Source organism: Trichoplusia ni, unplaced genomic scaffold (assembly GCF_003590095.1).
Source record: "Trichoplusia ni isolate ovarian cell line Hi5 unplaced genomic scaffold, tn1 tig00000182, whole genome shotgun sequence".
Lineage (NCBI taxonomy): Eukaryota > Metazoa > Arthropoda > Insecta > Lepidoptera > Noctuidae > Trichoplusia > Trichoplusia ni.
In genome coordinates, this window is record NW_020799994.1 from 214,262 (window position 1) to 275,209 (window position 60,948).

Below are 60,948 nucleotides of genomic sequence, written 5' to 3' on the forward strand. Positions count from 1 at the left end.
ATAACAACGTAATATAACAGCAATAACATTGTTACATTGTTATTAGCGTAATACTAAAACAGTTTATGACGGTTTGAGAATTCTTTCTAACTACAGTTATAGTAAAAACAAAACATAGCGCCACTAAACTAGTTGTTAAAACACAATACAGATAAGAGTGTACGATAGAAAGTGTGTCACATTCACGTTCCAATGAAGACGCATCCGGTCGTAAATTTTACGTAAAGTATTCACGATAAAGTAAAAATATTATATTAAATGAATAAGAAAAACTGAACAACGTCGCGGCCGCAGTTGAACGTCCCTACAGCATGTACTCTCAAATAGGGGAACAAGCATTTTAGCATTACCCCCGTGCACAACTCTTCCCGCGGGGGAGGGGGTGGGCCCACGGCGACGTAAAAATCAATATGCTGGAGTTGTTAAATCACGCTTATAAACGAGCACTCGTCTTCGTTTCATTCCTGAAATTGCTCAAGTATACGAGTTTAGTTTTCATTAAAATTCCTGGCTACCAACGACAAAAACGTACGAACTGAACTGTCTACGCATCGTAGGTACTAGTGAATGTATCTAAGGGCTGACTATGTTTTCTAATGATTTTCTACAATTTTACTTTAATTTTGTTTATCAATAATATTAAGGTTTAATAAATGTTTTACCACAATAAGAATCGGTTTGGTCAAGACGTAAGGTGAAATTAGCTTTGATAAAAATGTCAAATAGTCCTCTTATTGCTTTTTACTTATAAAACAGCTGTGAAAGACAAATTAAAAATACGAATGCTTACCTGCCACATTAACGTATCTACAAGTTACCCTGTAAACAGTTAAAAAATAATTGGGTGTTAAAACACTGGCATTTAGTAGGTTAATCCTTTTTTCTCGGTGAACAAACTTCTGCCCTTAGGGAAGGAACCCAAGCTCTGTTGACTTTTTGATAAGATTTTTTATTACAACTTAGTTTTAATTTTATATCGCTGTTGGTGTTAATTAATTTAACTTGCTCGGGCTTTTACAATTAATCCTTAAAAAGCACTACAATTTCAGTGAAAACCGCTTAAACTTAATGAATATCTGAAGTAATACTGGTTTCCGTTGAATTACTCTCTGAACGGATTATGACTTTTAAGAATATAAACTAGGACCATGTTAGCGCGATAACTGACCCATAATTGTCATAGTTATGAAAGTCATAATCTGACATAACACTTATAAAATATCTAATTAGAAACCCACAGAAGTCTATTGACCTACGAACATATATAGAAATTGAAGGGTTCATACACTTGTACGCACCGGACCAGCAGCGTCCCCAATATTCTGAAAGTAAAATATAAATCACGGTATTAAAGGAAACAATTAAAGTAGACCTTAAATTAAACATTGCCCCTCCTATAAAATATACAGCTTTACTTTGGTGTTGATTATCTGATGGCAACCCTTTGATCTTATTAACTAAGTTGAGTGGAATTAATTAAAAAAGGTCATTCGAACGACAATATACTAAAACTGTTGTGGTACGGAACATAACCGAATTTTATAAATATAGAATCAATGTTTCTTTAGGCTGTAAAGTAGTAAGCAAAGTTTTGTTGCATAAAAGTAAGTTTTAGCAACAAAAAAAAATACTTTTACTAAAACTTACCTTTGGCCAAAGACAATGAATATCAAAATATTCTTTGAAATACTCCGATTTTAAAAAATCTATTTATAAAGAAACAATAAACATGCGTAAATAATCAAAACTTTATAAGTAAGCAACATTACAGTCCATATGAACTACAATAATCTACAAAAAATGCAAACAGAAATATGTAAAACGTTTGTATTTGGTTTTCCTTTTCGTTTTTCGACATCACAAATCCCTAGACAGAGGGAGACGGAAGATGGGTAGATAGGCATCTGCCCTGCTGTGGGACAGGAACAGCCAATGTATATTACGGACGATTTATTAACAATTTAACTTTGACGTCTTGATACTTTCACGGGAATCATGGTCACGAGGATGATTGTAAAAAGGGATCCTAATATATCTTCTATGATTATTTCACATTGATGTGGTATTCTTCAGACTACAGTTGATGCCTTCTGCGCAAGGTTTTTATTATTGCAACAGATTAAATAAAAACAGCAAAACCCACTTCTCGTTCAGTTTACAGAACTCTATCTAAAAGTGAGCTGAAGAATTTGCACATTTTCCTTTTTTATTATATTTCCCCACACTATTTCCAAAATCTAAGATTATCTAACCACTTGTATAAATTTAAAGACAATAATTCCTCCTCGAACTAATACGAAATAACAGATTAGATAAAACAAGGTCATACGCGTGTCAGGTCACGAAGGTAGAGTTCCGTTACCATAGCAACAGCAACACTTATCGTAAACTAAAATCATGAATTACAAGAAACAAAGTGGTATTTAATGTGTTATTCAGGGTTGACGCGGGATCTATGTTGCATTACCTCGGTTTTTCTTGAGATTCCGCGAACCAGTCGACTCTACGACTTTTAAATAGGCGTAGTATTATTTCGTACATTTATTTGTATTTTGGGTGCACCTACCTGATTGTACTGAACAGATGACCTATCCTTCGAAGTGCCACAGTTTTTTAGAGCTATCGTTGCTTGACGCAAAATAAACGTTATTCACCGTAAGTACTTGTTTTTGTTAATAACTGCAAGAAAATATTTTGGATCTAAATTTGAGGGACAAAATACCATTTTGACTGATTGACGTTACACTATAGTCATAAAACAGAGCAGAGTTCAAAGATCTTTTCGTTTAAACATTGCCAGTCATTTTTTAAGGTTGACTATTTAGTTATAACTGTAGTGAATCCGCCATCTTTTTTACCGATCCATTTGTTATATAATTATACTTCTAACGATCTCTTGGCCATAAACAATGTCTTCAGTTATTACTTTGAATGGTATTTTATCTTGATTGTCCGTTTTGGATCATATAATCATTATGTAACTGACTTTGTCGAACATGGGATCTTGAACAATGGAAAAATCTTTCAAAGCAAAGATACTCTTATTTCTTTAAATAGCATTCCTTAGATATTCAATTTATTTGTTACAATATTTTGCTCAAAGCTTCATCTACCTACATAACAGTCATTGCTACCCTTTAAAGCAGTTGGGCAAACGCCTATGCGATAATCCAAGGTTTCAGCCTCCTCCGTGCTAAATTTCATAGAAATCGATTCAGCCGTTTCAGCGTGAAGAGGTAGCAAGCAAACACTAATATATTTCCGAATTTATAATAGAAGTGTGATATTCAGGGTGACTACAATGCGATTGAAATAAGGGGTTTGAATACGTTAGACAATAAAGTTTCCATCTCGGACCAGGCGTGAACATGCTGATATCAGGAAATTTAATCTAAAAATCTTTGAAAGCTTTAAGGAGACTGGAGTACAAAACAATCAATTTTATTCTCAACCGAGTAAATGTCTCTATATTCCAAGAAATAAAGTGGAAGCAACTTTGATATTTCAATAACATATTTAGTAAAAACTAGTGCAGGTGGCCTAGCACTACCTCCTAAAGTTAAACTTACAGTTGTGGGAGCAGGACGTCGCTCTACACAGCGTAAAGTGCCTTTTCGCTTTGACATGGGCAGCAGTCTAACTTTTAGAGTCGCTGGTAACTTCTCAGGTGTAGACTAGCCGAGGGTCGAGGTGGACTTGTGATTGGCGGGTTTACGGTCGGCAGTGAATGTTATAGCGCACAACATTAAAAGACACGAGGAATGTTGACAGCTATGATTCCTTGAAAACCCAATTAATGCAGAAAAAAATATCGAAATGTAGATTAATTGATAAACTTAACATAAATGTACAGAAATGAACAGGTTTTTTTCTACAAAGGCTTGACAAATGGAAAGTGGTAATTTTTTTTTTTATTTCATGATCTAAATGTAAAATGCACTTGGCTCGTTTACTAAGCGGGTTCACTATACGGGTATCCCAAATTCTGCAAATTCTACGCGCAAAGTTAGAAATAAACGTTAAAACCTGACTTCGGAAACTTTAGCACCGGCCATATTCAAATAAATAGAAAGAGCTGGATCCAATAAATTTGTAAATATCTGAGTCAAATGAACAGGAATGACAGTAAAAAGAAGAAAATCATGATGAACTTTAACGACAGCGCTATTTGCTTGGAGCAGGTACTAAGATACCAAGAATGACGGATGTGAAAGTGATTATGACAATTGTCTTGTGTAATCTGTCTACGACTCTGTCATCTAATGCTGATCAGAACATTCTTGTACATATCGGTGACTAAGTTCAAGTAATAAGTAAATAGTAACATAGAAAAAGAACATATAGAATTCCTACATCTCGTATGCCTTTGATAAACTTTAAAAATATAATTATTCAGTGGGCAGTTACGGTAACGACATTATAGGGGCGAAACTGCAAAAAACATATTTAGAAACATACAACAATTAAGCTGGCAAATACCACAATATTACACAAAATAATTAAGAATATCTATAAACATCGAGTTTAATAAAATTGTAAATCTATGAACGGAATTATTAAGTTATTCCTTTCATATCGAACGTTTAGCCGTACCTACACAGGAACACTCGGTCTACAGGAAGAAATGAAATAAAATTGTATTGCGAGATACGAGATTGGGTTAGCTGCAGACTGCCTATATTTTTATATTACGAGAAACCAATTTATCTAAGAATATCGAAGATCTTTTTTACCCCAAGCTCGGACGCCACTTGCTCCAACAATTTAAATATATTCTTGTAAACATTTTATAAAAATAGTTTACTAGTGTATGTGTTTTTTTTAAATTAAATCTTGAAGTCTTATTATACGTTTTTTTAGAACGAATGAGTGTTAAAATGTGAACAAAATGCGATAATTTAGCCTGCTCTTAGCTGCTCAGCTCTCTTCTCTGTTCTAGTAATACTGTTTTAAATTCTTTTCTAAATAAAGAACCCTTTAAAAAATCCTTTATGAATTAAATAACGAGAGAGAATTATCTTAGACACGAAGATTACAACAAATATCTCTACAACTTAATACTGTTTTAGCTTATTTCTCGACAAACCATATTTTAAACCGAATTAACTTACTTTAATTAGTACCTAAACAACAAATACAGCCTTAATATATAAATAAAAATTTTATTTCAAACTTAAATTGCTAAATCTTTTTTTACATTCTATTACAAAAATATGCAATCATTTATTTGAGAATAAAGAGAAACGAAAGTTGTATTAAAATCTCTTGTCTTGCAAGAAAAACAAACAGAAGTAATCGAGTTCCAGTCACTATTGTAAATATATATTATTCTATGAATCTAAAATAAAACAATACTCTCGTGGCCCTTAAAAAGTTTCGACTTTGAGATTAGACTCGTGGGGCCCCTCTTTGAATCCATTACGCCCAATGCAGGGCTTTTTTGTACAATAACTGAATTTATTAAACGTAATTGATAACATACGTAAAGTCAATAAATATTCAGCAAATTCTTAATTAAAAATCACGAATGTAATGTTAATAAATGCGTCTCATAAAACAGCCTTATTACACAGCCACGGTCTACTATCAATTTAAAATCTAACACATTACTCCTATCTCCTATTCTAAAGTTCCATTGAATGCAAAATATGTTAATCTAAAATTAAATTTCCCTGGGCGGAACCGTAGGCGATTGCTAGTAATTGATATTAATTAATTCAAACAAATATACATCCTGTTACGCAAAACAAGAGAGTGTGGAATAACGAACATGCGCCTTATACCACGTTTGTATGTATGAAAACAAGCTACGTCAATATCACATAACCTCATATAAGTGAGTATACAATTTGTATAGGCATTGTGTGTTCGTTTAGATCACACGTACGATTGCTTTCATTGCTTTCTTATTTTTCCAGCGCATTGCTAGTTTCGATTTTTGATTGTTCGATTTGATAATCACTGTAATAACTTTGTAGAGACATTTTGTAATACGTAAGTATTGCAGCAGAGATCATGGCACTACCTTACCGGCTATCTAAAGAATATACTGCCAGATTAAATAGAAGCCATTTAAATCACGAAACGATAAAAATACATTTTCATGTGTGTGTTTACTAACGTACAAATTCATGATATTACATTTGTAAGTAATATTTAACGAAAGTAAAAAGGGTAAGGTTTATACAATAGGTAATATATGTTATTATCGCGATAAAACATGAAATAGTTGCCTAAAAGTAAAAAGTAATATTACTTGTCCCGTTAAAGTGGGTCACCCCCTAGCCCCGCGCCCCCCTGCCCCCCGCCCCCTCCCCGGCGCCGTCTCTCGTCCGCCTCGCGACTGTCCCCACTCCCCACACCACCCCCAACATTCATTGTGCCGCAATATATTTCTTTTTATGTGCAAACAGAAAAGTCATTTATTTAAATTTTCTCACGAATTCGTATCGCAATTTTATTTTATTATATTATCTGTATCACATTTAGAGTGCCCTATATGTGTTTCGTATCAACACGTTGCTGTAAAAGTGACTATGTGGGTATTGATATTGAATTGAATTCGTTTTAGTGTATAGTTAGCATTGATTAATTGATCTATCCTATTTATGAGAACTTTTTTATAACAAGCTCATATTGTCCCAATGGTAGACGAAGGTCTTATGTAAATGTTCTGTTATAAATACGACAAAATGGTTGTCTCTTTCTACGAAGTCTGCGTTATCACTGTTGTCCCCATGTAATTAAATTTAAAGCTCTCAACGGGGAAGGGAATAATATTAAACTCAATTGCATAGCAAAGATCACAATTTTCCAACTTCAGTCGAGAGGAAGTTGGAACACAAGATATAGGAGAGATAGATATAATATATGTTGATATTGTTCACATTTTAATATCGCTGTGTCTAGAATTCTTTAAGAAGGCTTAAGAGTACAATATCTTAAGACAGACATTCTTAGAATTTTCTTTCTTTTATCAATTTCTGAAATGTTTATCACCGTTTGTTGTAGGACATTCCAGATACACAACACTAATTTAAAGGGAAAGTACATACTCCTCCAGATTGATACAAAGATAAAGATGGAAAGTTAAACTGCCTAAAGAGGACAAATCTTCGGTCAGGGTCACAGTAATGTTTGAAGATACAACAGCAACAAAATGTCATAGTTCACCGACCCAGCTGCTATCAACCTACCTACCTATTCACGTATCAATTTTAAAGGGCCATCACTACGTCTTCAAATGTCATATTAAATTGTAAGATAACAGTTGTTAGCAGAAAATGAAATATTGCAATGCTTTCATAATTAATTCATTAATAATAAACTATGTATAAGGAAAGGGTATATAGACAAGAACAAGTTAGAACCAGAAGGAGCTAAAATAATATATGTACATTGATCCTTGAAGATCTCGAAGAACTTAGAGATTTTTAAAATGTTACCTAAAAGAAATACGTAGATTTTGTTATTGTTGTTAATCCTGTAGGTACAGTGTAAGGAAAAAAATCATGAAAAACAGTCAAGTGCAGTTCAAACTTACGACACTGAGGGTTTCGAATAAATAGGCTAAAGAAAAACAAATCGATTGGGTGACAAGTAAATTTGCAGGTGGATCCATAATTTTATTTGTCACCGAATGAACCGTTTCACTACCGTAAATGTTGGAGTGAGTTCATGAGGCCTGGGCTCCGATTCTGCTATTTTACAACGGCCGATGAATGAATAGCAATCGAATTAAATTTGAAATTATTCCTATTCTCTCAATCATTTTGCCAATTCAATAATTGGAACTTAATTGTATTAACCTTGAGTTTAGCGTCCCACACTGAATTTCCAATTATTGTGTAGAAAAATGCTTAAGAGAAAACGAAAATTGTAATTTTAAGCCAAATTTCATTGGGGCTCTGAAGTCTGACCCTAAATAAAAGTTTTATCGAAATTCGGATCTCAAGAATCCTCGATTTCATATTGGGATTTCCCTGTTTATCTTATTTAGATCAAAACTGTAGAAAAAGGATATTTTATACAACAAAACGAAAAGTATCTCAAAGTCTACAACCTTTTACACAGGTTCCCAGAAAACCCATTAGATTTCATAAAGCAATGTTTTTCGTAAGTTCCCGGAACTTTAAAACGTTTTTGACTAAAACAAGTAGTTCTTAGCTTGTCTAAAACATGCTTAGAAAGGTTTGTCAGCCATTCATGGCTATAAAATTAATTTGATGTAATTTTGGTCTCGTTGATCATTTTGTACAAGATTGCGAGGATTGATTTGACCGGCCTTCCAACAAACATGACATGTTTGTTGAAAGAGTTTGAAGTCTGTTTCAAACTCTTTCACCCAACATGTCATGTTTGAGTCAAACAAGTTTGATTATGTCCTTTACACTTATCTTTTTTTTGTCACTTGACACTCACTAAAACCTGCGAACCAAATCTGAGATAAACAAGATGGGTTCATAGACCAAAAAACAACGCTGTGCGACATATTTTTCAACATCAGTTGTCTAGATATATTGAACTCTAAAACTTTATTTCGGCCCTTAGAATGAGTCTAGCCTAGCGTTAATACGTGCATGTATTTGTTATTCATAATTCATAGATTTTTCTCTATCGAGGAGAGTTCTTTTTTTTCGGTGACACTATTACAGATTCAAACTTAGACCATTGAACCGGTGACGTCCAAGTGATAAGATCCATACCCAAGCTTGAAAACTTGAGTAGGGCTAAAAAAAAGAGTGAATGTAAGTTGATTTGTTACGCTTTGAAGTGAAAAATACTTTTTCGATCATCATGAAGCTTTGTATATCACCTTATTTTTAATCAGTCTCGGAGTGATTAGATATAACATAAGGTTTGTTTTTATCAACTTAAAATAAGGAAAACAGAGTTATACTTCTTTTTGCCTTCCGATTCCTTCTTCCGATTTCCTATGCGATCGGAGCCGTGGGCGAAATCTAGTTAATAATATTTGCGTTAATGGCTGCCAAAATCACTATACTCTATACTTACTAATATATAAAGCTGAAGAGTTTGTTTGTTTGATTGTTTGTTTGTTTGAACGCGCTAATCTCAGGAACTACTGGTTCAAATTGAAAATTCTTTTTGTGTTGTATAGACCATTCACCGAGGAAGGTTTTAGGCTATATACCATCACGTTGCGACTAATAGGAGCGAAGATACAATGGAAAACGTGGAAAAAAACAGGGAAAATTATTCATCTTCGAAGGCTTCCGTTCAAAAATTCCTAACTTATATCTTCTAACCACGCAGACGAAGTCGAGGGCAACAGCTAGTTTTTATGAGAAGGGACGACTAAATGAGGTGGATTGAAAATTGGAATGCAATATATCAATACCAATGTAATCTTACTTTTAAATTGTAACGCAGACTACCTCGATCTTATTTTAAAAGGGAGGGAGATGACGAATCTGCAATGACGAATTCGTTGGCGCGCGAAATAAAAGATCAGCAGCGGACGGCAATAGATAATTCATCAAACTAAAAACACAATATACGGTATGCCTAATACCTGCTTTATAATAGAAGCACTTTAAAAAAATTAAACGTCGTCAATAAAAACTGACACTTGCAAACTAGGTACTAGGTGCATGAAATCAGTATAATACGGATAAGCACCTTGGACTATTGTTTTATGTATCTGCTTGAAGAGTTACCTACCTATACTTTACCTGTCAATACTTTATCCGTCGTTCAAGAGATGAGTGCCAAGTCCACACTAAAATATGACAGTGACTCACATTGAATGTTTCATGTCGTTCAACTTGTGTCTCGAGAACTATATTTTAACATTGTGCAATAATTGAGATCGATTGCCCATTCTTAATTTAGCAAATGCGTCCCTACGATTTTATACATGCGTTTAAGACATCTTACAATACAGTCGGTTATATTGCTGTTAAAAATGCTAGAATCTCGTTAAAAGACCACAATTACACATTGCTGACAGAAGAGAAGAAATCAAGAAGACTGTTTATTAATTTGTAACTACTACGGTCGTAGCAGTATCGTAGCACTTGGCGTAGAGCCAGAATTAAGTAGCTGTTATGTGTTAAGTTATAATTAATGTCATAAAAGATGTTCTTATTTCATCTAGGGTATAAAAGCAACATTATTTGCTTATGGAAATTACAATAGTTTTGCTACTACCGGCTACAGAAATCTGAAATCAGTTCTAAGTTATGTTTAGATGTAGGCAGTTAGCCACAGACAACATCATATGTACGGCTGATAGTAAATATAGCAAAGAAACTGGACTACAATTTTATTTTTGTTTTTTTTTTGCACTCTTTATTAGGACATTATTATTAGACATGAGAAAGTGTCATTGACAAGAAGTGTAGCACCGATGAAGTGCAGAGAATCATGTTATTCGACCGGAGGTGTCGCAATTTTTTTTTAATAGGCACCACTACTAAATCTCATCAATACACGTTCAATCAATAAGACTAGATAAAAAAATCGTCACAGCATCTCGTCCATATAAACACATCATCATTAATAAAATAAAAAAGTAAAATGTAAGTGCGTCTTATTTGCCGACATTATAGTCGTCAATCAAAATGATTGGCGTACATAAACAAACAAATTACAGGTGTTCGAAGCTAAACCGTCACTTTCGGTAGGCCTGAGAAAATGACGATAAAAAGCAAGTTAGCGCGTTTATTCATGTTCGGAACGAGCGCGTCAACGGTGGGCGGCGTGCCAGTGCGACGCTCGCCGCGTGCTGCAAACGCCATCGCCTGCACACACTCAATCGTGTCACGATACGCGTCACACGCATTCGTTGACAACTGTTACCCTGTTACCTTGTTACCTAGTCACTTACATTCATATTCTTTTCGATGTGCGTAGCGTAAGAATCTCCGCTTTTCATTCAGTAGTCGTAGCCAAAAATACTAGATATTGCCAAATGTTTATGATTGTAAACAATGTTATGAATGTCATCGGATATCTGAAAAACCTGAATCTATAGAAAAAAGTGCTACAGCAGGTACTTCAAACCACACGTTGCTCTGACTTCCTGAAAGTGAGGAAGCACGCATTTTACGTAAATTCCCTCACTTTCGTTATCGTTTCGAAAAAGCTTAATAGTTGTCGTAAAATCTCTTTCGGTGTTACGAAAAGTCAAGGAAATGACGTCGCTTTTATTTTCATTGAGATGGGATATAAACAAGGCTGTGGCGCACGAGTGCGGGCGGGGTCACTTAAAGTTAGTGTCGGCTCGTAAACGTATCGGCCAGGCGGGGGCTACTGAACGCTCGCCGCCGCCGCCGCCCCGCGGCGACCGCACTCGACACGCTGCCGCACGTCGCCGACGCTCTGAATCGCACCCATTCACACGTCAGCTCACTGTGGATATACCCACCGTATATTTACTTTTTATTCGCAAATTATTTCACATAATTAATGCATTTTGTTAGCCAACTTTATGTTAATTAATACAAACTGCTAAATATAAAATTTAATAAAACATAATCTGCCACTGTTTTAAAATGCAACTTATTTACAAATATTGTCTTCAAATATGTGATACACTAAAAATACAAACTGAAATATGTATTTTACTTAACATTCTTTCGATTCCAATTTTAGCTTACAGCCAGAGGGTAAATTGCTAAAAAAATCTACCAAAGGACAGACTTTATCAACGTATAAAAATATTTGTAGAATATAAGCTGAAATTTTAAGTTATTAACTGAAATAAATAGAAAAGTTTAAGTTAATTTTACATAATAAAAATTTTACTTCCGTCTTGCATAAAGATAAAACTTATGCAAAATACTAAAAGAAATCAAATAGCAAATAACGGGCAGGTCCACAATAGGCTCCCCTGGGAAAGGCGGCGGCGGCGTTCCGACAACAGACAGCGGGTGTCAGCCGCCACGTGCTACCCAAGGCCACTCGCTTAGTGTCAAGGTCATTGCCACTCCAGCTCAGTACACGCGGCACCCACGCCTCTCCTGTCACCACAAATAGACCGACCTACTCTACACCACAGTGATCTACCGCAACGACTCGAAACGAGCCCACAATAGCACCGCCACTCCGTCTGACCACTTTTTTTGGCATAGAGACAGGACGTGCTGGTTCCACTTGGTGACGTAAACGGGCAACACAAGCTGTCAGGCTTCCATCCAGCATTCTACCCTACTTGTGACGATGTGGTTGGATCGTGACTAATGAGGTTTTATTGTTATGCAACGAGCATTTTGCGTAACACCTACTCATTACTCACATTTTCCGAGAGAGCTTATGTAAGCTCTTGTAATACTGAGTCAAAGATCTAAGTGGGGGCTTTCTGTTACACGTGATCAGCCGCAGCATTTTTCAAAGGCCGTTGATTCTTGGAACTTGGTATAAAGGGACAATAAACCAAAACAACTATTTGAGTAACGTTTTTGAGTAAGCTTTAGAAGACATTCCGGCATTCAGCTAAATCACAGCTGACCGCAAACACTTAAGCGAACAATCCTTGTTGTCCTGCCAAAACAGTATCAAGAAAACTAGAACTGAATGCCTAAACTAAGAAGGTTAACTATAATACTAGCATCACCTCACTAGACAACGTGTAGCTAAACACAGCTCAGTAGACCAAATTAGGTTTGCTGTTAACGGATCCTCCATCCATTCAGTTAGCCTGAGCGCAGGCTTTTATTCTATCACCGATCTATGAATCACCAAAAAACTGACTTAGAGAAGAAATAACGAAAAAAATTGTAAGAAATGTAACTGTAACATTTCCTCATTAATAACATTAATTTCGATCCTTGATGATTAATAACCCAAATAAACATAGAACTTAATTACAGCCATAAACTGAATAACTTCCAAAAAAGATTAAATTTAAAAAAACCTATTTTTACTTGATACTGTAGGTCAATGCTTGACACGGTAATTACACTCGCTAAGTTACTGTGATTACTTCAATATGTATTCTTAACATAATTTAATTTATAATATAAGTTAATTAATTGCTATATAGCAGGCAAGAAGGCAAGTATAGCAAGCGGAGTATGCATGAACTCATCAACTCAGTATTAGGTAAACAATTTAATTGATACACAGAAGCACTACGAAACTTCATTCGGTACAAAAAGTTTTTAAATAGGTAAGTAAAATCAAATTGGTCACTATTAAAACAATATAAACACTTTAACTACTCATCTCAGATCCGAAGCTATCAAGAATCAGCTTTTAATACCTACCAAACGGCAATTTAGTACCGAACAATGAATCCAAGACCATGACTTAATACAATTATAGAGATTCTAGTTATATTTGCTATTAAAATACTTAAATTCCCGTTTCGTTTATATTCAAAACCCTATCTACTACCTAAAATAAACTTCATTTCCAAGAAATAAATCCGATTTCTAAAAATATATTTTGTTACGAATAGACTTCATTGGCTGAAATTGTATACGAAGCTTTCTGGATACATTCATATATGCAATACCAATATGAATGTATAGGGAAGTATTTCATCAGCTTGCATTAAAAAAGACATGAACATTGAACATACATTCAGTAGGCACCGCAATCCCTTCGTCTGTTTCACAAACGGGGTCTCTAATGAATGACGTCAAATTAAGCTCTAAGCTTAACAGAAAACATTACTGGAACCTTAATTCGCGATTAAGGCAAACATAGTGCGCGGGGTGAGTGGTGGTGTGGAGACGAAGGCTGCGGAGTCAGTGCATGTGCGGGTGTGTGGCGGGGCGCGGGGGCGGCGGGCGCGGGCAGGCGCGCCGCGGGCCGCCACTTCTCTGTGCTCGAGGAGCCCCGGTACACCTCGGTTTCCGGCGGGTGCTCCCTCGCGGATTCGCAAGTGTATCCCGCCGCGCCGGGCCCGCGTGCCGGCCACGTGGCCTTCGCTCACCTACTGGCGACACCCCGCTTTTTTACGCGCACTTCATTGATAAAACACTTCTAATTAAGTATCGACGATCAAAGTAAACCTCTCTTTTTGTACTTAAGTGCACTTTAGTTGATTTATAAAATTAAAAAATATGTTCTAAGACTTCGTTGATTACGTAATATTAAATTTGTGGTGTAATAAGTTCATTTTCCTTGTAGTCCCATGTACTTGTAATTAAAGAGAAGCTTGAGTAAGGAAACTTACGTGCGTACATAAACTTAATAAAACTTTTCAAGGTGTATTTGACAGTTTTATATATTAATATTTTAGAAGGAAAACAGCTTAAAAACTACATCTTTTGCCGATGTGCTAATTCTGTGCCAGCGGTTGAAAGAAATATAATCGCTTCAAAAAGTGGCAAAAATTTGCATATTTATATATTTTAATAGACTAATTTTGCACTCATTAAATAAAGTATGAAAGAATTATACCTCTAGCTAAAACGGGTAAGTAGCTGAATTAAGTTGATCAGCATTAAGTTTCTGTACACTGAGTTCTTCACTGATGTTTACATGGGTAGTAGTAGTAAAGTAACCTATTCGTCTATTACAACTTCAAAGAGAAAACAAGTGGTTTACTATTACATACTTAGTGTGTTTATTAATAAGCATCGTAATTGATTAGCGATATAGATAATTAAAGATAACAATTTACGAGGATACTACAGAGGGAAGTAGTTTATTGTGCTACGAACAGTAACCAGTTTAAAACCAGTAAATGGACCGTCATAACAACGTTTTGGATAGTGTGACCGATTCCAGAGTGGATGCGACAGAATGGAGTCAGTCCAGCCAACGCCAGACGACCAAGAGAGAGCTTACAAACTCTATAATATGTACAAGGTAAGATATTAGATCAAGCAATATAATCCTCCTTTTATCTAGCCTTTTTTTTCTATTTTAGAATCCGCTTCCGGATTAATAAATACCAAGACTTTACATACTATTTATATTTAATATCTTTATGTTAAACTCAAGGTAAGTAATAGCTAGGTTTTTTTTGCTATCGTGATTAAGAACAACTGAGTCGGGATGTTTTGCTGTGCATGTCTTTTTTTTTCATACAACCATTTTTTTAAGAATAGAATCGAATGCTTCCTATTACCAACAAACATATAAATAAATGAATTGTTAATATTTTATACATGAGTAGTTACGGTTTTTTTTTAAATATCTCTGCATGCTAAATGTTATTCTATTTCGGTAGACTCTAGTTTATGGTATACTAGCTGTTGCCCGAGACTTCGTCCGCGTGGTAAGAAGAAATTGCGACTATAACTTGAGATTTAAACTATCCTATCTCTCAAGATGGATCGAACTACACATGGCGAATTTTATTATAATCGGTTAAGTGGTTTAGGAGTCCATTGAGGACAAACATTGTGACACGAGATTTATATATATTAAGATATAACTGTTTTAATGCTAACCTTTACTGCATTCTTGAGATGACTTAAGTTCTTCTCAAAATAGGTAAGCTACAGGGCCAAGCAAAAAGAAAGGGTGACTTAACAATAAAAAACAGTATTAAAATGCAAATTATCCTTATAGATTTTTCGATCTATTTGAATCGTTATCGAGAACATTTAAATCTATTACACATTCACTAGTAATATCATTATCAAAGTATTCTAAACTCTACAAGTTAAATCTCATAAGACGCGTGTACTATTGCATAGGTCACGGCTTTCATGTTTCCGGAACTCTGTATCCCTTGTAGAATTCTAAGCGAAGCCTACCCCAGTTTGGATGGTCATCAGATCATTAGATCTACAGATTAACAGCGACGCATTGAAATCACGAAGAACATCAGATCCGAAGCAACGAAATTATTAAATAGTATTTACTCAATTTCGTCTAGAATAAATATGCATACTATGTATGCTTCTATAGGAAACTCTAGAGGGAAATACTGTAAAAAAAAACGATTTAACATACTGTCAATCTTAGGGTTGACAGTAAGTAAAATCGTTTTTTTTTTCTTGTTAGAGCCAGAAACTTTTAGCGTTCCGCACCCAAAGTGTAAAACCGGAATCCTATTACTAAAGCTCCGCTGTTTGTGCGGCTGCGTTCATGGGTAACCCAGGCTGTATCTAAACAGTTACAGCCATTTTCACAGATGATGAATTCGTTGCCGCTATAACAAATAATTATAATCGAATCAGAATCAAGAATAAGTAACTCCTTGTACGATCATAAAACGGTCACAGATTTATGTAACTATGAGTGACCATTTTCGTTTTTGATTTTTTTTTTGTCGGTTCACGGATCAATGTGCCCGACAAGCCCGACTCACACTTGACTGGTTTCTCTGCTGTCCGGTTAATAATGGTTAAATAAGGGCACGAAATACAGTCCAATATTCCAATTATAATCTCGGAAAACCTAATAAAATACCTAAGTATTTAATAATAAAAAATTGTATTATAATTTAACCAAAAAGAAAGATGTAGAGTACTTACAGGATATACAATTTTACTTCGTAAGCAATTAAGAAAGTTTTCCTGTACACTTCGCACAGTAATATTTCAATAGGACGCTTATAAAGGCAGCAAGTAATTACTTGCCAAGATTTAAAATTTGAAAGCTGCTGTCGGCAATGTTTCCGTTAAATTAAGTTTTACATCTAATAATTAACACCTCTTAAAATTAGATAAGAAGTATTAAAATAAATAAAAATTACGCTAGCAGCATTACAATAATTAAAGCTCGATCGCTATAATTCGTATGGAAGAAATCAGGGCCTCAATTCGGCTATTTAAAATGGCCGATGAATTAATGAAATTTGGCTTAAAATGACAATTTTAGTTTTCTCTTAAGCATTTTTCTACACAATTATTGAAAATTCAATCTGGGACGCAAACTCAAGGTCAATACAATTGAGTTCCAATTATTCTATTTGCAAAAAGCTTAATAGTTAGTGGAACATGTTTTAAGGGTTGCCGAAATTAAAAACGTATTCCTAATACTAAGGGTACGCTCTCTGTTATGTTGTCTCCGTTTGTCTTTCACCAGGCTGTATCGGTATTACAAACCGTGACTAAATTTTATATGTAGCAAATATGTATGTCTAGCAAGACATTAAAAAATTGCAGATGATGTAGGTATTAGTTTTGATAGCAACTATCATGAGAATGATTCATTATTGCATCATTTAATAATATGTATTAATTTTGCCTCTTTAATAATGATTAACTAAAATTTAGGTTAAGTACAGGTTGGTACGGTCGTGAAGATGGGTAACCATTTTTTTTCAGCTAACTAGTACGGAACCTTCCGCGTCGACCGACTAATTGAGCGGTTTTTATTTAAGTAAAAGCATCCTTTCATCAAATAATAATTAACCAATTCTGTTAGTTCTTGTAAACATGTATCCCTATTTACGCTCCCCAGCGTCCCGTCCCCCAGGAAACGGAGCCTCATTGTATCTTCAAGAATTGAACTATGATAGTGTTCGCATCTTCAAAGTAGGAGACCAGAAGTAAGATTTTGACACCCTTCGCTTTTATGCCGATGTGAGTGTAGTGTGTGCTTCTCAAAGATAAGATTTTATAACTTAGATACCCTTTTGGCTCGCACTAATTTATGAGTCATTATTTTCATAGATAGAAAAGTCATCTAAAGACACATAAAGATCGATTTAAAAATAAATCATTTTTAAGTACAAAATTTAATGTTCGAAATAACTGAACCGTTTTTTTTTAATCTATATCTATACTTATATATAAAGCTGAAGAGTTTGTTTGTTTGTTTGTTTGAACGCGCTAATCTCAGGAATTACTGGTTCAAATTGAAAAATTATTTTTGTGTTGAATAGACCATTCATCGAGGAAGGTTTTAGGCTATATACTATCACGCTGCGACTAATAGGAGCGAAGATACAATGGAAAATGTGGAAAAAACAGGGCAGGTATAAATTATAACTTATATCTTCGAACCACGCGGACGAAGTCGCGGGGAACAGCTAGTGTTATTATATACAACAGATTACTTAGCTAACCGAGTTGTTGAGTTTTGGCCAAAACTAAAATAAGGAGCGAAAAAACATTGACAGTATATGATACGAGTACGACAGGAAATCGATTAAAACTGCGATACTAAGCTTGTCTACAATGAATCGATTAGGTGGATATTGATATGTATCATCATAAAGATTATTTTTAATTAGTAAAAAACTGTTGTACGTATCTCTTCCATTGCAGATCCTATAAACCCGGATTCAGGAATGATATCAAACCAATACCATCATTTATGGCGCCGTACCTCAGGAAAACTATTGCCTGTCTTTGCGCAACGAAATTAGTAAAGAAAAAAAACTGAAGTTTCAAGAACCTAAGCCTATTGTTGATAGCGACACCGAAGTATCTACTCATAAAGCTGATAAGAACATTCTCTTTCTCATAGCCAGGTAAAGAGGGCCATAAATAGTTCATGACAACTGCATAGATTTGTTTTTTTTTTACAAGTCCCAGAATAACTGCCAAATCTTAAAAAAAACATGTACTTATTTGTGTTATTTTTAGCTTTCTTTACCACACTATGGACTGATTCTAAAAATTATTTTTAAATAAAAATACGTTAAACTAGAAAGGAGAGCCACATATAAAACATTTTTTAGGTAATTATACTATTAAATTGACCATTGTACAAATCGATATTCTAACTAAACAAGGCGAAGAGTAATAAATGTAATAAAAACTACGCAAAATACATTAACAACATATAAAACAACCAAATAGAGTATTATTATATTATGTTGTAACCACTGTGCCGTATAAAACCTGTAAATAACTCATACTAGACGCTAATAAATCCTAAAAGCCCTGTGAACTCACATTGGGCAGTAGCGTCAGTGATTTTGCACGCATGCACAAGAGCTGTCTGAAACATTCAATAGGCACCCTTATAGCAAGTACTGTCCGCTAGACAACATTTGAATGTCTGATAGGCTTCTACAACATAAACATACATAGCCTCTTCTATTTCCCGGAGGTTACGCCCTCTACCTCCCTTACAATGACAGATTTGAATTCTAATTTGAGTTATAGGTGGCGTGGTGACCCATTCACCGGTTAAAAAGCTCTACATATTACTACAGGTTCGCCTATTTCAAAGATAAAGACGAAAGTTATTAAAAGGGACGCTCTTAAATTGGATATAACCGTCATATTATTCAAAAGTTGAATGATGTTCGTTTTATGTAAAACAGACAAATCTTCAAAGGATTTTTAGATGGTAGAGTGATGTTAAATGTAAGATCCCAAAATGTTATTTGTAGGTTTGAGTTTTGTGGTCCGTGTATCAGAAAAGGGTTAAAACGATGTGACTTGAGGACGAACAATAGCGCCATCAGAGAAGTGTGGCCGTGGTTGGTACTAGCGCAGGCGAGGCGCGGCGCGGCTCCCCACCGCAGCGCGCGCCACGACCGCCACGCAGTCTTCCCGCGCGGTCCGCACGTGCGTCTAGCGTGCCTTTCTATCGTGCTTCAACTAAATGTTTCCGTACGAACTCGAAATAGCTATATTCAAGTGTAACAAATTAATATTAACTGAAATTGATTGTGTTTCTATTTCGTGCAGGGCTCAAGTAGTCCGATACGTCGTTCCGGTATTTTAACTTGAACATACTGTGTAATGAATGAATGACTTCAGTGCTCTATCAATTAAAGTTGAAATTGTATTATTTTCTATTTCCTCCGTAGATTAATTAGATCTTATATGGGACCGGAACGTTTAAATTAATGTATGTTTACTAAACCAAATTTGTTTCATTGGATGGAATATGTCTATGGCTGCTAATTAAATATTTAAATGGTGGGTACAAACTTTCTGTGTATCTTTCTTTACAGATGAAACTTATTTATAAGTATAATTAGCAATTAAGTTGAGTGTTTTATTAGTTTTGCATGTGTCCTAGAAGTATGTTTTTTCTTAGTTAATTGCTTATTACACTTTATTATAATTTGAATTAAATAATTGGGAGCACCAGCTGTTAACACAGTAAATGTTATTCGTATCACAGGTTTGTTTAGGGTGAACTACGTTGCCTACTTATTTAAATGATTGCGGAAGTAATTTCTTATCGGGTACAGTCGGACCCAGCGAAGCCTGTTTTAGGATAACCTGATTACGAAACAGAGAGTTAAGCCTTCGTTTGTAGATGTTGCTCTATATTTTTCTTATAGTTATAAAAGTTTATTTAACTCTACTATGGCGTAAGTTCTTTAATGCGGAACTAAAATACTCGGAAATACTTTATTTACTTAATTTACTAATCACAAACAAAACTAATTATGAACTTGTCTAGAGTTTGATATTATGATATCTGTAGTAAACTAGAGCATGGATACAGATGCAAAGATAAGATAGAGTCGTAGGTCGTTCTTAATTATTCAATTTCTTATGCTTACGGTCTAAACATTTTTTTTTCTTTAAGCTAGCTATTCTTAATTTAGTTGTCTATGTTATTGGTCTAGTTGCCTGCCAAATACAATTCCATAAAATCTCTCTCTTGTTGTTCATATTTATTGCTTACTGTTCCAATTCAAAACTTTTACGTATTATGTGTGGCTTTCAGGTTATAATTTAAAACTATTGTCAAGAAGTACTACTACATCTGTTAATTACTTAGAAAAGGTCTCAAGTCACAATAGCATCCAAAAAGCCGCATCAAATTAGGGCTCTTCGTATACGAGGTACAAGACCACAGACAAAAATTTACACGTTTTGCTCCCTTTTTCCGTTTTTGGGTTTGAAAAATCTTCAAATGATTTTTAACCCGAATAAGCAGGTTCTTTTAAAAATATTCTTGGGAAGTATGATTTTCAACTGTATCCATTAACTTTAAGAAGCACTATTGGGTCAATCAACTCTCGTCTTTACTTATTGTTCGAGTCATGTTTCAAAACAACTAATTTAGTAAAGTCCCGTTTATGTTTGAGTATCTTCAATAAACTACTAAAACAGTAAGGAGTATTGGTTCGCTATCTTTAATTTAACATAAAATATAACAAATACGGCTTAATTGACTGTGTAAATTACCTATAACTAGGTAACAGTGCACTTTCATTTTATTTTACCTTACGTAAAACATTTATTAGTTACATGCAATTGAAATTTACCGCTTAGGACTAGCAACCTACTCTTACATTAAATGTTTTCTGTGTTACTATTAAGGATAAGTTACATTGTTTTATGATAAATCGTTCAATTTCGATCAACTCGAATATTCAATTACTAGCGATACAAAATTCGATTCTATTAAATATTTTTAGCCACAATACCTTAGTATTACACACTTGACGTCACAAATATGTCTGATTCAAATAAACACAACTTTCACGTTTAAATAAGTGTTACAAATAACAAAAGAATATGGCCGAACGCATACAACAAGACAGGTGTAACGATGAAAAAATAATGCGTCTCTAGAGTTTGTAATCCTAAATAAACAACAAAGGCTTTCAAATGAAGGGAAAAAAACAAACACGTGCAACGATATTACTTCCTAACGAAAAAAAACTAGCGTGGTTTGTATGAGAAGGAAAAAGTAAATCTGTATTATATTGGATGGAGGCATAAAAACGGACAGATACAATGAAATTTTCGATGTAAGACAATAATATACGAAAAGAAAAGACTAGATTTCTAGTACCAGTGTTATAACAAAATCAATAGTAAAATAACTCCACTTCGAAAACATGTCCTCCATTCATGGCACCCCTAATCTAAAACTTAGGGTGATACTTTTCATTAGGGTCACAATCCCGCTCGATCAATAAAACCTTGATTTAATTAAAACTACTAACTCTTACGATAAAAAGAAATAAAAATAACTGCTCAGAAATGAAGCCCTTTGTTATGCAGCATGCCTCGAAACATTCTTTTCTCGTTCGGATATTTTTTTATCCTTTTGAACGGCTTTTTTTTCTTAAGCTGCTTGATTTATCGTGTTTGCGTTCTATGTAGGTTTAAACTTTTAAGGTTAAACAGAAATGACGACACATCCTGTATCCATTTAACAAATTATCATATTATTTTATTTTTGGACTTAGTTATGTAACGGTTATTAAACGTCGTGGATTAGGCGTCCTGTGAATTTATAAATATTTTAACAATAAGATATAAGGCAACGATTTCTCAGTAACTTTAATACCATAAAAGACACTGCAATAAGGTTGACATATAAGCGGTGACCTGCATACTGAAATTAGACTCGGTTATAAAATTTTAATTCCTCTAGCTCACATCTAAATTCCTAGTTATATTTAGAATTAATTTGCAATTAATTATTAAATAAATTTGAAATAAATGCAAACTTGGCCAGTGATTTGGATATTGCCATTTAAAAACATAGACAGCTAATTTGTGACCAAAAGGGTTTTAACCGGCATAAATCCTTAAATTGAAATCGGGTAGGTAACAAACGAGCTAAGGACGTTCCAGCTAAACCGGTTTCCAAACTCTTTTGAATAACGATTTAATTTCACATTTTTTAAATTAGTAGGTAAATATTTGAACATATTAACATAGATAGTCACAATTAATATTAATCTTTATTTCAAATACGAGTTCCGATTTTTCGTTTGAAATCACGTCGTTTAAGAAGCCCTAAAAGAAGGGCAACGAACGGCGCCAAAAACCTTATAAAGGTAGCGTCAGCGATAATAACGGGAATTTGCAGGCCTGTCACAAATTAAAATAGTTTAGACATCCCAGGAATTTAACGCATTAAATAATCAAGCACGTACTTTCATATAATCACATTCTGACACATCTAATAAAGAAACCAATTAGGTAGAGCTTCAAAAATAATATTCATGCAAAAGTAAAATAATTTAAAGAGAATAAAAAAAATATCCACCTGCTCCTTATTTTTAGTCCTCACAAATTGTAAGTTATGATGAGAGTTGTGTTCCAATTGTAATAACATCAATTGATTTAACGCTATTTTAGTGGAAGGAACTAAACGAGGTCAGTGACCGGCAATTACGTCCTCCTAGAGACTCGTCCACTCCATGACAGTAATGGATTTAAATCTTACCATTATAGCTTTAGTATTCTAATAGTACATGACATGTTGTATTAAGATATTAATTTATCTTAATTTTGTTTTAGTTTGAGTTTGGTGATTTATTGTTCAAACGGATAAATTATTTGATTAAACTACACGTTCTTCTGAAGTTTCTAAACCATGTTAATATTTATTAGAGTCTACAAAAAATCCTGTTAAGTTTTGAAATAATTTAAACAAATACACTACATACTTTCCGAACTGTATTAACTTCTTACCTACTTTTATAACTTTCTACTTTCCACGCTCTAAAAACATATTAGAAACATCGTATCGTTATGGATGCCACATTATAATCGACCATTACGAAGATTTATCAGTCAGAAAATATTATGATTTATCATTTCCTTATTTAGATAATAGGTTAATGAAAACTTGTTATTTGGTGCGTGTAACAACATCGCTCAAATTGAAAATGGCGTGACGTGTTTTGTCGTTGGGTGAAATATGAATATTTTATTATTAGACATTTACTACCTTGTTACAAAATCCAATCGCACAGAAAGCAATTATCGGCGTGTCCTTTCACTTACTTTGATAGTAGTGTGTGTATAGCAGCCCAATGGGACCACAGCCGGTGTGCTACAGAAACCGGTCCGAGAGGCTTGGGACCGACTTGTGCTCAAGGTACAATTACAATGTTGATCAATCGCATTTTGGAACAACTATTAAAACGGTTCTCATATTAAGAATACTTCGTTATTTAAGAGATTACAATGTTTATATTAATGTTTATTTAGATAACTCGAAAGCTATAGCGCAAGTTCAGCTTTCTTCCTTTGTTTTAGGATGAAAGATTTACTATTATAATTGGGTCTAAATATTCGGATAAAATACAAAACAATGAACAAAGAGTTTTTAGGATTAACATAAAACTGATAAGTCTATGTTTTATTAACCTTATTTTAATTGAAACCTAAGAAAATTGTAACGGTTTTAGATCTACCTGTTATTTGGAAGTAGCCTAATAGTCTAGTAAAGTTCAAGACCTTTAACAATACATAAATTTTAGCCTTATCTATAAATAAATCGCAATTTTCATTACCGATTTCTTCAAATAAAATCATTTATTTTATTTTAATTATTATATCTAAGAACACCGATGTAATAATCATATATTCATATTCTGATCCACAGAATCTAATTAAACGCAGAGCAATAAGTAACAACCTTTAAAATAAAATCAAAAACTAATTTCTCTTGCTATCTTTCAATTTATTGATTACGATCACGGTTTAATAAATGGGTGGTAACAGCTCAAATGAATACTTTAAGACAGAATGCCATTTGTGTGCGCAACTCTCGCCATTCAATATCGCAATGTTAAGAAATAGTAACTGGATCGAGAATTGGCGCACCAACTTGCAATAAGTAATACGAAATAATAGTATTACTACTTTTACTAAGAAGTTAGACATAACCTATCTAAATCTGAATAATAAGTAATTTTAAACGTATTTTAGCATTGTTTTAAGATGCTATCATAAATTATAAACGGTTCAGTTCATGCTTCAAGTAATTGAGATTGAGTTTAGTTACTTGTATAACGTTTTACGAGGAATTTCAACTGAACTACACCATAATCTGAGCTTAGAATAATGTTCTTTTCCGAACCCATACAGATTATAATCAACAATTTACCCAATGAGGGCCGCATGGAACTTAATTTTGTGTAAAAAGTAAAAAGCAATAAAATTGATCGTAACTATCATGTCGGGAAGCTAACGACGTTGTTGTGTGCCACGGTTATTGGTATTATACTTGTGATCGCGAAATTGTTCCCGCCCGCTCATCATAGCACAGGAAACATCACTTGCGGCCATGTCTAACAATATACTTGCTCATTATAATTACGATAAATTATTACGATTAAGGTTCCCAGGAAAAATCTGAGCTTTATAATAAGGTAAAATAGGATGAAGGCGCACAAATTCTACAGCGGATGAGGTTACTATAGGGAGTTGAGTATTGTAGAGTGATGGAGAAGTGAAGGGGGAAATGCTTAATCAATTATGTCTTTGCTAAATCTTTGATCATTGGTCACCTCTATGAAAAGGCTAAAGCATTTTCTAGTGTATTTTAAATGAAGTATTAAAAGCGTTCAAGTTCGAACCGTAGCACACTGGGGCAAGCTGTATGAAGGCGATGCCCAAAATTGAATTTCTAAAATGAGGGTATTTCAAGAAACTTATGACAAAACATCAAAGTTCGATATATTTCGCATCACATAGCATTGATATTATCCATCCAAAGGTTATCAGTTCGCTAATATATTGCCACAAAGTTGATAGAATTGATAGTTGTTGCATTTGCACTATTTCGTCTGCGTGATTCAAGTGTACATAACTTCACTGTTATTGAAGTTATCCAAAAACTAAAATATGTCCAGTGAAGATCAAGGTCAGTACTATTATAAATAAAAGTCAAATAGGGCAAAAGTATTATATAATATTAGTAAATAACAATATATTTATTTTATTGTATTTTATAATTAAAGTAATGATATTTTAATTTTGCGCGAAGTTCTTTTGAAATGAATTAGTGTTATGTATAATACAAACCTTCATTTTTAAGAAACCAAACGCAATAGTGAAAGAACTTTGCGCAAATTCAAAATATTGCTTTCAATGCTATAACAGGCGCATAAGTATTTTTTTAATTATTTTCAGATATGTCGAAAAACGTCATTATCAGTAGAAAAACTTTAGTAGAAGTATTTTTTAAGAGTAAATATAAATCATTTGATAGTAAATTTAAAGAAATAATAGATTTTGTTGCTTCCCAAACGAATTGTCCTACGCAATCTCGTACAGATTTAACTTTACAACTGCGTAACTTCAAGCGACAATTTAACACGAAATGGTTACTACACGGTAAACATAGAGAAAGACTATTCGCTAATGAAAAGACTTGGTTGGATGGAAGTTGTAAATTTACACGTTTTGTAGTCATAAACTCAGGAAGGCCCACTTCAAATTTTAGTGACTCTAGCGAAAATTCAAAACGCAGAAAAACATCTAGTCTGCGTGCTGAGATGGATGCAGATTTTTTAACTTATGCAGCACAAATGAAGCTAAGGTCCTCAGGTAGAACCACAGAAGCACAAGTTATTAAAAAAATGTCAGTATGTCCCAAATACGCAAAAGACTGTTTTGACATATCTACCGAAATAAAGGTCAAGAAAATATCACCGCGGGAAGCACTTTCATTACTAATTGAGGCTCAACTATCTCGTAAACAATATGAAATTATCAGAAACTACGCTAAAGATATTTTTCCATCTTACAAGTTGGTGCAGGCAGAAAAGGCTCTTTGCTATCCGAAAGACGTTCAGGTTACAGAAACTGAAGCTGTCGTGCCCCTTCAGTCGTTGCTTGATCACACTGCCACTCGTCTGATACATTCACAAAAAAGTGTTCTTCTTACGCAGTCAATAAGCTCTTCGGATAAAATTGTATTGCATACGAAATGGGGTTTTGACGGAAGCTCCAGTCATACCCAATACAAACAAAAGTTTATTTCGGAGACTGCTGACGACAAATATATGTTTTTAAGTAGTCTCGTTCCATTAAGACTTTCGTATGAGAAAAATGATAGCACAGTTGTTTTGTGGCAAAATCCAAAGCCTTCTTCATCACGATTTTGTCGGCCGATAAGTCTCCAGTATCGTAAAGAAACTGATGAATTAGTCAAAGCAAAAAAACAAGACATTGATCAACAAGTTGAAAATTTGTCACCAACAAAGATTAAAGTGAATGAGAATGTATATGAAGTTGTGCATAAGGCTATTTTTACAATGGTGGATGGTAAATTATGTAATGCCCTCTCAGATACGAAATCTACATTGAAGTGTTATTTATGTAATGCCACCTCTAAAGAATTTAATAATTTAAATACTGTTCTGCAAAAACCCGTCAAAAATGATTTCATATCGTTTGGTTTATCAGTCTTACATTGCTGGATACGATTGTTTGAATTTTTTTTGCACCTTTCTTATAAATTACCCATTCAGGAGTGGCGTGTGAATAAAGAAAACAAAGAGACAGTAGAACAAAATAAAAAACGAATTCAGACTGAGTTTAGAAAACAACTATCCCTTATTGTAGACAAACCAAAACCTGGCTTTGGCAACAGCAATGACGGGAATGTGGCACGTATTTTCTTCCAAAACTTTGAAAAGTCAGCCGCGATAACACAGATTGATTCGCAGCTTATAAAACGATTCTACATAATATTGCAAACGATATCAAGTGGGTTTAAAATAAATTCACACAAGTTTCAAACATTTTGTCATGAAACTGCTTCTCTTTACGTAAGTCTGTATCCATGGATGCCAATGACACCTACAGTCCACAAACTTTTAATACATGGCCCTGAAATTGTTACCCAAGCTTTGTTGCCGATTGGTCAACTCAGTGAAGAAGCCCAGGAGTCTAGAAATAAGGATTTTAAAACGTACCGAGAACGTTTTAGTCGAAAAACATCCAGAACTGAAAATCTCATAGACATCATGAATCGCTTGTTCATATCCTCAGACCCCATCTTAAGCCTGATGCGCAAAGTGCCTAAAATGAAACGAAAACCCTTCGATCCGGAGGTTATTGAGATGTTAGAAGAAGAATAAAGGTTAATCATTAAGTTTATTACACTACTAACATTTTGGGTATTGCTTCCATATAGCTTGCCCCAGTGTGCGTAGTCGCGACATTGGGAGGGTTTCGTTCAAATACACTAAAGAAAAATAAATCAGTAAAGTGACAAATTGAAGACATGTAAAAATTTCAACTGTCTTGCTATCACTAATTATGAGATATAGACTGGTCATAAACTGACAGTCAGACTGACAGAGAGCGGAGCCTTAATGAGAAGGTTCAGTTTTTAGGTACCCTTTGCGTATAGAAGCCAGAAAATTTAATTATTCGAAATACAAAAGCATTTAAAACTCACGTAGAGCGATACGGACTTGTTAGATCGGATAGATGCATGAGAGTGACATTGTCTTATGTAAGTTAAGTTTAAAACAATTAAAATCTACTTTCACTTCATTAGGAATTAACGACGTCGATAAAGCTCCGGTACCGATGCAAAAATAAGGATGATGTTTATATACAATTTATAATTAATTTGATAGACTACGAATTGTCTGAAAATAACTTCGTCTTAGATTTACTCAAAGACTACGGGGCCGGCTTGTCTTTTTTTTTTAATCCTTCTTACAGCTCTGGATAGAAAAATTGGATGAACTTTTAGATAGCAAGAGCATTTGACTTGAAATGACACCAATAAAGCTGATTGTGGAAGAGATATTGGGTTTACTGATAATAAAATGTCAAGGTTTTCGATCAAGACGGAGCTATTAGTTATATATATGAACTCCTTCGATTCTAATTCTAATTTTTCCTATTGTTTCAGAGACCAGAAAACCTCGAATCCCCGCTGCCTGCTCGCGACACAAAGAACAGTGTTTACATTATGAATGATCAGGTCAGTTTCAAAATAATCGGATTTTTTACCGCATAGATATAAAAACCATGAGCATAAAAAACGTTTCTTGCCTCAAATAATTCACATGCGCAAATTAAACATTTTATCAAATATTATTAATATGTGAATTCAATTTTAGCAGACCTATAAATCAAGGAATATAAGAAAAGTTTCGTAAGACTACTTAGCAATGCAAGCCAGTACCTGTACCATAACAGATCAAAGAGGTTAAATTTAAGTAGGAAATACACAAAATTATTACAATAACTGGTCAGGAGGGGTTTACTCACGCGTAGTAGATAGCCCGGCTAGTTTCCAACCAGAGTCCCTAATCATGAGCTGACGCGGGGGCGAGTACGATAGTTGACTCGCGCATCCTTGGGCTAAACCAGTAGTTCCCAAACTTTTTTTTCTCGTGGACCACTTTCTAAATTTTGCTGGTTTCGGTGGACACCCCCTGCTTCTATATTTCTACATTTCTACCACATTCTTAAAGTTGCTAAAAAATAAAAACTATGTCCCTTCTGAGTTTTCTCCCAACATTCCGATAGGTAAAATGAAAACGAAAAAAAATATTAATAATTTAATCTAGGTTCAAGTCATAATTTTAATTAATGGAAAGGACTAGTGATGAAGGAGAAGAGAAGGAACTTGATGGAGTATCAGCAAGCGATCAATGCTTTATTTTTGGGAGCAATAACCGCAAATCCCCACGCTCTGTAATGTTTAATTTGCTCATTTTTTTGTCAAAAGGTTTTTAACGGCACTAAAACTCCTTTCGACAAGGTATGTGAGGGAAAAGCTAATAATTCCCTTGCCATTTCCCACAGTCCAGGATATTCTTAGGGTTTTCTGCTTTGCCTTTGGTTGTATATTCATCGTCAGCATAGGATATTATTCTACTATTACGAAAATATAATTACGGCTTGTGAAAGGTAAAAAAACAAAGGTTCACTCTTTCCGAAAAGGAATAGTTTTAATAAACTAGTTACTTCAAAATCAATTTAAAATGATTATGGAATTACTATTTTATAAAATTAGTAGTTATTTTATAGCAAGAAAAAATTCAAAATTAATTACTTTGCAATATTGTTTATTCAGCTTTTTTTGAGTGGCACTGCTTCTCTCGTGAAAAAACAATTGAATAAAACGTGCAATCAAAATATCTGTAAGTTACTAAGTTACCTATCTCTACAAGCAGTTGTGATCTACCGACTTGTACACGTCAACAAATTCTTAAGAACTACAACAAAAAAAGGTTTTACTTTTCTCCGGCACAAGCATACACTAATAAATATACATTTTCTCACACCTTTTTTTCGAAAATCAAGTATTTATAGTAGGGATCAAGTTCATGTTTAACAAGCACTAAGCAATGTTGGGCAGATAGCGCTTGGCAAATCTGTACACGAAATTTTACGTAATATCGAATACGCAAGTTTGGACAAGTAACTGTCGCTTGATTAATTAAAATAATATCTGCTTACTTAGGTACTTAAAAGAATGCAAGTAGGCTCTAATAAAACTAAGCTTACAGATTTGCTCTTTACTATCAACAGCAGATAAATATTCGTGGACCCCCATTAACATCTTATGCACCCCCATTTTTTATTCACGCCTACGTAGACCCCCAGCAAGGCTCCCGTGGACCCCTTGGGGTCCACCTGGATCACTTTGGGAATCACTGGGCTAAACCAACAGCTTTATTAGTTAAATTTAAAATAAATATTTGGACAAAAGTAAAGTTATTTACTATTAAGTAAATAACTTATACTATTAAGTAAATAATATTATTCAACATTCTTTCATGAAAATACCATGTTTACGCTACAATATTTATTGTCTTGGTGATATTGTTCTATTTTCATTCAAACCGGTGTAATTGAACTGTCGTTCGATTTTTAACCTTATAAATAAATCACAATAAAACGTAAGTACGTTTAGAACTCCTTCTAAAGAGCCCACCATATCTATTAATAAATTACGTTATTTATTTTTATAGGTTGTCAATTTATAGATATTGAATTCCTAATATTTTATGAAGTCAAGGTGTTTACTTTGTAACCGTTAATGATGTAGATATAAGTTGCAGTTGTTTCGTATAGAATGATACGAGTTTTTCTACACATGTCTTAACATCCATGAAAAACATCCATCGGCATATAACTAACAATATCTTATTAATTGTGGCAGCAAGGAAACTGTATGCGATAGTAGAGAACGTAGGAAGGTCACTCATAAGATTGGAAAACCTCGCATCGCTTTCTATTATTCTCATACTCATTTCTTCAAAAGCATGTCAGGATTAATTGTACGGTAATAATAACTTATTGTAGCCTAATTATTATTAGGATGGTTACATTAGCTGTCCATCCGTCTTTCACCTGGCCGTATCTCATTAACCAGGATAGCTAGACTGTTTAAATTTTCTCAGATGATTTTATTGCCGATGCTATAAGAATTCCTCAGAGCCCCGAGACTGACTCTTAGTACAGATTAACGAGATGAGAAAGACAAATAGGTAAAGGTTTTATTTGGAACCGGATCTGTCCGGAAAGTTAAGTAGCTTACAGGTCGAGACTCGTTTGTTTTTATACTTACTCTTACCTTATGTACTGTATTCTATTAGAATAACTTACTAACATCTTAAAAAAAGTAAGATTCAATATGTCTAATGCCACCAAGAAATATTGAGTTTTCCAAAATGTTCCCTACTATCACACGGTGTCGCAATTATGTCGGAATAGACTGAATAGGTTATTTTTAGGGAAAGAGGTAGATTTATTATTGTAACTTTTTATAAGTGCCTAAAAAACCTTTGATTATGACTACGATACTGGATACAAAACTAGCACAAATTAATTAGGACAAGTAAGTATCAGTAAGCTAAAAATAAGCTGATAAAAGTTCGAGTAAAAGGTAGGTATCCGAAAATATTTTGAGTTTCAGCAAATTGGATCGTGGTACCATAATGTACCTCCCAAAGCTGAATTGTTAAACTGACTACAAAACTCGTAAGACAGCAGACTTTGAAATAGAAAGAGCTATAAAGTGAGCAAATATTTCAAGGACAAGTTTGTATGTAACCCCTTGTCACGCAAAGGGTCGATTTTGAATCATAAGCATCAGCTTCGGATTTAAAATTATCTCCCATGCATCACACTTCTAAGACCACGCCAAGGTTTCCATAATAATAAAGACTATTTTGGCTACATTATTCCTACGTCACGCCAAGATCCTTTTTTCCTTTTACTCTATAATGTACCTATATTAAATAGGAAATGAGAGTAAATTCTACGTACCTACTTATATCTATCTCATTAAATAAAATGAAAAGCTTAATATGTAGACCACAAAACTAACGAAATACGTGACAGCTAGAATTGACCTTGATTTACTTAATGTAAATCGTAATAGAAAGTTTATATTAATTATTATAGAACCAAAGTAGTGAAGGAAAAAATTAAATAAGGAAATTACTTAGATACTTATTTTTCTTTTAACATACTTACACATCGCTGAATTGTTAACAATAAAGTGTCTCTACCACAAAACCCATACCACAAAGTTATCTTGAATTATAAATTTAAAATAAGGTTTATTTAATTTTTGTTTCAGACATTTCACACACCATCATTTGGCGACGAAGAGTTTGACATTCCTCTGATTCATGGGCAGCATGCCGGCAACACTGCCGTGCAAAACTCTCACATACAGTATACGCAGTTACACCATTCAGCCCCCCAGGTCAGTATCAAAAGAATCTGAACAGACAATTCATCAGTTCTACAACGTGTTTAAACTCTTCTCTGTAGCAAATTAATGAGATCTTCGAACTATTCGAACTAGCCGATATGTCTTGAGTTCAGAAAAGGGATTACAAATCCAAAATTTGTTTCCTCTACCTACTCTACCTTTCAAACATTTAGAGAAGTTACTAGCAAACATTCGATAAATGTAGTAATCTGTTTTAAATGTTCATCTAAGCTACCTTGCACTAAACAATGACTTAAATTAAAAATTACAACAAACATTCTAACTCGGTCATAACTTATAGCTTTACGAATAATAGAATATGAAGTACCTTCATAAATTAATTCAATAACATTTTGAAGGAAATGGGACCAGCGCGTTACATAACATGTTCGATGTATCTGTCCTACTTTTTAGATTGGTTTTTATTGAAATTGAATTGCCTATGAATGTATTCCACTCTATATTTAGCAAGAGAATTGATTTGAAATCAATAATGCTTTGTTATAGCACGCCCTTAGCTAATATTAGATTCATTAATCTCAGTAAATCGTTGGTACCCACCTAAGTATATTTAATTTAATGAAGTAGATTTCAAAAATTTAAGATTCTGTATTTTCAGTTTTCTTCAATATTGGTGAATCTGAACCTAAATTATATTATTATTATAATATTATTTAAACTAATACTTCAAATAAACTTATAATATTTCCGTAAAATGCAGACAATCCTCAGTTATCTGAAACGAATACGTATCAGATCCAAGACAAATTATTTAAATGAATTGCTATATGTATATAATTATTAAATTCGTCTCAAGCTTAAGAAGTTTTCAACCGACTTCAAAATGAAGGAGTTTCTCATATCTTTTTTTATGTTCCTGCCTCAGAATTATAATTTTTGTCGTGAGAATAATTCATTATTAAATGATGTAACGGTTTACTCACGCGTATTTATCGGGGTAGCCCGACTAATTTCGGACCCAACCGGAGTCTTAATCATGAGCAGACGCGGCAGGATCGCGAGTTTTAGTTGGTGAAAAAATATGACGTAAAATTAAAAAAAAATAGAAGCGCGGTTCTCGTAAGATATATCTTAATACATGATAGTAACCTATTTTAATTACTTTACCATGAATTATTAAAGTTTTAAGCTCTGAAGTATCGTACGAAAATTATTATTGTAAAATTAATTGTAAAAAAATTGTCAGAATAAAAGCAGTACCGATCTCGCAACCGCAATGATAAGTCTATTGCTATACACAAAATCGTTACAAATCAGTATTAAATTTGTTAAATATTTTATGCTTGCAAATTGTACAATGAGTCAGCACTTCTTAAAATGAAAAGAGTTCCGTTAAAACTCAAGTAAAGGAAATTATAGATTACTAGCTGTTGCCCGCGACTTTGTCCGCGTGGCTAGAAGATATAAGTTAGGATTTTTTTAACGGAAGCAGTCGATGATTAATATTTTTCCCCGTTTTTGCTACATTTTCCATTGTATCTTCGCTCCTATTAGTCGCAGCGTGATGGTATATAGCCTATAACCTTCGTCGATGAATGGTCTATTCAAAACAAAAAGATTTTTTCAACTTGGACCAGTAGTTCCTGAGATTAGCGCGTTCAAACAAACTCTTCAGCTTTATATATGAGTATAGATAGAACATTCAGCGAACGAAAAACCAAGGATTTTATCGCAAGACAAGTGAACCATTGACAGAAAAAAGGCGACAAGCGCCACCACAACAACACACGGGCAGCATTTTATAAAACTAAAACTATTTCGATTCATTAAATCGATTGCAAAATGCTCCAACTTAATATCGAAATCCACTTTTAATCGAATCAGTAGCGCAGTGCCCGTCGCTTCACAAACAAACTGACAGAAAGTTGACAGTTTAAGTCAAGCATAAATCTTATCTTGACCCTAAAAAATGACCGTAACATACGCTATTCATTCATTAATGAAAACACATGTTATTCTATAATGATATACCATAAAGGGTTTAACAAAACAAAGTTTTGATTTGTGACAAAGGTGACAAGAAAATGATGAATAAATAATATTTCACGCGTAAATTTATTTTCACGACATTACAACACACTACAACTGTCAAACTGACAGATGACAGAATTTGACAAATAGATAACCGCTTCTCTACTACGTCAATCACAAATAGCATTATTTGTTAAATATGTAGCGACCAGCGATATATTTAATCTAATCTATGTATTTTAATTATTATCTCTTTTTTTTTCATTTTTGCTTTAGTCGTTAGTTCAGATTAGCCATTTTAGTTCCGTTTATTTCATCTTTAGTAAAATTCTAATCAACTTTTCTTACTTACGTTATGAGTGGTGAATTGTTTTCTGTACCTAATATTAATTAACAGCGGGCACGTTGCGCGTTGTTTTAATTAAATGTCATGCATTACAAGTAAAACCTATTGTAAACACTGAACGACAGTGGAAGAAGGGAAATTAATAATATCAGTGGTTAACTGGAAATGAAATGCTGAATTATACTTTATCATAGGTTGGTATGATGAACCCGGCACAAGATGGCTTAGCACCACCAGGCGGAGCTCCTTCCTATCAACAGCCTCTATACTTACAAGAGCCCCACACACCAGTCACATCCCATAGGTGAGTAATCATACATTCTATTATGGTACTTGAATGAGTATATTTTGAAAGTTTTTGTTCAAAACATTTCAGTGGCATGTACCAATTAATCACAGCCAGTTGTATTTTTTTTTCTCATTGATTACCTATTTATCCTATAATAAGGCTTCTTTGTGCATATGCCAGTCATCTTATATTTTAAGTAGGTACATATTTAATCCATGCACTGTGTAATATTTCCATAATGATCTGGGACTTACAGGAAATCATGTTTACCAATAACTTGTACTTCATTGTCTGTATAACAATTAATAATATGAAGGTAAATGGTTCTAGATAAGTGAGAACTAGAAACCAACCCCTACATAGTGCATAATTTGTATGTTATCAGTAAATCATTGTAATTAGTAGGTTATATAGGTCTTAGTAAGAATTTCTTGATTGAATAAACAAGTTTGTGAAAATTAATATAAAGTTAAAAGTCTAGCATTATAAAATTCTTGCAAATATACACAAAACCTTGACTAAAACAAATCATTGAATCACAAAATGCTATTTAGAATGAATTTCTAGTGATACAATCCTGAAATTTATTTTTATAAGAAGCACCAATACTTAGAACAAGAAGATCAAGAAAAAGTCACATTAATTTAATGTTTGTGACCTTATATTACAATGGAATTAGGTGATGAGTTGGTTAAGTTTCAACAAAGACTGCCATATTTGTCCTGTATTCTTTCTTGTTTTAATCATACTTTAAGTAATTATTTTACTTCTCCTAACCTCCTGTTCTCATTCAATATTTATATTATATAGTATTTTATTGAACATGAAATCTATGTATGTATCAGGTACACTCTCTGTTTCTTTAATTCCCAGATCTGCATGGAAACACACAGACAATGTCATGATTAAAATGTAAGTTGACAGACTTTCATAAATTTTAAATTTATATTGTCTATGCATGAACTATGAACAAAAATGTAACTAGGTATGTTATTTGCAGTGGAGCAGGTGCACCAGCTGGTAATTATATGATCCAGCAGCAACCTGGAGGTCAGCAGAGGTTGCTGATGATGCAACCAACACACGTCATGAGCGGCCCACCAACACCCAGTACCCCCACACAGGCAACTGCCCCTGTTTATGGTTCACCACAGAGAGCATCACCTCCGGGCACTACCAGTGATGACTCTGATGATAGTGTGCCTTCACATCACTCACAGGTAAATACTGTCCTATTAATTTAGACATGGTGAAAAGGCTCCAGATCATTGTAGAAAGTGATTTGTTCATTCTAAACTCAAATGCCATTAAAAGAGAAAAATATTGGAAAACAGTTTATTTCTTAGTATTCACAATATATTTTGATACTAATCATGGACACAATGATCTGGTGACATTTACATTATGCATCATTTTGCATGTAGAAACTCATTGTAGATGTTTGTCTTGCTTTGTAGTTGTTTCATTATAAATTAGAATTATTACATTAATTCATTTCTTTCTTAATTTTGTTGTTTGAGTAACTTTATACTTATACATTTAATTGCTACTTTTATGTTACGGGAAAGTATTTGATCAACATGAAACTATTTGCGATTATATAAATTGTGTCCCTATCTTGCAATTCATAATTTCCCCTTAAGTTAGGAATCAGCCCTTATCCTTGCTTGTTACTTTAAATATGTATTTTTTCCCCTATATATCACCTACATAAAAAAATAACAGTACTTACTAAAACTGTTTCTAAGTCAAATTAGTGTGGATATATTATGTGTTGAATTTTTTAAACTTTTAAATTGTTAAATTTAGAGTATTTAATGCATAAAATAATGCTATGTTGTTAAACACTGAACAGCATTCCACAACAATAACATTAGCAATGTTGTTTATACCTCCTACAGGTTCCTTTATTATATCTTCCCTATAAACTTGAGAAATTATAATGATCATTATATTTAAAGTAGTAAAAAAAAGTCTTAGCCTTACCCTGTTTACTGTTAGGCATAAAGCCCTCTATAAATTATTATGAAAGCATTTCAATGATATCAACTTAAATCATAACCTTCACGAAAAAGGTTGCTAAACTCTGTTATATTATGAAATATTTGTTAAAAACATAAAACTAAATTAAAAAGTAGAAAATGACCTCATTATTATGCACTAAATAAAGGAGGTAATTTCGTAAGTAGGCATTAAATGTACAATTTTAATGCAAGTAACAAGCACAGTGGGGTAGAAGACAACATTAAAAACAAATCATTATGCATCTTTTACAATTGCTTTTAATTTGGCATTAGTATTTGTAATTCATTAACTTTACATGCATCTAATTGGTAATATTTAACTTTACATTTTTTTTTTATTAGGTTCAAAAACTGATTGTATTATTCTCACATACTTTATTTTTGTTTTGCGTGATGGGCTTTGTTGAATGGCTTAGTTTATTTCAATTTTATAGAAATATAGTTCATTGGCATACATTTTTTTATTTGTAGTTGAATTTAACACATTCGGTAGTAGTGATACTAGAATAAAATTCTAATGAATTGGTTGTTTGTTGGTAGTTGCCTGGTGATGCGGAAAGCCTTCTGCCTATCCATTATTGCTCAGCGAGCCGGCAGCAACAAACTACGCTTCATCAGGTATAGGCAAATTTTATCGCTTTACAAAATCCACATATCTATCTTAGGAATAAATTTTATACCTAATTCATTATGTTTGCCAATGAACTTTATTTTTGTGACCAATACATTATAATAATATAAACATACATAGAACATTTGATAATGTTGTTACAGGTAAGTGTTAGCAACATGGCTGTGAAAAGGTCGTCTCCCGAACCCATGGACAATGGTATGAATCGTGGGCAAATGCAAAAAAAGCCGAAAGTTCAGAAAAAGAAGAAAAAACGAGATCCTAATGAACCTCAAAAGTAAGTAAAACAAACAAAATAAAAGTAATGTAATACTTGCCTTAATGTAACACAATACCCCTAAACTAAATGTGATTAGAGTTTTTTTATATATATACATATTTTCAGGCCTGTATCTGCATACGCGTTATTCTTTCGCGACACTCAAGCAGCAATAAAAGGACAAAACCCAAATGCAAGTTTTGGTGAAGTGTCGAAAATTGTAGCGTCTATGTGGGACGGATTAGACTCAGAACATAAAAGTGTAAGCAGTCTACATTGAACATTTTTATAGTGTTTCAAATAAATTGAATATAGTAATAACTTATATTTTATTACAGGTTTATAAACAAAAAACTGAAGTAGCCAAGAAAGAATACCTCAAAGCACTAGCTGCCTACAGAGCCAGTCTAGTGTCTAAGGTAATTTTTTTAATTCTACTTAACCGCATTACACTTATTGTAAAAAAATAAAAATTAGCTAGCCATCAGGGTTTTTTTTGTTTAAGTAGTCGTTTATTTGCAACAAGTGTTGTACTATAAATGTAAGAATAGATTGGCACACAGTTATATAACATCCAAATACTTCCATTGAATAGTTTTTTTCTTTTAAATATAACCTTTTTTATAATTATTTTCTTGTCATACAAAAAGCATGGCTTGTTTTCTGAAAAGCTTGGCTTTTTTAAACTATTGTTTATTGTATTGTAATTGAGACCAAGTACCATGACAGTGATTTATCATTCAACGCCATCTATGGCTAAAAACCAGCTACGACTTGGTAGTGCCCTTCACCTGTAGATGGCGCCATTTTGAAGTATACACTACATTTTTGACAGTTCGTTGAGCTTTTAGCTTTCTGTTGTGCCTTTTGTCTGTGTCTTCAGTAACATTGAAATTTATCGGTATAATACTATTAAACTAGCTGTGTGCTTTAAAAACTGAATAAAACCGACCCAACCTAAATGAATCATCATTTTAATGCAAATCCGGTAAGGTTACGCTCAACACAATCAAAGCTTTTTTCATTTTGAGGTTAGAAGAAGCTAACAATGTTTATGTTTTTAACACTCACCAAATATTGTGTTTGTGTAAAGTGATATTACTTTATGTGATGAAACTCGAAAATATATATTTTTAAATATTAAACAAGGGTTCCTTTGTGCAAATGTTTCGTCGTCATTTATAACAATATGGAAAAGTGAGGGTGTCCAAGTTCAATAAAGCTCTTTGCAAGTATTTAGTAACAAACATTATACTAGAAAAATTAAGTTTAATAATAATTTAGGATATATTATTCATGAATTCCATCAAACTTACATTTTTAGTTGTAAAAAGAACGCACAATAAATAAAAACATATTTCATTGTTTTTAGGGAGGAGAGCAGGAGAATCCTGCTATGTATAATCATACCAATAGTGCCAATCCATCTTATGGTAATTATTACCAAGGTCAAACATATGGCAATGGTCATTCACCACAAAATTATGTACCAAATCAAGCACCACAGGGCTACTCACCACAGAACTACAGTGGTCCGCAGTCTCAAGCAACCTACCCTGCGCAGACACCACAGGGCTACCCACCAAACCCACAACAGTCGCCACAGAGTTATCAAGGCAGTATGACTCTTTCACCTCAAACTTACCAAGTAAGTATTAGAAAATTGAAATAAGATACTTGTTATTTTGTATAGATGTATTAAACAATGTGTACCTAACAGTGAACTTTAAAGAATCTAATAACATCTGTTTATTTGTAGCAGGGTGTACCAGCACAGTCACCACAAGGATACCAAGTGAACCCATCTACTTCACCTCAAGCTTGCCAGCCTAATCTTGCCCAATCACCTAGGAACTATCAGCCTGCCCAGTCACCCAACAACTACAATGCTAACTCTGCCTTATCACCGCCTGGGTACCGACAAGTGCAGTCCCAGTCACCGCCTATGGGTTCAGTGCATGCTGCGATGCAGTACCATCATTCTCAGCAGGTATTAATACTACTTACATTATTTTTAATATCCATAAATTTCTATTTCTTAATCTTTCAAGCATTTATTTAAGGTCACCTATAATAATGTTACTATAATTAATGCAGTAATGTTTTTTGTTACACTTCAAAATATTTGTTGTCTATCTGTACTAGTAGAAGGGGTGTTTTGTAGATGAATCATCAAGTATAATTGTTGATAATGTTCTTGATAACAACATATAGAAAAACTGTATTGTTATGGTATAATAGTATTCCGAAATTAACAAATGTTTTTTTTTAGTTTAGCAGATATAAGCAGTTTTTGTTTTTAGTTAATATTCTTTATTCTGAATAAGAAAACATCAATCAGTATTAATTCACAAAAGATTGATTGTCAATAATATAATTCTTTATTATGTTTCGTGTTGAAATTATCTACAAGAAATTTTGTTACTTTGTACATTTAGGATATATATTTTAAAAATTATTATCTCATATTAGACAAGCGTTCCAAATGGTTTTAGCGAGTGTAAGAATATATCCATTATCAGATATATAATTGTTTGTAAAATTTTAGCATATGCAACAAACACATCAACAAATGCAACAAGCACATCAGGTGCAACAGTACCAGCAGCAGCAGCAGCAGCAAATGCAGCATCAGCAACAACAACAACAACAGCAGCAACAGCAGCAGCAGCAGCAACAACAGCAACAGCAGCAGCAACAACAGCAGCAGCAACAACAACAACAACAACAACAACAACAGCAGCAGCAGCAGCAACAACAACAGCAGCAACAGCAGCCCCAACAGCCGGGCCAGAATCAAATCTCAAAACCTGAACAACATTCCAATGGCAATGGGAACTCTGGTGTTCCTCAGCAGACATCTGATGTTAATATACTTATTTTATGAAAACTATTTGTAGATAACATCCCAGTTCCAGTCTTGTTGTTGTATGTAGATTCAGCCAGTCACATCAGTGTTGTTTTCTCAGTGCAATGCTACAAAAGTTGACTTAGATTCAATAATGTATATTGGTGTTGAGAATAGTATTAGTGTTGCTTTACCCACCCTGCGGCTTTAGCAAGCAGTAGAAGCAAGGTCCTTTACACATTTTCTGTTGTTTTGGTTCCCCATAGACAATGGAATATATTCTCTGAATTCATAAAGATAATTTATCTAATAAAACATCTTTGGTTACAGCAGAATGAAAACCGAAGTACACCCTCATGCATCAGGCAGGGGTGCACTAACCCAGCCATAGCAAACAGTGAATGGGAGGATGAATACTGCTCTAATGAATGTGTTGTCAGTCACTGCAGGTATACACTAGCAACTACCTAAAACATCAATGTTAAAAGAAACAAACCTAAAAATATACCTCCTCCTGTTTAAAGTCGGTTAACAATAGATGTTGTGTGTGCATTCTGCTATCAAAGTATATCTGAAATCCCTAACCGAAAAACAACATTAAGGTTTTCGATTAAAATACCATAGAAACCTTTCAATCCCCATTTGGTAGTGTCATTGCTTGCTATTGTAAAGGGAAAGTACACACTAAAAAAAAAGACTTCTCAGAATGCTCTGCTATTGTGAAGAAACATTTAATATTATATTAACATGCTATGTTTTTCTTTTCAGAGACGTCTTCAGTTCGTGGGTGGCTTCAAATAACAGTAACCAAATTCAAAATTTTTCTGCAGTCAAATAAACGACAAGCGTAATATAGGTACATATCAAATTTGAAATTTATAATTCCACTTTAGTATGAACTTCCAATGTATGAATCTGTACTCTATAAGAATCCTGAATTTATGGTTTAAGCATACTATTATTTTTTATTATGTGAATCACTTTGACATGAATTTGTTCTTAAAATACATTTATTTGGAGCAGTTTTCTTAATTTGTATTTAATTATATTACATGTAAATTATCCTAATTTGTTTTATATCTCTTTAGTTATAGTGAAGTCAATACAGTATAGCTTACAAAAGCTATCTTAATATTAAAAAATCATTTGAGACTTTGCAGTATCTCAAATCTGTAACAGTAACAAACATATAACACTCATTAGCAGTACCATGTTGATTCGTGTCACCATTACGCCCCACCTCATTTTAGAAGCTTATTTAATATAGCTCTATAATGTAAAATTAATTTCCCGGTGAATCTCTTCATAATATTTGCCTTTAACAATGTACTGCATGTGGAGTGCTAAGCACAATGTAGGAAAGTGTAAACTATTTTTTTAAATTAACTTATTCCGGTATTGATCCGAAATATGCATATATAAAGGACTGTTAGATAAGACTATGTTTCATAATACTCTTACAAATAAAATATTTGATCGATATATAATTATGTAACCGAATGCAATAACGGTCATTGATGAGTGCTAAAAAATACTTCCATTAATTTCATACTTATTCTAAAGTATTAGTATAAATTAATTAAGTCGCTCACATTTTCGGACGCGATTATGCATTTTATTAAGCTAAACTCGTTTATTATGTTGCAGTATTGTTGATGTTAAATTATTATTTTTAAACGTAGCATTTATTCTACTTGTAAAATGTTTAAATGGAAATCGTCACAATAAAATTCGTCGTTGAGGCTATAGAGCGAACGCTGATTTAGATTCGGCAATTAGCACCTACTACGGCTTAGTGGTGAACTTATAATAATTGTTAATATGGATATTGACGATAAATTTACGATTGTATCGTATTTTTCGTAACTTAGTAAATATATTATGGTTATTATCAAGTTACATTTATTAACTTTATTGCATTGTAAATTTCGAACTATAAAACTAATAGCAATATCTACCCATTTCTCTAGGAGTTGTGTTTAGTATGATAGGATTTAGCTGGACCAAAATTTTCTTTATATTCAAAGCGATGATAATATTTTAAGATAAAATATTATGTTTTATTGTATGTCCAATACCTTATGATATAGTAACGTAATTGTAAATAAACACTCGCAATAATAGTTGTAGACGTAGAGACTACTTAAGGCATATTTTTTTTATTTCATGTTATTTATTTAGTAGTCTCATTAGAACTACATAATTTAGATAAAGTTATGTTTAAAAAATGTAAAATATAACAATGTATAAATTGTAATTAGAAAAATGATTCCATTAAATTTCTTAAACAGCAAGTAATCCCGTTTTATATGTTAAGTTCTTTATCCCTACCCTACCTATCCTACCATCGATTAAAAATAAACGTAGATATCCTAAAGCTAAATACATTCGATCTTAATATACTAATGGAAAGCTATTCAGCTGCAAGACTACATTTTCGCACCTTAGAACTTAAACACATCGAGGCGTTATATAGTTATGTATCGTTATGCTTCTGCTGTCTCAGTCTGCATGTTACCGCAGCACATCTGAAACAATAGGAATGGTAACCAAATAAAAAAATTGTGACTTCCTTACCAGAACTCGCAGTTACACGCTTATTACTTAGTAGTGAACAAAATTTTCTTTTACCAACCTCAGGCGGACAAATACACACTAAAGCGCTCAAACCTACCTCAGTGTATAAAATAAAATTCCTTAATGTTTTGCTCTGAAGTAGGTATATGACAGAATCTGGTTAGGCTCGACTCGTATAAGAAAAGACCCATAGTCAGAAACAAATGACGCAGCTTATGGATTATGCTCAGCATAATTATTTCAAATTGTTTGTAATAAATCTTACTCAATAAAAACCTGTTTCCGGATAATCAATGACTCCACTCCATTTGGAAGTGTTCCCCTTGGTTGAGCGGAGAGGAGTGTCAGACTTCTACTCACTAAAATCCACCCATGTCCTTCGCTCTTTGTGTACCAGGGCCTCGCTAACCCTTCCTGACAAACATATAGGGGCTGATAGGATCAGTTCTTGCTGACATCTCTAAAGGCGCGGGTGCAACACGAACGCGTCATCATGTTCCTGGTCCTAACTGGGCGGTGAGCTACCCATCACTCAACGCCCGCAAACCAGTGGCTGCGATGGCCGGGAGTCATCACGAAGCTTCCGACTCCTGGGGGGAGGGGCTACCACGGTGCGTCGCGAGGCCCTTTGCCTCGCGTGTTTAGCCGTCTCCTTTGCCAGCATGACTGCATTGCAAGAGGAGGCGACCACTTCCCACTGCCTCTCGGACCGGACCATAATCATACCAGGGCCAGATGCGAGAGATCATGGCGCGGCGGCGGTGCTTCGCCCATGCAGGGAAGACCTCCACCGTGTCCTCCGAGCGATCCGCACAATGGTGATACCCGGAAACCCTATCGCCTAATCCTGTTCACGTAGGTACCTCCCGAAAAAGCTTTGTCGTGTGAGGCGGAAAGTGAGGACGCTGAGACGCCTCGTTAGCCACACCCCAAAGAGGGCACATATCGCCAAAATAGTGGCGTACCCTACGCTGGGTTGCGACAGACAGCAATTCCATATCGATATCGCCATAAGATTCAACAAATACCTGGCAAAGTTCATGCATTACCTACCAACCCTCAATAGGGCTTTTTAGAAACTGTGTTTTCAGGAGTCCAGATTATTTCTGTGTGGAAATAAAGTCATGATGACAATATTAGGCAATTAAAGGCAAAACCTAAGTAGTTAGTGGATGGGGCGAAGGCTTAAACCAGTTTTCAATGATAATGCTGACTTTTTTGTCAACCGCATATTGAAAAAGAGTACTTAGTTACGAGGTTTTTCATTAATTCCTCCCTTAGTCCGTTGCCATATTTTCATTCAATCTATGTCTTGTATGGCGTGCCGTTTATACATTCATGATTTTAAATTATCGCAACATAAGCACTCTCTTCAGTTAATTAAAAATGGCAACATTTTTTGCTACTCATTCTGTCGACGTCAACGTCTTTAACCATAGTGGTGTGCTAGAAAAAAATTTAGCAATTTGAATCGATTTAAAAATGTTGCAATAGTAATCCTTTCCGTGAAAAAAATTGTTACATCATATTCATTTAAATAAGAAATGTGATCAAAATCTTTATTGTTTAAAACTTTTCATTGTTTCCAATCATGGACAATGAGTTTCATGAAAAAAAGCATTCTTATAATATGAAAGTGATAAACTTTATTCGAATTTAATCCAAATGAATACCGTTTTTCATGTTTTATAGGATTAAAAATATAAGATATGAACCCATCCGAAAATAAATTGTTAGTTTTTTACAATCGATTTTAAATCAATTTACATGTCGCGTCCTTAACCTAATCTGCCACAGAGAAAAAACTAGGTTCCAACTAGTCTTTTCTAAGTTTTTAAAGAAAAAAGCTAAACTTACGGCTAAAATACAAGTTTTAGATGTAAATACAACTTGTAAATTATCGTTTAGTGTAAATACCATCAACCTTTAATTTAATTTAATGTAACAGTAATGTACATCGAGTATTAGTTACAGTTAATGATACAAGACACCTAACGAAAAATAAAATGATGGACGGAAATGATTTAGTTACTGAAACTTCAAGAAGAGGTATTATTTCACAAGGTTGGACACGGATTTCTCAGGTAATTACTACTTTGGGGTTAATTTTTCAATTCCCATGCTATTTGAATAGATGACAGTACACTTACATACACCTATCTTTTTATGAGGTGTCATGTCTTCATGCCGCGAATTAGAAATATCATTAGATAGCATTTATTTAGTCATGTTTTTAATGTCTCTTACTAATCATGCGGGTTATATTTAATAAACTAATTCAAATCTTCACACATTGATAATCATGTTAATAAGTAGTAGTACTCCTAAAGTTATGGAAAAAAATCATGAACATAGCTTCCTGATTAGAAACTTGTTAATAATTTATCAGAGCCATCAGAAAACTAAATTTCTGATGACTTACAGAAATCAGACATGTCTTATCAGTTGATGAAAAATGTCTACCGTACCAATCTTGATTGTTTAAATTATTTTCTGAATATGATTGTATTTGTAGATTGACAATAGTTATGAAATACTTGAACAGAAATAAAAGTAATGTTATTCATTCATCAACAGGTTTACCAAGGCACCTTAGATAAATGGACACCTCACACCAAATTTCGATGGGTTGGAAGTTTTGTACTGCTACTATTGTTTATGCTTAGAATATTCACAAAACAAGTGAGTTTTATTTATCTTATCTTACCACAGCATTACAACATTTACTAACCATTACTGATAAGTGAACAGTATGATTGTCAAAAGTCATAAACGAGGAACCTAATAAATGTATTGTTTAATTTAATATGGTATCAGCAAAACACCATACAGCCAACTACTGAAACCTCTACCCGTGCTCATTACATGTTGTATTACAAAATAATGACAAAGTGATTATAAATTGACCACTTAGGGACTGATAAATTATTACACAGTCAGAATGAGATTTTTAATGGACATGATACGATCAAGGTCCCATTAATAAGTGTTCTACCACATTGATTATAGAGTTAAAAATTGTTTGTGCCAACTGATGGCTGCGGTCACATAAACATTAGATGACTATGCTGCCTTCACTGGGGACTAAATTAAAGAATTCCAAAAACAAAAATATGTGGAAGAGAACCATACTTGAGATTTGTGGTTTTGACAATATAAGTTATTGATAAATTAAATATGTTATAATAATGTTTCATTTTTTATTTTTCCAGGGGTGGTATATTGTCACTTACGCTCTGGGTATTTATCATTTGAACTTGTTTATTGCATTCCTAACTCCGAAGATTGATCCTGCTATGGACTTTGATGGTAATTTATTTCTATTTTTATAGCTATAACCTGTATGATCTTTTCCATTTGCAACTACATTAACTATATCATATTTAAAGAAATTTGAACAGCCTTGAACTGAATATAATGTAAGTTATATTTAACCAAAATTATAAATTCTGTACACATTAATATGCGAGTTTATCCAATTTATCTTAAAAATGCTTACATACTCAAGTACCAACATAACAGTAATTAATTATTTGGCAATAATTCTAGGTGATGATGACAACGGTCCTGCATTGCCAACCAGAGCTACTGAGGAATTTAGACCATTTATTCGAAGATTGCCAGAATTTAAATTTTGGCTCTCTGTTACCAAAAGCACATTGGTAGCTTTTTGCTGTACATTTATTGATGCTTTCAATATTCCAGTATTTTGGCCAATTTTAGTCATGTATTTTATAACACTATTCTGTATTACCATGAAGAGACAAATCAAGGTAAACCCTTTCATTAATTTTTTATTACTTGTAAGTTTAATCCCTTTTTTTTGTCTGCTCTGTGTCATCTGAATCCTTTCTGTAAATTTTTTTAATTTAAACTGGTAGTTTAATTACTACCAGTTTAACTAATTTATAAACAAGTATATACAGTAACTTCAGGCAAGTATCGCGCGAACTTCCGTCGATAACAGTAATATGTGATGTTAAAAGAATTAAAGACAGGATTGCAACGACATAGAGCCGACTGATATAATATATTTAACTAACCAACCACCAGTAAATATTTTTTTGAATGCACCAATAACCAAATTTTATGTTTTTCAATATTCTGATAATCTCATTAGGTGGCAGAAGTTTATTAACGTCGCTATTAAGCTCTTTTTTTATTGATTTCTATGAATTATTATTAACTAATTATTACAACTTACCAAAGTAAATTGTAACTAAAACAATGAAAACGGTTCAATGTGAAGCCTTAGAAAAACAAGTAACTTATGTTTCGTTCAGCCTTACTTACACATACATCATAGTAGACTACTTTCTTGAAGTCATTCCCATTACTCATCGATTCCTAATCGTTTGCATGACCGCGATCAAACTTGCTTCATCGCCACTGAAAATATATCTTTTTATTTTTTGTAGCATAAATTTGTGAAAGAAATATATATCTACGTAAACAGTTTCGGTCCGTAAAATATCATGAAATATTTACAATGAACTAATTGTCTTTTTTTTCCACAGCATATGATCAAGTACCGGTATTTACCATTTACTCACAGCAAACCAAAGTACAAAACTGTTGATTCCTCTGTGACTGTGAACTGACGACATGAGAACCTTGAAGAGTCTTAGTTTAATTAACTTAAAAACTGTTGTATGCAAATATTTCTAGAAATACAGTTTTTATTGTATGTTTCCTCATGTTTAAGTTATTTTTATGATAATATATTATGTTAAGTAAATGATTTAACTCATGCAAACACGTTTTTTCAAAGTTGTTGCGGTACAGTAAAAAAGAATGATAATATATTGTTAAATGTCAGTAAGGTTTATTTCTTCACTAAATCTCTCAAACTCTAACCTTAATATATAGCGACATCCATATCTGAGAATATTGTAATATAATTATTTAATGTGTGAACTGCACTCAAGAGTTAATTTTGCAAGTGTCCACAAACTGAAATAAAAATAATAATATTTTCCGATGTAAATATTTATCTTCTTCATATTAGCCTACACCCATTAATTTATTTTTATTAAGTAGAAGTTTTAAACTTTAGTAAGTATTAGCCCAATAAAAGAAATCACACGCGTTATCGTAAAAAGTTGAATATTTGTACAAAAAAATTTTACTTTAAAAATAATCACGGGTTCTTTCGTTCTATCTACCATGAAACAAGTAATTTAATTATATTTTTGGTAGAAAGTATGAACTTATATTGGAAGTAATACCTTATACAACTGTTTTTTGAAGAATAGGTCAATAGTTCTTTGTAATGACCCTTTCTTATAATTTAAAATGGGGTGAATAATATATTGTATATATGTGGGTATTCATTAATTTAATAATAACCTATAGGATATTATAGAAATAATGAAAACAATTGAGCACCTATCGTGATGTGTGAAACTGCCGATGCTGATGTTACTTAGCAAATTTAATTTGTTGAATAGTTTTACTATATTAATTTATAAAAAACGCAGATACAAATACAAATTTATGCAGTCACAACAAAGAAGACTAGGTTTCAGCCTGGCCATTTTCAAATATTTAGCAACATGCACAAATTTAGCGTTCTTCTCAAATATATGGGATACGCCTGTGGACATGTCCGAGCAATGTTAGTTTTCCTGTAAAAGGTCTTCCCAAGCTAAAAGGGGTAATATAAATAATAACATTCAATATTTATCCTATTTATTTTAGGTGTTTTTTTTTCGTATCGATTAAAGATTTACTCTTGTATAGCAAATTGCGAAAATATTAGTGTATTTCTGATGCTTTTTATATCACTACTTTACTTCTTCAATCCTAGCTGACAATTTGTGATAGCGGTAATTTGGAGAGATGTAGAATAGTAGTTATCCTAAAAAATATGTCTAAGTGGGGACAATAGGGTGCTCAATAAATGGTGTGTCTGATGAACTGCGAGTAACACCATAGGGCGCATACACTATGTTAAATTTGTACTAACTCTGTTGGCTACATAATCTATTCTTTATTGAGACGACGTTCGTGTCCCAAAGACTAATGAAGCTGTGAATAAAGTAATAATACGGTTATAAATAATTCTGTTGTGAGATATTGTTGCTTAAACAACTTTTTATATTCTTGTTGCTTATGATACAATAGGATAAGATAAAATGGTTTTAAAACAAAGAAGCTAAGCATAAAACGCAGCTATACACTTTCTTCCATCTTGTTGTATAATCTAAAGGCATCCATGGAAACCATCTAAGAATGCTGCTAGGTGAGAATTCCTGGCTAACTGCAACACTTACTTAGTGGCTAATTATAGAACACTTCTAATTACAGTCAAATAACATAGAAGCCCAGTTTAGTGATAAAAATAGATTTCGGTCTCTTATAATACTAAACAATTGTAAGGTACATGCATATTGTATCCCTGAAATAAAATGTATAAATAGTCGCTACTGTGATAAAAATAATGTTGGTAGGTATGTATCTAGCTGTTGTTTGGGCAGCAGCCCGATAACTAACTATAGTGCGAGTCTAGTGGCTGACCCACATTATCAGAATCGACATCAATTTGTAGGTCTATTCTACGAGTACAATTTTATTGTTAAAGTGCCATTCACAAAGGTAGGAGTTGAACTTTCATGTTGGTCAGGTACTGAAAGTTTTGAAAACTTTCATTGATATTTGATACTCTTGACTTGCTTACGAAAGCTCATGTCACGTCCATAATTAATTAAAAATAGGGTATGACAACATACAAATCAGGACGTGCCAGTGTTAATCACTATAACGCGGGATATCCGGTGACAGTTTAATAAGGCAAACTTATTTTTACACTGATTGTAGCGTGCAAAAGTTATTTAACGTTATTTTTCCTAATACCATTTGAATCGGGTTGGGATTGGTAAGAACGGAAGCCTATTATTGAGGCCCTGCTGTCTAGACTGAGTTTCAGGAATCGTGATAGATGGGTAGTTAAAAATCCCAAATGATATATTTATGATGCGGCGATAAGAAATAATGAAAATAAACATAAGGTTAAGCAACCTTCTGACCAATATTTTTTGTAAATTTGTTTTTGTGTGTGTGTTGCGAGTCCTACTCGCACTTAAAGAGTTCTATCTATACTCTATACTAATATATAAAGCTGAAGAGTTTGTTTGTTTGAACGCACTAATCTCAGGAACTACTGGTCCAAATCGAAAAATTATTTTTGTGTTGAATAGACCATTCATCGAGGAAGGCTTTAGGCTATAAACCATCACGCTGCGACTAATAGGAGCTAAGATACAATGGAAAATGTGAAAAAAAAACCGGGCAGGTATACATGAATCATAACTTATATCTTCTACCCACGGGGACGAAGTCGCGGGCAACAGCTAGTTTAGTATACGCAGAACAAATACGGTAAATGAATAGTAGATGAGTAATGCAAAGCTCCGGTCTCTGTCGGATCTGCTCTCGACTCTGGGCTAGAGTCGAGATCGTTAGGTCTTGGTTCAACGAACGTCTAAAAGAGATTGTTCCTAGAACGACTCTCAAAAACAAACAGCAGAGAGCCAGTGACAAATTAATAGTGAGTATCCTGGCAATAGTAGGCAAAAATGGTATTAACGAATTCAAATTGACCAGGCCTTGGGAAAGGCTAAGTAAATAAGTTTGAAGGTAAAATACAAATATTTTTGGCTATGCAACGCTCTTACAACATTCCAAGATTGGTGTCTTATAATAAGAACTTATTGCCTGCGTAGCGCAACTATAGACTCCACTGTGTGCACTGGTGTATCTGGTGCCCACTACTACTCAGACCACAAGACTACTCGTGGAAGCCTTAGAAAAGAATAATAAAGAGCAACACAAGCCCTTCTCCTGAACTTTCTAGGAATTATTATTAACAACGATAATGAATACGATATTCGGTTTTCATTAGACTTTCAATTGTAGACATTCTCAAAACCCTTAAAATTTAATGAGGTAAATTTGGGCAATACGCGGAAGAATACTTGTCGTTGAAAAAATGGATTTTGGTTTATAGATCGCTGGTAGAATTCATACAAGCGTCTAGCGGTGCGGCGATGTCCCGAAATTCTGTGGATGTTAAAGAATAAACAAGTAATAAATCTGCCTACACCTTATTGTAGATACTTATCTCATCATAGGTGGATTTCGCTGGTCAATACCCAACGCTTAACTAATATAAAATCGTGATGAATGAATGATAAGTTTTTTAAGGATTTGGGTTTGTATCATCGCTCGAAATAAAAATTCTTACTGCTTACTGATAAACCTTTAGACCTCCGGAGCAAGAAGCGCTAACAGGTAGACGTAATAAGGATAACAATTCAAATTAAGCCATCATCGAAAATCATACCTTCTTTTTATTTCAACAGATCAAACAAATGTATACAATTCGCATGCAATGAGGTAACTTCTGACTGAAATATTGTTCTACATTTTTGCAAAGAATTTACAGTCAATTTTTTATGGTCTTACGAGTTAATTATAATTTACTGTTACCTTGTGGACCTTTTATGGGAATCCTTAATTTTATTTTCCAAATATAATTTTGTTTTATCTTATGGCAACACCTACTAGAGAAATTTGGGCGTAGCCAAAAAACTCTAAAGACTTGAAATATGGCTAAATTATTTTAAGGCTTATACATTATAATATTATAACTTTACAGAAGCTGACAGTAGCTTTTAAGTGACTCCTTCTTTTGTTCACATTGCAGAAAAAATATTTGTATTAATTTTTGGAAATTTGTAATACAAATATATTAATATTATAAACATTGTAACAATATCTACTTTATATTTAAATTCAAATTTGTGACACCCAAACATCATTAGTTACAAGATAAGGCTAGGTATGCAATAGTATGCACTGTTGGAGATCAGTTAGAAAATTATGAAGGCACAAAAAAACGCTACAGTGAACCTGCACATCTAACGCATCTAATCAGCACAGTATAATTCAAATATGTTTTTTCTATCTGTTTGCACCAATAAGATTCCAATATTTTATAGACACAAATTCTAATTCTTCAAATTTATTTATTTAGAAAGCCGTGGATTTGCAATTTAGTAATATTTTGTATAAGCATTTGCTTGTAAAATTATTGAGTTATTTTTAATTTCCCATATCGTAATTATCGACTTAAATTAAAAATAAATCATTAGTTATTTAAATTGTTTCTAATAAGATTTTCAGAACTTTAATTATTTGCACAAACATCATACTCCTGTATGGTTTATTTAAAGAACATACATACTGGCAACTGTTCCTTAAATTACCAGTGTTACTATTTAATGATATTTTCAAAAGTAATAAAACGCGCTCGATATCCCTGTTTATTTTATTGACCACTCGCCAGATGTCTGCGCATTGTTTTCCAGTGCGCAGTAGTTTCTCTGTCGTGAAATCGGGATTCTGTTTTAGTATTATATCTATTCTGCCATTTTGAAAATAGTGGCGTGTATGGATTAGACCTAGTGTTTTTTATGTGACAAATATGTCCGGGAGCAATGATAAAGTGTCGACTACGCAGCGTATGATCCAAAGTGTTGCTTTCCCTCCCAGTCGCAAGCTCACTGTATCGGAAGTATTCGATGAAAAAAGTGGAAAGCCACTACCTGAAGTGTTGAAGCAACATTTTATCTTAGAAGGTCGGATCGAGGAAAATGCAGCTTTACGAATCATCCAAGATGGTGCCACCTTATTACGATCAGAAAAAACTATGATTGAGATCGATTCACCGGTGACTGTGTGCGGAGACGTCCATGGCCAATTTTATGATTTGATGAAACTGTTCGAGGTGGGAGGCTCTCCCTCTTGTACCAAGTATTTATTCTTAGGTGATTATGTCGACCGAGGTTATTTCAGTATAGAATGTGTTCTTTACCTCTGGGCTTTGAAATTGTGTTACCCGAAGACGTTATTCCTATTACGCGGTAATCACGAATGCCGACATTTGACAGAGTATTTCACTTTCAAACAAGAATGCAAAATCAAATATTCTGAGAAAGTGTATGATGCATGTATGGACGCCTTTGACTGCTTACCTCTTGCTGCCCTCATGAACCAGCAATTCCTATGTGTGCACGGTGGTCTATCCCCTGAGATCAACAGCTTAGATGATATTCGTAAACTAGATAGATTCAAAGAACCACCTGCATTTGGAGCTATGTGTGACCTGCTCTGGTCTGACCCATTGGAAGACTTTGGCAATGAAAAAAATGCAGAACATTTCTCGCACAACTCAGTCAGAGGTTGTTCATATTTCTACAGCTATGCAGCTTGTTGTGATTTCCTACAAAGAAACAATTTACTATCTATCATACGCGCTCATGAAGCTCAAGATGCTGGTTACCGGATGTATCGTAAGAGCCAGACCACTGGATTCCCCAGTCTTATTACTATTTTCTCTGCACCTAACTACTTGGATGTTTATAATAATAAAGCTGCTGTTCTGAAGTATGAGAACAATGTTATGAATATCAGACAGTTCAACTGCTCTCCACACCCATATTGGTTGCCCAACTTCATGGATGTCTTTACCTGGTCTCTTCCATTTGTTGGTGAAAAGGTGACAGAAATGCTGGTCAATGTTTTGAATATTTGTTCTGATGATGAGCTGATGTCTGAGGGAGATGATGCACTGGAGGAAGCCAATCTCAGAAAAGAAGTCATCCGTAACAAGATTCGTGCTATTGGCAAAATGGCTCATGTGTTCTCTGTGCTTCGTGAGGAAAGTGAATCTGTTTTGCAGTTGAAAGGGCTCACTCCCACTGGTGCCTTACCATTGGGTGCACTTTCTGGTGGTAAAACTTCTCTCAAGAATGCTCTGCAGGGCTTCTCTCCAAACCACAAGATAACATCGTTCGCTGAAGCCAAAGGGCTGGATGCTATCAATGAGCGTATGCCACCCAGACGTGATGGCCAACGTACACCTGATGCACAGGAAAAGAAGCCGCATGTAAACAGCAACGCACATTCGTGAAGTGCTAGCTTCTACTTCTCTTCGATCCTTACATTTTGATCCACAATTATAGTGGTAGTGAAATATGTGTGAAGGAGACTCAGCTTTTGGAATGATATTTCACATTCATAATAACTAGGTGGATTTGAAGGGAATTGTCATTATAGATACAAAATATTTTTAAATTTGGATTTAACTTTTTTTCAATAGTTGAAGTTAAAATTTCTCTTAAGATATTACGTCTCGATATTTAAATAAAATATGTCAGATCTGCAGGCAACAAATTTATTTAGTCAATTAAATATTAAGGTATGCACATTTATTTATAATGCGCTGCACTGTTTAATTTTTGGTAATGTAATTTTAAATTTTTCATATGAAAAGACATGATATTGTAATGTAAATTAATTCAGATTGTCTACTTATACTCTACCTTGTTATCTACATTAGTGAAAATTAGACATGTCTATAATTTTCAAAGCATAATTAGCTGTGATATTAAGCGAAGATCAATGTATTATTTAATAGCAATCTGCTAGTGGAGTACAGGCATGTTCATTGGCTAATCATGCATTGAAATCTGTATAATAAGTGGAGAAGTTCTCAGCTTGGGCGTGTCTTTATATTCTATTAAGTAATAAAATTAATTATGTACTATAGTGTGCAGCACATGGTGTGTTGTTGCCGTGCGTGTGTGCTGTGTAAATATGCCTTGTGCGTACACACACGTTATTGCAGCTTTTACACTTGAGATAAATATTACTCTCTTTAATATCTTTGCTACAAGTTGTACTTAATTGTATTTTATTGTACAAAATATATTAAAATTACTATCTATGAAATATTACTTAAAATAATTATAATAATATTTGGGTGTATGCTGGCCCCTTGTTGCCTGCATGCAGCTGAACTTGTATGCTGGAACATCACATATTAAAGTCTCTTAGCCATAATGTTTCGGTATATAAGGTGTAGTGGCTGGTCTAATTGCAGATTTTCTTACAGCTTCTATTCCAAATTCACTTAAATAATAAAGTAAGGTTTAATGACCTATTATGCACTGTTGGAAAATCTCTTTTGGTCTGCCAAATAATCATTAATTGATGCAATAAGTTCATATTGTGAATACTAAAAGTGGCTTACATCATTTTCAAAGTCAGTACTAAGTATTTTATCTCAATTCAGTGTGTAGTCCTTCATATGTTCTGTACTTTTAAATAAATTTTACCTATGTAAAAAACTAACAATATATTTAATTTTATTTTGTACTAATCATGGGAAGTGTTGTTTTATCCTTAAAAATATATTAACATTGAGCTCCATAATATTATGGTTTCAATAAGTCCTTCGCGCGTAGAACAAAGACACTAACTAGAAATATGTATTCAGATAAGATATGGTTGAGAGTGCCTATAGGGCGTGAAGCATGAGTACCTACACTGTACTGTACAGCACATTGTCATCAGTGTAGTCATACAGTAAATTATACTTCCATTTGAATATTGTTCTAGTAATACATAAATCGTGACATTTTTACATAATCGGGCAATGTCTCACGTACAGTAAGATTTAACAACCGCGCAGGGCAATGTGGACAATAACGATCCTAAACGCGAGCGCGCGAATATCTTAATGCTGTAACCTTGAAGTAGATGGAGTCTGTTGTTATGCTAAGCATCATCCATTTACATTAGCAATGTTCTTCGGTTTAGTATTTGTCAAATTAAAAATGAACACTGCTTCTATCTACCTACTATACATTTTTAAATAATATATTATTTGTCAGATAGTAGAAGTGAAACGAAACCGTAAATAGAGTGAATAGATAAATCGAGACATTATTAATACATTACAAATTTCTCGATTACCTATACATAATTGTCTGTTGCGAACAAATCCTAATGTTTTTAATAAATTATAATCAACCGTTCAGAGCTTATTTTTAACTAACTACCTATGTAATAAAAAGTTGAAATCTCATTAAAGTTTTGTCTTGAAATCACCCGTTGCATCTTTTTTCACACCCGTTTTTGAGCGATGTTATCGATCGAATCCAGTCTAGTTGATTGGTTAGTCGTACATTATATGACAGAACTTTATACCTTGGTAACCTTTTTATATAAATTACAATAGATACACAAATATTTGTACTCAATACAGGATTGTGCAACTTTTAAAACTGTCTTGCTGTAGTGCCAGTCCTCGTGTCATTATTTGACTTTAGTATCTGCTCAGAATAAACTTTGCGTTTACGAGATTCCAATACACTACACTCGAAATAATACATTACTTCATGCACTACCTATTGTTACAATCCTACGGTTACACAAATTCAGAGATTCTATGATCACATAATACCATTACCAAGTACCTATTCAAAGTATTCAAACCATTAAATGAGATTATGAGGGCAATGACATTTTTGATTTCACGATGTCAAACTACTGGCACCGGTAACTTTCTACTAAAAGTACCTACCTACTTTTAATTTTCATTTTTGTCGAATGATATGAAGGTAGGTTCTTATACCCGAAGCTGGATGCAGCGCACTAACTCACATTTGACACTGTAAGTATATCCTTGTATTGGTATCTATTACCTACAATATTAGCATCCTTCAAAGTTGTTAGTCATTATTAGAATCAACGCCACTGCCAAATTCGTTGTATTTTTTATAAATTCTAAACTATTCGTTACGAATAGAGCTTAGTATGCAGTAGGTAGATATATGTACAAAATCATTTCAACTTAGATGTCTACTAAAAGAGTTAGGTAAGCGAGCATTTAAGTAGTTTATCCTGTATTTTCCCTTGTAACCTCGCTATCGTATTCAAATTTAATCTTTTTATAACATAAGCGAATCTAAAACCTAAAACTTAGGTCGAATTGAAGCAACTGTGCGTGACAGTTGCGGCTACCCCAAATAAAAGAATTATAAACCGTTCGATTCTAACAGCTGAAATCCGGTTAATCAGATGTAAACATTCCTCATTGGCTGTGCCGTTATCACGTAAAAAAGGGGTCCTGAGTTTATTTTATACGAAATAATATTGTTGGTGGGCTAATAACTCTAGCGAGGCACTGTGCAATCGTGAATAAAAGATTTAGATATAGGTACTTATTGCTCTCTGATTTACTAATAGTGATCGTCTTAAGTTGACTTGGTCAACAAACAATACATTTTAATGCTTTTCAGCATTCAATTCAATTTTAATTAAACGTAAAAAAAAGTAATTTTAATTAAACGTAAAGTTGGCATATTTGAAGAAGCAATATTAATTTCTGCTACTCGTCAGTCGCCAGTTTTGTAGTAAGTTTCTCTATTAAAATTTCCATTTCAGTCTAAGATATCTGTTTAACAAACTGTTAGTCTTGCTACTTACTGCAAACCTAAAATATTAATAGCTGTGTAACGTACTAATGTGTTTTTATGAGTTAATGGGTTCCTGTCGTATTCATAAATGTACGAATGCGACAAGAACCCACTAAAAGTACGTTAACGTAAAGAACTTAATACAAGTAGTTACGCAGATATTACTACAAATAAGTAAGTACCTAGGTAGGTATAAAAATAGCTATAGCAAAGCAGATTGACTAAGTAATAAAAGTGACAAGTCGACCTCTCACACTGCGCACCCTCTCTGCGCCTATCGCTCTCTCCTGATGCCAATCCTTACTTTATGAATAAGGACGTGTGGGTCGTTGCGTAACGCAGATCAGATAGATCATCGCATGAAATGTTTATATGTTTTACAGTTACAGCTTTTTCAGAAATACTTTTCACAAGCATATAAGTATATTTATTTAATTCGCTAAACTGGTACCAAAGACTTACTCGAATATTTTGAGTTAACAATGTGACTTTTATAACCTTTTTGAGAATATACTTTTTACACAGTTAACATACTTAGCGTGACTTTGTTATAACACAGATACAACGTAGGATTTTTTTAAATCAAACTATCTGCCTCCCTTTCTCATCCTTACAGTGATATCTCGTAAGCTATTCGCTAAATTAAATAATGAGAAAAATAAAAAAATCTACCCGTTTTTGTAACAATTTTCATTGCACTTCTCCTTCTATTGATGATAGCGTGATGGTATATAGCCACAGTCTGTTCTAAATATGAGCTATCTATATTTATTTAAATCATACCAGTAGGTAGTCCTAGAGATTAGCTCGTTCAAAGAAATAACAAATGCAGCAAAGACATATTTACTTAGGCGCAGGTTTTAGATAATTAGGATAGTTGTAATTTTGGAACAGAATTACTCCCAAATTCAGTATACACTTAGCTTAAATGTTATCGTAGGCACATTATAATGTGTCTTGTCTGTCGTTTAATAGCTGAAGTGTCGCTGTGCTTAGATAGCATATGTATATTATATTTTTCGTTGTCATTCAGCAGGTTCCATTTTTTCTAATTCCGCTGTTTACAATGGACGATCAATGAATGAAAATTGGATTATAATGACAGTATCCGTATTTCCCTAAGCATTTTTCCATCACAATAATTAGAAATTCATTGTATTGACCATAAGTGTTCCACCCCGTACGGATTGTTCCCCGTAACTAGCTATTTGTTTTATTCAATTATAAATTTCGTAGATTAATAGGTAAAGTAGGTTCCTAGCTACACACTAAATAATTACTTTCACAATTAGTCACATACTTACATACTTGCCTAAGAACTCATTACCTCCATAGCCATTTTTTCGTGATAAAAATAAGCAGCTACCTTTTATAGTTACCATGGTCAAACTGATAAGACCTGTTTAATGGGTAGATATTAATTTTGTTTGAATGTCAAACAAAGCTGGTTTAGATTATGACTATTTTTAGCACTCAGGAAAATTAATTTTCAAGTAACTACACTCTTACATGAATTCCCACAATAACCTACTTATTTATATAAATATGTAATTTTAAACCTAATCCAATTTAAATTTGTTATCGTTTTAGTTTAGGTACCTCACCATACATATCATACATGGTTATTAGAAATTGACAATTTAAATACACTCTAAAATTACCAATCTTACGAAGATAATAGTTCTAGTCACGTTTTGTCCTTAGCGACACAACGTTCTCCATCATTTTTCAACCGACTAGCGACTGTCCGACGCGTATGTCGATGCCAACAGTTTTGTTGAAAAGCGAGAGTATACTCAATAGTGTAATTATTTAAAGACCACATTCTTTCAACGTTAATAAAACTTATGCAAAATAATTAATACAATGTGCTATTACTAGAATGTTTTCGCAGCTGTGAGCATATAATACGATTCGATTTTTATAGATCATAATATTTGTGACACCTATGAGACACTTAAACTATTCGAGGTTTTGTTAATCAAATTATAATTCATTCATACTATTACGCAAGTAGGTAAATACTGAATACATAAAATCGCTAAGGTGAAGGTTACTTACCTAGGTATCTATTTAATTTTATGAGTGAGTAAGTAAACAATTTCGAATAGAAAATACATAGTCCCAAATGTTAAAAACAGAACTATGGTGATTTTTATGTTTATTGTACAAAAATTGTGTAATAGTAAAAATAATAAATGTTAAGTTTCAAAATCATGCCCCATTATATGGCTGTTGCTCGCAGCTAGCCTGGATGTTGGTTATAGCTTGTAGCTGCAATTTGGAATACAAGGTATCAACTACCTTGATACCAAACCAAAAACGATCCAGCCGTTTGGGCTTGGAAGGTAAGCAATCGAACAAACACACACACACAAAAATTTCCAATACTTTTGCATAGTGCATATTAGTGTGATATTATTTTTCTTTTGAGAAGACTGAGGACATATCACATAGCTATAATCTCGCGTTTCAACAATTTAATGTTTGTGTGCGCTGGTTTTAGTCAGTACAATTCTAATACTTTCTTCGGCTCAACCCAAAGCGGGAGAAGGCGTGTCATGATTTCCCATCCGCGAAATAAAGTCTATTGTGTCGATTAATTGACCAAATTACTAGAAAAATAAGTAAGAGAAGTGGTCGTAAGCAGTGGTTGCTGGCGCTTCAGTTTTTTTAGTAGCTCCTTAGTAGTGTGTAATCAACTATGGGTCATATTTTAGTTTTCATTGAGAGAAATAACTATAAGTTTCTAGGGAGCGAAAAGGATAATTCACGATCGCCATATTCGGTTGGATTCGATTATTTACACTTTAGAGTTCTGAGAGTTCATTTAGGTACTTATATAACTTAAAGATAAAGATTACCTTTAAAAAAGGCTGTGTGTACTTGTCAGTACATTATAATCCGACAAATTCGGAAGAGAGTACGGTGCTGCCCTGCAAACTCATGTAGTAATTCTTACTATTTTCTTTGAGACACATTGGATTAGGGTAAAGACACTGAAAAACACTGAAGAAACTGAGAAGGTTAAAAAGTAGGTAAATAGCCCTTCAGGGGTCAAACAATGTAATAAGTATGGCAACAACTTGCGTGACGATGACTTGTCTTATTAATATTTTTAATACAATAGAGCGATTCAATCAACGTTAGCGTTCTGAGAAATAAAACTTACCTAGTGCCCAGGTTGTTAAAACCAGGATACGCTGATCATTTGACGCATGTAATATTGTTCCACAAAAGTAGGTATTTTTCTTAAATGATGGAATTTCTGAGAGCGAACCTTACAAGTTCGACATTTTAGCTTCGATGCACAAAATCTAGAAGTCAAAGGACACCATTTCCACAGCATGCTATGTTACGTTACGTTTGATATGATGACTAAAATTTGCCGCCACTTTA

The 60,948-nt window shown here is 33.7% G+C and overlaps 3 protein-coding genes across 5 annotated transcripts; all 3 read left to right on the top strand.

Moving 5' to 3' along the window:
• Nucleotides 1-14,706: 14,706 nt before the first annotated feature.
• LOC113506970 (TOX high mobility group box family member 3-like) lies at nucleotides 14,707-41,626 on the top strand. 3 transcript variants are annotated; one of them, XM_026889816.1, is made up of 15 exons: nucleotides 14,707-14,787; nucleotides 28,429-28,500; nucleotides 32,119-32,247; nucleotides 34,789-34,898; nucleotides 35,757-35,795; nucleotides 35,884-36,103; nucleotides 37,448-37,525; nucleotides 37,682-37,815; nucleotides 37,924-38,059; nucleotides 38,136-38,216; nucleotides 39,170-39,445; nucleotides 39,557-39,787; nucleotides 40,346-40,663; nucleotides 40,976-41,094; nucleotides 41,414-41,626. In XM_026889816.1, exons 1-15 carry the CDS (start codon nucleotides 14,722-14,724, stop codon nucleotides 41,481-41,483), a joined length of 2,079 nt encoding a protein of 692 aa, XP_026745617.1. In that variant the 5' UTR covers nucleotides 14,707-14,721; the 3' UTR covers nucleotides 41,484-41,626. The 3 variants fall into 3 exon arrangements, with proteins under 3 accessions (XP_026745617.1, XP_026745618.1, XP_026745619.1); XM_026889817.1 differs by lacking the exon at nucleotides 14,707-14,787 and adding an exon at nucleotides 19,435-19,757 and having other exon boundaries at nucleotides 41,414-41,624; XM_026889818.1 differs by lacking the exons at nucleotides 14,707-14,787; nucleotides 28,429-28,500; nucleotides 32,119-32,247 and adding an exon at nucleotides 34,417-34,482 and having other exon boundaries at nucleotides 41,414-41,619.
• A 3,394-nt stretch (nucleotides 41,627-45,020) lies between these two features.
• LOC113506971 (protein RER1) lies at nucleotides 45,021-48,040 on the top strand. The gene is made up of 5 exons (XM_026889819.1): nucleotides 45,021-45,306; nucleotides 45,800-45,904; nucleotides 46,435-46,531; nucleotides 46,772-46,995; nucleotides 47,740-48,040. The coding sequence occupies exons 1-5, from the start codon at nucleotides 45,229-45,231 to the stop codon at nucleotides 47,821-47,823; spliced, it is 588 nt and encodes a 195-aa protein (XP_026745620.1). The 5' UTR covers nucleotides 45,021-45,228; the 3' UTR covers nucleotides 47,824-48,040.
• A 4,428-nt stretch (nucleotides 48,041-52,468) lies between these two features.
• LOC113506972 (serine/threonine-protein phosphatase 2B catalytic subunit 3-like) lies at nucleotides 52,469-56,178 on the top strand. Its single transcript, XM_026889821.1, has one exon. It carries the CDS (start codon nucleotides 52,710-52,712, stop codon nucleotides 54,195-54,197), a length of 1,488 nt encoding a protein of 495 aa, XP_026745622.1. The 5' UTR covers nucleotides 52,469-52,709; the 3' UTR covers nucleotides 54,198-56,178.
• Nucleotides 56,179-60,948: the final 4,770 nt, after the last annotated feature.

Excerpts from the sequence above, each read along its gene's own strand:
- LOC113506970 (XM_026889816.1), top strand. The coding sequence starts at position 14,722 with ATGGAGTCAGTCCAGCCAACGCCAGACGACCAAGAGAGAGCTTACAAA. Across the intron at positions 35,796-35,883 it reads GACAATGTCATGATTAAAAT|TGGAGCAGGTGCACCAGCTG; the intron begins GTAAGTTGACAG and ends TGTTATTTGCAG. Across the intron at positions 41,095-41,413 it reads TGTGTTGTCAGTCACTGCAG|AGACGTCTTCAGTTCGTGGG; the intron begins GTATACACTAGC and ends TTTTCTTTTCAG.
- LOC113506971 (XM_026889819.1), top strand. The coding sequence starts at position 45,229 with ATGATGGACGGAAATGATTTAGTTACTGAAACTTCAAGAAGAGGTATT. Across the intron at positions 45,307-45,799 it reads GTTGGACACGGATTTCTCAG|GTTTACCAAGGCACCTTAGA; the intron begins GTAATTACTACT and ends ATTCATCAACAG. Across the intron at positions 45,905-46,434 it reads TTAGAATATTCACAAAACAA|GGGTGGTATATTGTCACTTA; the intron begins GTGAGTTTTATT and ends TTATTTTTCCAG.
- LOC113506972 (XM_026889821.1), top strand. The coding sequence starts at position 52,710 with ATGTCCGGGAGCAATGATAAAGTGTCGACTACGCAGCGTATGATCCAA.